Below are 72,089 nucleotides of genomic sequence, written 5' to 3'. Positions count from 1 at the left end.
TGACTCAGCAGCCTTCTTTAACTCTTCAATGTTGATGTTTCCCTTGGCATCAGTTCCAACAGCAACAATTTTCATCCCGCACATAGCGGCACTTGCAGGATTTGTTCCATGTGCAGAGATAGGTATAATGCAAACATTACGGTGATGGTCTCCTCTTGCCTACCGCATCAATTACAAATGTTATCAGCCCAAGTCTTTCAACAACACGCTTTTTACATCTGGAAAACAATTCATGAGATGCAGAGAGTTGTGGTGATGTTAATGTTTTCCCTAGACGCATGAGGTATAATCTTCAGTAGGGGCAAATGCCCATCTTCAATAGCTTAGTGTATGAAATCATCAATATCTTGATACCCTCAATTTCGAGGCAATTGCACAGAAGTCATGTGTTGCATTAGTCATCAATATCCATTAAGTCTCTAATTAAAATCCTACTGACCCTTCAGAAGAAGCATCAGAAGGGTTCTGTTACAACTCCACAAATGCTTTGTCAGTATAACTAATAAAACTAATGTCCCCATACCAGATGATAGGCACGGATGACCATGAGGCCAGCATACTCGCCAGCAGCACCAGCATTGGGTTGCAAAGAGAAAGAGTCGAATCCAGTGATTGTACACAACAGTTCACCCAAATCATTGAACATTTCCTGATAAATACAATTCATAAAAATGTTGTTAAAAAACAAAGCTGGTTTCAAAATATACACACAAGGAAATATGGTGGGAAATTCAAAGCGGAAGCAAAAGGAAAAATAGCATTTCTATACCTGATAACCTTGTGTCTGTTCAATAGGGGCAAAAGGATGCAGATCACTAAAGCTAGGCCATGTCACTGGCATCATCTCTGTTGTTGCATTCAACTTCATCGTACAAGAACCCAAGGGAATCATACTATGGCATAGCGAAAGATCTTTTGATTGCAGTTTGTGAATGTATCTAAGCAGCTCATGCTCTGTATGGTGTCTAAAAATGCAACGAAAAGTCAGATCAGTTTTGAACTACTACAACATAACAGCAGTTTGAAGTTCCATAGGAGAAAGAGTCATACGAGTTGAAGATTGGGTGAATTAGATATGGACTCTGCCTTACAAGGCCCGCAGGGATCATGTTCTGAACCTCTGGTGCAAGAGAGGCAGCCGTAAATGTCACCTGAAAATCAACGCACATTTAACATTGATGCCATCAAGAACAAAATTGTTACTGATACTACAGCATGGAGAAAAATTAAGCAATACTCACAGGCTTGCCAACTGCGAAAATTTTAAACAGCTTGTCTACATCCTCTAAGGAGGTGGTTTCATCAAAAGCAACGGTGATCTGAGACATTATGACACTCCAGTTATCTCATTGGGTCATCCAAAAATCAAAAGCGAAAATCAAAGTAAAGGCTCTAAATCACACTAACTGTATTCTTGTCCACAATCCGGAGATTCATCTCATCCTTGTAAGCAGCATCTGCAATTGCCTTGGCGTCGGCACACTTAATTTTCACGGTGTCAAAGAACGGAAGCTCCTGAACTTCAACTGTACCAAGTTTTTTCAGTCCAGCAGCAAATGTCCCAGCAAGGCCGTGTACCCTTTGGGCGATGGTTTTAAGCCCGTCTGGACCATGGTAAACGGCATACATAGCAGCCATATTTGCAAGCAATGCCTACATAACAACGCAACAATCATTCACAAATTCCCAAGCAATGAAGCAAACAAATATTCTCAGAATCCGTATACTATGAAACTGCAATGGAATGGCTTAACAGGAGTTGAAGTTCCAGATTCAAAAGGAGTCGCACCCTGATTATGACCCTCAGTATAAACGAGCTAGAAAATCAAAAGCATATAAACGCTTATAGCCTTTGCCTATTAAAATTGTAATCATTAACCGTTTAAATTCCTAAAGGGGGCGCTTGAAAACATCTCTAAATTACTAAAAGATGGGGGCAGCGACAAAATGCCCACCAAGTTTGTGTTTTTCTTAAAGAATAACCTGTGGACTGGACACCCATTCATGCATACAAACAGCAACTAGGTAATTCCAAACAAATTCAAATCCAACGAGGCCAATTTACAAAAATAGTATTTACAAAAATACAAGAAAATGACAACATTGACAAGAAACTGGATGACAATCTCCAACCTGAGCAGTGCAGATATTGCTGGTTGCCTTGTCCCTCCGGATATGCTGCTCCCTCGTTTGCATTGCCATACGCAATGCAGGTTTTCCCGAAGAATCAACACTCACACCAATAATCCTCCCTGGCATCATTCGCTTGTACTCTTGGGAAGTGGCCAGGAAAGCCGCATGAGGACCTCCATACCCCATGGGAACCCCAAACCTCTGAGCCGACCCAACAACAATATCCGCACTGAATTCCCCAGGCGGCTTCAACATTGTCAATGCCAACAGATCAGTCGCCATCACAACCTTAACCCCTTTCGCGTGCGCATTCTTTATAAACTCCCCATAGTCCAAAACCTCCCCCTCAGTACCCGGATACTGAACGAGAACACCACAAACATCACCCGACTTGTAATCAAAGTCTTTGAGATCAGCAACCACCACTTTCAAATCAAATCCATCAGCTCTAGTCTTACAAACATCAATTGTCTGAGGGTGACAATTACTACCAATGACAAAAGTCTTCTTTTTCCCCTTCTGTATATTATTACACATGGCCATAGCTTCCGCAGCAGCCGTTCCTTCATCCAACAACGAAGCGTTCGACATGGGGAGACCCGTGAGATCCGAAACCATGGTCTGGTAATTAAGCAAGGACTCAAGCCGACCCTGCGATATCTCGGCCTGGTAAGGTGTGTACTGCGTATACCAACCCGGGTTTTCCATAATGTTCCTCAAAATCACAGGTGGAACAAAGGTGTTATAATACCCCATACCAATGAAGGACTTAAAAACCTTGTTCTTAGAAGCTAGTTTCTTCATGTGCTCAATCATTTGGCTTTCCGTTAACCCTTCATCGAATTTTGAAAAACCCATTTTCTCTAACCGAATGGATTTAGGAACCGTGGCATCTATCAGGGAATCAAGATTAGAAAACCCGCAAACCTCAGCCATTTTGGTTTGCTCTTGTGGGGTTGCCGAGTTATGGCGGCGTGGGAAAGTGTCATTGGGTTTTAATGATTCGACTGAGATATATCGAAATTGTTGGGATCCAATACAGAAGCCAACATTATACGACTCGTTTCGGATTTTCCCATAAAGAATGCAAGGAGATGGGGATGAGACGTACCTCGACGGGGAAAATAACGCCGGCAGCGGAGAGGCCGCCGGAGTTTTGATTTGGCGGTGTGGCTTTGAGCGGGAAACCAGGCGTTGGAGGGTGGAACGGTTCGCGAGGCGTCGAGCGCGTTCCATGGTTGGGAAATTTGGAAATGGACACGATTTTTTTTGTTGGGTTTTCGAAGCAAGTGATGAACTTTTTAGAATATAACCAAACTACCGCGAATGGTGCTCACCTACTCACGATGTGGAAAGGCAACCGCTCTGTTCTTATTGGATTCCTACAATGGCAAGAAGCTAGTGGGGTTGGTGGGGATTGGTGAAGACGAGAAATTTTTATATGAAACGGAGATGAGAGGAGCGGTGGTGTCCCACTCGGTTCGTTTTTAATTTTTTGGCCATTTTCCAAGTATAATTTGATGATCTGCTCCATTCATTTTGTAGAATTCAGCAAGAACATTAAAATTGTCAAAAATCATGTTCATCAGACTTTAATAGGTATATGATCGGCACACATAAAAATTAAAAAAATATAAAAATTGGGTCAAAAAACACACTAAATCAGAACCAGCTTTTATTTTTCTTTAGTTTTTACGTGTGCCGATAATGTATCTTCTAAAATCCGATGAACATAAATTTTAGCAACATTAATTTTCTTGTCAAACTCTACAAAATGAATAAAGCCGATCATCAAAGTGTGCCTTAAAAATGGCCAAAAGCTTGAAAACGGATCGGAACACCACCACCCCTCCTATTTCCATTTCCATTTCATATAAAAGTTTCGGTAAGGAGACAAGTAGTAGTGTATTTTTCTTCATAAATAAATATGGAGGTATTACCCTTACACCCCCTATACTTTTAAGTATTGTTTTTTTAAATTAACATTTTGATTATTTGTTTTCATTACAAATGGTAGAAGAATACAAGTATTTGAATTCTATCAAATAGGATAAAGAAATGAAAGTTCATTAACAAATAATCCTCATTCACGAGAAAAATAATCAAGTTATGCTTTAAGCAAAGATTGACTGCCTGACATTCCATATGAAACTATAAAAGGGTGGCCAACTGAGCAAGCCCTCAGTTAGTTGAATAACCGTCAATAGATTGTTAGTACTTTACTTCAATATTAACAAAAAAAGTGTGGGTATGTTTCTACTAATTGTGCTTCTTAAAATGTATTATAGATTCTTAGTTCCTACAATACTTGACGGGTGTTTTTAAAAACTACCTAAAGTACATGAGATCTAATTGTAATTAAAATACTGAAATGATGAATAACTTTTTTTCCTCATAAATGGTACTTTTTCTTGAAAGTGCTAAGATGGTATGTGTAACACAACTATACAATAGACACTGTTAAATAATTGTGTCATACATTACTAGTAAGGTATAAACAGTTGAAATAAGATTAATGGGTAGAAAGGGGAAATATTAAAAGTAAGATTGCTAAAGTAATAAACAAAAATAGGATTAATTAAAATCTAAAGGTGTTCTAGAGAGAGAGGCTCTGCCTGCTTTCTAAAAATCCTCTCTTTCAGCTCCTCTCTCTCTCTCTCGTCCATCAATAGTCGTCCGGGGGAGGCTACCGCCTCCTCCCCCACCACTCCACCCTTGAATCCAAATCTCAGTTTTCCCTTTTTGTTTCTAATCTGCGCGGCCCACTCCTCCGCCGTCCGTATGGGCTCGTTCTCAGGTCATCGTCGCTGTACGGCCGCCATTCTCCTTTTGTTTCTGATCAGGCCCGCTCTACTGTCGGAGAGCCGCCGTAGGCTACAACCACTGACGTAGTCGCCGCCCCCTGCCGCAGTCGCCGCCCCCGCCGCCTATCGGTTCTAATGGATGGTGGATCAATGGCTGCATCTGGATCAAGTTAAAGTGCAGTAGATGCAGAGAGCTGTCTTCTTAGCCTTCTTAGTTTCTCTGTAACTGTGCTTTGCTTTTGCATGTGGAGTTAGTGTTCCCGCTGTCGTTGGGTCTATTTTTGGGGCCCCGGCTTCTGTTTTATTTTCTGTTTTTTGTTGTGATTTGGGGTTCTTGCCTTTTGCATGTGTGCGTGGTAGCCGTGTGTGACCCGATCAGTCATCTCTATCTTCTATTTGGTTCCGATTGGTCCCCCCGGTGAAGTTTTCCCCTTCCCGTCCCGATCGGTCCTTTTCTTGTTCTTTGTTGGGATCCAATCGGTCCTCCCGGTGAAGTTTTTCCCTTCCCGTCCCGATCGGTCATTTCTCCTGTTTTTCGTGTTTGTTGGTTGTACTCACCGGTTATATTTCACCTCACTCATGCACTTCCTTTAGTGGTGTCAATTTTTTTTTTCCCACATGGGCACTCTCACCCACATTTCACTCTATCGCAAGCACTAGTCTTGCATTCTTCATCTGTTTCGGCAGTCGTTTAATGGGCGCGTTCCGTTTAGCTTTTGGTTGCGGTTTGGTTTGAGAAAGCTTCAATATTAGATGTTGGGTTATTGTGGCTCGATGAATGATTACTTGCTTACTGGAGGATGGTTGGGTTATTGCGGCTCGTTGAATGGTTACTTGCTTACTGGAGTCTAATGATAGCTTGGGCTATGGAGGTTTATTGCTGCGTTTGTTTTTTCTTTCATATTTGTTATAAAACTATTGTAATATTTCTTGTTTCCTTTTTCCTTGTATTATCATGCTTTATATAAATGAAGTTATCTTTTATGTCAAAAAAAAAAAAGGATTAATTTCAACAATAAAGGATCACTTAATCCTCATCAACCAGAAAACCAATAGAAAACACCATCTGGAGTAATTTTTAAGCGATATAGTCAGTTAGCAAGCCAAATAATTCCTTCTTGTCGTTGATGTTCCTTCTTTCTACTCATTGTAAATTTCTCTTCCTGGCTCAACACAAAAGATCAGAATCGCCCTTGGTTGTCTATTCCTTATTTCTTTAATCTCTCTTCTCTTTTGCATTATAATATGGCATCAATTAGCAATAACACAAACATAAACCAAGGTCCCTTCAACGTTAAAATTGTTTGCCCTTCTAGATTAAGAGCTCCAATTCAGACATCAAGTGGAAAAAAAATTACAAAAAGACTAAAGATTCAACATATAGTATAAAGTTGTAACGTCCCTAATTTTGGGAACGTTAAATAGAAAATTTTATTGAAAACTAAATAGAGTCTGCCTCATTATTACATCATAACTCTCACAAGAGTACTTTTATTCAACAAAAGGAGGGGGAACTAAGGTTCCTATCTATTGCTCTGCCTGCTTTTCCATCCTAACCAGCTCATTGGCTCCGAAAGCCTCCAAGGTGTACAGTTCACCCTGTTCATCTACAAAGTCTGATACATTATACTAGTCGCCCACAGTATAATATGTCAGGGTCACCAAAAGGTAACACCATGAGCTACATGAGCTCAACAGAATAATTCATACTCACTAACCCTTAACTTACAAACAGAAGATCACAAATTAACGATTTCCACACAGTGCGTGCATATTTAACAAAATAATTAACAATGACACATCCATATTCACTATTCAACTAACATTGATGTCCATGATTTCTGAGTTTCTCCTACGCGATATTTCGTAGACCGTGTCACTGGTTTCATCTTTCATTTACCAAATCAACATTTTCAAAATCATTTTTAACACATCCAACCTCGGTTCCGCTGCGCCGGTCTCCCGAGTATCCTCACAATAGTTCCGCCGCGCTGCGTTCCCATTGGCACACAAAATTTTGCATTGGCTCCTCTCCGTGGATAACCAAGCTACACACTCAACCTCGGTTCCGTCGTGCCGGTCTCCCAAGTATCCTAACAATGGTTCCGCCGTGTCGGGTTTCCATTGGCACACACACACACATATACACACAATGGGCTACCATGTCCAACCACATTGCGGTTTCCAAAACCTTTCTCTTTTTCAAATCACATCTTTCCATTAACCACACCATATGTGTCATGTTTCTACTTTTCGACTTCGGTGTCTCGTTTTAATGCAACGACTCCGCGGTAGGACTTTTCACATACGTAATCATAATTCATTCATTGTAATCTTGAAACTAAACTAGCAAGATCATCCAACTCTATATTACTAATCATGCTCAAATCACCACTTAAAGCATAATTCCACATGTACGGACGCCTTTGGAGTGAAATCACTTATGCTTTATCGCACAACAAGTAATACAAACAATTCATGTATACATGCTCATAATCATCCTAAAAATCAAAATATGAATACTTCTAATCAAACGTTAAATTCCTATCTTTCAAAATCCGTTCTTTCTTGCTTTGTAGGAAGTTCAAAACAACATATGTTTATTGAAGTAAAGGTTGATTATTCAACATGTTCATATATCCTTTAGCAAAATAAGTATACTAGCTATCTTTCTTCATGCTTTTCCAATTATACAAACTTCGATTATACTTAGAGTAGAGAGTAGAAATATTCTTCATATACTTAGAGATAAGGGACAAGAAGATTCTACCATTCTTCTTTGGCGGTAGGGCGGCTACGGAAGGTGAGTTGGCTATCGGACGGAGTAACTTCCTACGGTAAGCTTCCGGTAGTTTCGAAAGAGAAAGGTTTCTCTCGAAACTTGATCTTGACTATACTACTAAACTTTTTGGATCGAAAGGGTGGTTGAGTGGTGGTTTAGTGGCGGCTTTAGATGAGTTTCTAGAAGAACTCAAGAACAAAGGAAGAACAAGCAAACACAAGGTAAGAACACAAGAACTTCTAGAGAGAGAAGTTGAAGGATGAAAGGTGTGAGTTGAATGGCATGAAGGGGTGCTATTTATAGCAAAAATTTTGGCTCTCTCTCTCTCTCTCTCTCTCTCTCTCTCTCTCTCTCTCTCTCCCATGGATTTGTTCCATGGTCTTGTCCAATCACACCTTTAATCAAGCCAAAGCCTTGTCAATCCATCATAGGTGTAAGGCTAAGTGATCATGAAGGATTTTTAGGCCTTTAAAGAAGATCCTAGGTAATTATACCCTAGGTTGGCAAGCCTTGCAAGTAAGAAGGAAATGATGGCTAGGCTAATGTGTAGTCTTCCCATGTTTAGTCAATCTTAGGCTAGGTTGTAGTCAATTTCTAGGATAATTAAAGGCTAGATAATGTGCTTGAAATAGTCTAGGGATGGGTTGTCACATTGTACTTAGGTAGAGTGTAAGAATGGGCTAAAGGGTAGCTTGTTTGAGTGTACAAAATCACATGCACACACACACACCATTCTCTCTCTCTCTCTCTCTCTCTCTCTCTCTCTCTCTCTCTCTCTCTCTCTCTCTCTCTAGTACTAAGTATACGAAGATATATATATACTTAGGATCCAATGAGGGATCCCGCACGGCCTTACCGTGCGGGACTCCCCTTTCCCGATCAAATTGTGACGATCCGAGCAGCTCAAAGTGTGCAGAACGTGATTTTAAGAGTACTCACGAGAAATCAACAAAAAAAATGATCGGGAAGGGCTTGATCCGAGCAGTTTTTAACTGAACCGTTCAATAAAAAACTGTTCGGATCAAGCCCTTTCCGATCATTTTTTTGCTGATTTCTCGCAGTTACCCTTAAAATCATGTTCTGATCACTTTGAGCGGCTCGGATAGTCGCAATTCGATCGGAAAAGGGGAGTCCCGCACGGTAAGGCTGTGCGGGATCCCTTAGGAGATCCGGACTGTATATATATATACAGTCATTTTCAAATGAGAAGATCCTTATTTTAACTAAAATAAGGACCTCTCCATTTCTTCCATTTTCCGTTCGAATTTTAATGATCCGAGCCGCTCAATGTGTTCAAAAGGTGATTTTAAGAGTACCCGCGATGAATTAGCAAAAAAAATGACCGGGAAGGGCTTCATCCGAGCAGTTTTTATTTGAACCGTTTGATAAAATATAAACAAAAACTACTCAGATGAAGCCTTTTCGGTCTTTTTTTTTGTTGATTTCTCGCGGGTATCCTTAAAATCACGTTCTGAACACTTTGAGTGGCTTGGATCATCGAAATTCTATCGGGAAAGGGAGGTCCTTATTTTATTAAGTTAAGGTGATCCTTAGGAGAAGGGAACTCTATATATATATGCCTATGTATATATATAAGTGCACTAAAGTACTAAGTAGTTCTATTAGGTCTATGGAAGAGGAGATGACGAGTGGTAAGGCTTCCAATAACAAGAACATTGTCCCTTGGATAATATTTTCCTAGAAAGTGCATATATGTATAGGAAAACGATAGAGGTACATACATATACACACGAAAAGGGGTGCTTGGATCAAGTATCCTACACACCTCAGATGCCATTGATTCCCGCGCTGGGCCCCTCGATTTTTTTTTTTAGAATTTTCGGACGGCTCGGATCGGCCGTCCGGTGGCCGGAGACGGCCTACCGGCGGCCGTCGGTACGAAATCCCTCCCCCCTTTTCGGTACATATAGCAACACTCGTATGTATATATAGACATATATAAGTACTTACAAAATCTAGGAAAGTGACTTTTGTAGGTAACTTAGGTTTAGGGCTATTAGTCTTAGGGTTGCATGCATGGCAAGGCTAAGTTTGCTTCCTTTGGAAGCAAAATGATGGCTTCCTATGGTCCATGATTTGTCTTGTCAAATCTATATTGGTAAGTCTAGTTTCCATTATCCAATGGATAAAAAATTTTCTAGCAACTATTATCCAATGGGTAGAAGGAATAATGATAATAAGTAAGGTTGAAATGACTAGTCATGAGGTATAATGATTACCTCCCTAGGTTTAAAAGGTTCAATTAGGATTGAGAGGGGTCTATAAGGCTCAAAGATGGTCAAAAAGGTTCATCTAGGGTTAGGAGATTGTAACTAAATGAAGTGGTAGTTCAGTTCCTCCAACTAATCGGTTGGAAACTAATTCTACTTGCCAAGTAGGATTTCTAGCCAAGAAATACAATTTAAAAAATTTATTTTATTCACTATGAAAATATACAAGTGCTTCTATAATCATACTTGTCTTTAGAAAAGGACTAAATTGTCCTGGACGAAAAGATATAATTTTATAAATCTCAAATCTAATTATAACGGATTATTAGAAATTAAAAAGGAATTTTAAAAGCAATTTCCAGGTAGTTAAAATAAAATATAAATATTTAACAAAATTTTTATTTACCGAAAATCAAGGTCGTTACAAAAGTAGTCAACCCACCTTCCAAATGAGAAGCATCCTCATTGTTCACTCAAATTAAACCGTCCCTCTTTTTAAAAATCCTCACAACTCGGATCTCTCTCTCCCCATCCCACTCTCTCTACCTTAAATAGCACATACTACCTTCTTGGCTCTTTCATGGCCCTCTTTAATGGAGGTAATCCTAGAAAACACATGTTCTTAGGGGTTGTTTCATTAAGAGTTTGATCTGAATTATTAGAATCAAATTTACATTAGGTATTGGGTACACAAGGGTAAGGTTCAAAATATGGTTAAATTGTGAGGGCATTTAGGTCATCTCGTCTATTTCGTTAATTGACTTAGAAATTATTGAAAGAGTGATTCTATATGAACCCCCAAAAAAAATCTCTTTAGCCCCATTCTCTCTATACACCCATTCAGAAAAATTATCTTGTTCCCAAAATATCCCCGTCTTCAACATAAACCCAAATGTAAACATGGTTAAAAGCTACCACCATGCCAGCCACCCTAATTTCATTCTTCATTTATCTTAACACAAATTCAACTTTCTTGATCTAAGCCGTTACGATTAACATGAACTGCTTCCTCTCTCCTCACTCTATAATGCATATATATTTGTGCGAGTGATTAATCGAAGAATACTTTACATGGAGATTAATCAGATGAACAATAAATAAAAGATAAGTATACAAATCATTGGTATACACGTTGTATACAAAAGGGGGACATAAGAGAGTATATTGGGTTCAATTTTCCTTTGCTCCTACGGAGATTGTGCTTCAAGGAGTGAAATTTTTTCTTCATCTTATGGCTTTTTGTCTAAGATTTTATTTCTACTTTAATCCCTATATATCTTTATTTACTAAAGCTTTGGATCAACCACTGTATATTTTTTCAATTGCCCAAGTTAAGGCTGCATCGAGAGATATAGTACCGAGATTTGTCAGTTTTCCATTTCAATTGATATCTGAGGAGGATTTTAGGGCTTGTTAAAGATACTACCATTTTGGTATCATACAAAAAAAAAAAAAAAAAGTAGTGGGTGCGGAAGAAATATGGGGCTAGAAAGATATAATAGTTATGGGTGCATATTTGATCCTCTCATAATTGAGGTTGTGTTAGTGAAATTAATCCTTTACGAAATTAACTATGGAGTGATGCTACAGACCAGGACATCAGCGCACGCTCCAACCCATGATTGCTATGATTGGTTCAAGTTATTATCCTGTGTGGTATAACCTAGTTACACGTGGTGCATCTAAATGTACTAATTACTCCTTTTTCCATAGACTTCTTATAATTACAGTTTAATCCTAATTCTGAAATGGTTTTGCTCTGCGATACTGGCCTTGTGCTTTTGTTAACTGTTGCTCTAAATCTCTAAGCTTATCCTGTTCTTTCCCTATGAATCTAGTAAGAGTAGTACTAGATCTAGATCTGCTTGTATATAAAGCTACATTGAGAAGTCTGTTTATTAAAAGGTTTTGAGTAAATATTTCTTCTTCTAATCTACGAATGTAAATCAAGATATGTTCTTCTTTGTTCATGCATGCAAAGATATAAGCTTGTAATCAATTATTTGTAAATCCTACTCGGTATTTACCACCACATGATCCAAACAAACTGTTTAAAATAAACTGAATATTGTAAATGGAAGGATATATCTGATTACCCATTAATTAACCTTTCTTTTTATTATCACTTTATTTTATGTGCCAAAATCTTTTCAAAGGAATTCCTTACTTTCCTTCTTAACCTACCTCCGAATACTATGTTCCCTCAATGCCACTCTCTGGCAAAACGGGTTAAGACTCAAGAAGGCTTTATGATTTAAAGGCCTGAAGTCATTACTTCTTTAAAATTTTGGATTTTAAAATACTGATGATAATCAAAACTGGATTAAAATCTTTGGGTAATACAGACATATAACTCATGCAATATTCACCTTATTTATGATCATGGGGGTGTTCCCTTTTGGGAGTCCCTAAAGAACAATAAAAAGCTGAAGAGAAACTTACAATATTATTACTGCAAACTGCTAATTACATAGGCTCAGTTGCTGAAGATTGACTCGACCAAATACAATTGCAACAAATGCTTACAGATAGCAAGTGTTCAAATGCTAGGAGAGCCGTGCTTACAATCAAGTGACTCCATTCTATTTATAGACTGACTCAAAATGAAGATGACTGGCAACCTATTAAGAAAAGAGATCCGGTTTTTCAAAAAGAATAGTAGATGCCGCGTGATCATAGGCCCACATCGTCACATCTTTCAACTTTCTTTTGAAAAAGAAGACCTTCCATTATTGTTACAAAGACTGTTACAAAGGCAGATGTCCAAAAGTAGCTGAGCTCATTATTTCTCTGTTTGGTGAAGAGTGGTTGAGACTGTCTGGCAGAGAGTGGTTGAAACAGTAAAAGTGTTCTGCTTTCGGCGAATACTTCCAAATCACTTAAAGTATCGACTCATGTGATGACAGGGTTGCTGTCTATCATGGTGGGATACTTTTGACTTTGCTTCTCATCCTTCCATGGCATTGTTGAGATTATGGATGGCTTCATCATCAAAATCATAATCTTCGTCTCTTCCATGATCAGATGGATTGGATAAATCTTCTCCTGTTAGCATGGCTCTTTGCTGGTCTTTCTGCTCCAAATAATACCTGACTAAATTATCATATCCTGTTTCAAAATGAAATTTTAATTCTGGAATGTGATCATTGGACCTAATTTTTTGAAATAGGTCTTCACATACTAATGGTGCCTTCCCGTAATCATATAAACTATCATAATGAAAACCTTCAGCTATGGTGAAGGCAATGGCATGTCTGATCTGTTTTCTTATAGAATTTGCCTCGCAAATCCATGGATCATCATTATCACAGTGATAAATTCTTCTGAGGATTGTATTTGCTGGATTGGTGTTGATGTGAATATTGTGGTAGGCAGGGATGAGTTGTCCCGTAGACGTCCTTTCTGGAAGCTTTGATTCCACTACCACTTCGACTGTTGTACCTTGATCTGCCATGGAGTTGAGAACACATGCTGCAATTTTTCTTCCAAATCTATTAGTGTCTTCTGGGTCATGGAATATAATTTGTTGAATATATCCAAAATCCAAAAGAGTTGCTTCTGTAATCTCCACCTTTTTATCTTTGAAATTAAGATAAAAGGGCTTGAAGTGCTTCATGTCTATGTTGGTCATAGGGATGCTGTAGACAAGTTGACATGTACAAGTCATCCGCTCCAAATGCGTCTGAATACAAGTTGGTTTAACCTTTGGACATGGAACAACATCTTTTTCTTGTAAATAAAGAGTTTTCCAGGAAATAGTGAGTCCTGGAATACAACCTTCATTCTGGTTGATTTTGATCAGTTCTGAGAGTAAGAATTCTTGAAAATGAACTCTATCTTGTCTGGCTAAGTACTGAATATGATTGATAACATCTGGGCGAAATTTTGAAAGAAAAGTGGTTGCTTATGGTTGCAAAAGCTCTATTGGATCATATTTCTTACTCCACTCACTCTTTTCTTCATCTTCCAGTGGGGAAGACTGCTTTCTCACTTTTACCAGTGGGGTAAAAGGGTTTCTAATTTTCTTGAGCTCATTCTCTGATTCTAACAACTTCCTTTTGAGAGTTGTTATTTCTTCTTCAAGCTTTTGTTGATTATTGATCAACTGTTGGTTGGCCTGTTCAAAATCTTGGTTCCTTCTATTTAAAAGTCTGAAATTTCTAGTCATTGTTTCGCAATGACCACAAAATCTTATTTGCTGAGAAAACGACTGGTTAGAAGATGGTTGGTTAAAAACTTGGTTATTTTCAAAACCTGCAGTCTCAATGGCTACCTGAGTATTCAATATTCTAGAAGACTCTGAAATGTAAAAATTATTTCCAATGGCGCGATTTGTCCATTGATTTGCTTCTGCAAAAGTATGAATACCTTTCCATGTTGAGGAAAGGATTCCATCTACCTGTTTTAAAACTTCTGGCCAATAAGAATAAATTCCTGGGACACAGCCTATGGCTACACAATAAAATGAAAATCTTTTTGTTGGGTTTGACCCGTTTTGTTGATTAAAGAAAATATTTAAAGCATTTAAACAAGCTAAGAATCTAGGGACATCTTTGTGAGAATTCCAAAGATTATCTAAAAGACACTTCTGTTCCTCACTGATATTATGGATGAGGTACCTGAATTTAGATCTTGATTGCTCAGGGAAAACTCTGAGAGTCACACTCCCAAAGGTTAAGAACTTCTGATCTGTTCTGGTTGAACTAGCTATATTGCTGGAAGATGCCATCTGAAAAATTGGAAATGTTAGTATTTATTTCTCTGGATAAATAATCTGCTAAAGTGTTTTCTTTTCCTTTAATATGTTCATATTCTACTGTATAACCATTTCCTGTTATTGTATCTATAAAATTAAGCCATCTACGATTACTTATCTTTTTCTCATTGAGAAGCTTATGAAATTTAACAATTGCTTCGCAATCTGTTTTGACTGTAAAGGGTTTAAACAATCATAACTTGAAGCTATTAATGGCGTTAATAACTCCGAGTATCTCACAATCTATGCTGGCTAAATTTCCCTTTTCTCTATATTTTCCACTGGAATATCTACAAATCTTTTCTGTGGATTTTGCTGAATATTTGGTGGGTTTGCTAAGGAGTATTGCTCCCCATCCTTTTTCACTAGCATCTACTTCTATTACTATGTAATCAGATTCTAATGGTAATTCTAGTTCTGGTAAATTTCTACAAATTTCTTTGATTTTCTTGACAAGATCTATATCTTGCTGGTTGAAATATTTCTGACCTGTTGAGGTCATTTTACTATATAGAGGACCTATGATTTTACTAAGATCTTTTATATATGGTCTAGCATAATTCAAAGTCCCTAAAAATGACTGAAGTTTCTTTTTATCTTCTATTCTGTTGAGAAACTCTAATATCTTCTGTGCAATGTGTGGCTGTAACTGGATTTTTCCTTTTCCTATTCTGGCTCCTAAATATTCTATATACTCTTTGCATAGTTCCATCTTCTTTTTACTAATTATTAAACCATTATCTATAAATAACTGAAATGTTATCCTGAGATGTCTGTAATGTTCTTCCTGTGTTCTACTAAAAACAAGTATATCATCAATATAAACAAGAATAAATGAATGGTATTCTTGGAATATGTTGTCCATTTTTCTTTGGAAAATACTGGGTGCTGTTTTTAAACCAAATGGCATGACAATCCATTCATAACATCCTTGAGGACATGTGAATGCTGTCCATGGTCTACTGGATTGATCTAACATGATCTGCCAAAATCTTGATTTACAATCAAATTTACTAAAAATTATTGCATCCTGAATACTATTAATAAGCTGTTCTTTACTGGGTATATCATAACTATCTAACTGAATATTATCATTAAGACGCTTATAGTTTATGACCATTCGCACTTTTCCTCTTTTGATTTCTGCATGATTTCTTACCATAAAGGCTGCACTTCTGTGTGGACTGGTACTTTCTTTTATAACTTTAAGATCTAGTAATTCTTGGATTTGTTTCTTAAATTCCTCTACATCTAATGGGCTGTATACTATTTTTCTGGGTACTAATCTTAAAATCTGGATTAATAATTTCTAAATGTGCTAACGTCTTGTTTTTATTCCAATGCTTGATTGGATTTTCTCCTAGAATCTGGGTTTCTTCTGCTAACCTAATTAATTCTTCTAATCTTTCTTCTTCTTTTTGTGATCAAGAACTGACAAAGAATATTCTATTTGATTAAAATTTACTGGATCATAATCTATCTGGATTAACTGTTCATCTTCTTCCATTAACCATTCAATATCATCTTCTACTGTTTCTTCATATGAATCTAAATGTTTTTCTGGAATATCTTTTAACATTTCATGTATCTTATCCTTTACTATCCTATTTTCTTTTACTATTTTTCTGTTTTCGTCAGTAGGTCTACCACGCTTAGCTGACAACTCTGATTCTAAATGTTGGGCGTGTAGGGTTTCGACCTGTAAACTTGGCTTATGAAAGGTGACAAAATGTCTACTAAATGTAATACTGCCATTCATGCTGTCTATAAAGTTTAATCCTAAGATAAACTTATAGCTGTGATTGATTTCTCCTATCCATACCATAGGTAACGGGTAGGTATGTTGCTGGTGGATTCTGTTGGTAAATCTGATGCTACTATTCATGAGACATGTATCATAAATAATGCTGGTATTATACATGAGATCTGCTCTAGCTATGTAACCTGGTTTTGTAAAGTATTCTACTGGTATAAGATCTCGACTAATGTGACTTTTGCTAGCTCCTGTGTCTACCATAGCTTTAGTTTCTATGATCTTTCCTGGATTCTTTCCTCTAGCTGGTAATAAAATCTCACAATTTATTTCTATAAGACTGTTTTCTCCTATTCTATTGACCGATTCAACAATATTGCAATGATCTTCTATAGTCTCAAATGAAGGCAGATTTTTCTCATGTAACTGGTTTCTTAATCTACTATTTTCTATTCTATATGTTTCTATTTCTATAGACAAAATTTCTATTTTCTTTTCTAATTCACTTACCTGTTTTTCAAACTGGAATTTTGTTCTATCCAAATCTAACCTAGCTGTGGCTGCCTCTAACTTAGCTTCTTGGAGAGCTAGTCTCGAGTTTTGGTTTAACACTGGTTGCTGTATACTACCACTTAAATCTATCGAATCTCTATCTATCTGATGGTTCTTTTTGAGACAAAATTTACAAATATTTTTCTTACAATGTTCACATATACTTCTAAATAATCTAAAAGGATAACCATTGCATTCTGAGCAAGGTTCACTATCTTGGCCTATATTATGTTGCCACTGGTGTATACATTCTATACTAGAACTTTTAATCATAAAAGTATATTCTGGTATGTAGCTGGGAAGTTCATCCTCTGAACTACTACTGCTACTGCTATCATTAACTTCTAAGAAATTTATTTCTTCTGGTTCTGTACTGATCAAACTGTATATTGATTCAGTATCACTTTCTTCTAATTTTATTTCTATAAACTCAATGTTATCAAAATCTTCTAATTCTGCTATAAGGTTTGCTTTCTCTGTGTTTTTCTGGTTTTTCCATTTATTAGGGCATCTGTTTGCTAGATGATCTTCTGAATCACATATGAAGCACTTACATTTACGGTTCTGAGTTGGTTGAACTCTTTTCCTAAAATGTTTTTTAGGTCTTGGTCTAAACTGTTGTTTGCTGGGTGCTTGCCTGTAAGACTGACTTTTCCTATATCTTTTCCTAGGATAATAGCCATGTTTTTGATATCCATAATTATACTTTCCTGTCTGTGCTATTTTCTTATGGTATTTACTGGCTTTCTTCTGATATTTATAGAATTTCTTTTTCTTTTTCTTTCTCTTTTCTTTGCTGTATCCATACTGTTGTGGAGTATATATGACTTGGCTACAAAAGTTTAACTTGTTTTTCTTTATGCCTTTCTGAATCTCAAGTGTAGTGCACTTGTCTCTTAGTACTGTAAAAACAAACTGAATTCTAGGTCCTATTCCTAGATGCTGGTTTTCATCTCCATTGGTAACCTTCCATTTTTCCCATATTTCTTCTCCTAGGGGTCCTGGAAGTTTTCTAAAGAATTTATTACTAATTTCTGGATCTAGTGCTCTTCCTGTCTGTGATGCAAGGGCTATGAAGTCGTTACAAAAACTGACTATATATTTCCATTTATGTAACTTAAGCTGTTCTAACTGTCTTATAGCTACATTCTGATATGTTGTATTACCTCTATTAGGATCTGCTCCTGTGATCAAGGTTTTGACTAAACTGGTGAAATTATAAACATTTGGTCCTTGGGCTATTAAAGCCGCATACTGGGTTTCAAAGTCTCTCTTGTAGGCTTCTATAATTCCTTTTGCTGTGTCTCCTAAAAATGATTCGCAATATGACCACATTTCTGCTGAAGAGTGCCAATTGGTCATTTCTAAAAGTTTACTAACTAAAGCTTGTTCCCATCTATCTATTACTGCTTTGTGAAACTGAGGATCAAATGCTACAATGTCTAGCATTAATCCTGTTCCTGCTTGTGCCATAAGAGTTATATCTCTATCTACTGGTAACCTTTTCCCATACGTTCTGTATTTTAGTTCTTGGGCTGATGGCTCAAGTCTAGATCTACTGATTGGAATATTTCCCATCTCATATACTTGGTTTGGGAGTACGGGTGGAGTATTATCATATGTTTCCATTTTGACTTCTACCATATGGCTTTCTGTATTTTTAACTGGTGGTTGATAATATTTGGATCTAGGGTCTGAGTGACAAAACATATCTTCTACTGAAAGATTGTTCTTTCTACTAGAATCATATTCTAAAAATTTTTCTTCTAAGACAAATATATTATTTTGTAATAGATATTGTCTTTGGACCTTAGAACTATCATCTAATTCTGGATGCTCATATTCAAGTTTTTGGGTGTAGTATCCTTCCAAAATTTGGTAGTCATAATAATCTAGGTCTGGCCTATAAACTGGTTCTAAAAGTTCTTTTAATCTGATTATGTCAGATTCACTGAATTTAACTAATTGATCTAGGGTAAACTGAGGCTGTTCATATGCCATATAAATATGTTCTGTTTCTACGTCTGAATTTCTGGCAAATTCTGTGTGAATAGAACTACTTACATCAGAATGTCTACCTGTTGAGATATAATTACTGAATCTAAGATTAACTTCTCCTAGATTGTTGGTATAAAAACTGTTGTTACTAGGTCTGAGTTGCTGTTTAGGCACTAAGTTTGTGACTTTCCACTCAAGTCCTGATAACATTTCTGAATCACGTTTTTTGGCTTCTATGACCTGGATACCTCTGGTACCTAAAGCTTTTAAAGCTTGATATGTTCTAAGCTTATATCTGGTGCTACTGTGATTGCTTAGTTTTCCTATAAAATTTACACATACTAAAAGGTTATGGACATCAGGGATCATGTGATATCCCCTTGTCTTAATTCCTATTCTTATATGCTGGTAAAATTCATCAAGTTTTATCTGAAAATCTGGTATACAATAAACAATCTGGCAATTACTGTTCATGTCTAATTCCATGCTTCCTATCAAAGCTTGTTCCTGATTTGTAAACCTATTATCAAAAATCATAACCAATACTTTGGTTCCTAAGTCTTGTCTAGTTAAACCTTTTATTCCTATAGTAATTAAACCTAGGTGTATAAGGCCTAACCTTAACTGTTTAAGCTCATTGAAACTCTTCGGAGTAATCATTTCTAAAATTTCTAGCTGGTCTTCAGTTATAACACTAACTGGTTTTTCATGATAGCTATTATAAGTTCTGACTCCTCTGTTGAAGAAATTCTGTGATCTATATAATACAGTTGGGTCTAATAATTCTAAACTATGATTTCTGAATTTGTCTAACTGAACTTCTGGGTCTATGATTCCTTCTATTCTATTTTCTTCAACTGGCTGTTTTCCAAATACTCTGTTTAGCAAAGGAATTCCACTAACCTTAGTTTTACTGCTGGATGCCATCACTGAGTTCCTGAAGATTGAGGGATTTCTGGTTTCTTTCCTTTGCTTGGATCTGGAGTGCCAAATATATTATAATAAAATGTATGGTTCTGCAAAGATCTATTGGATCTTTTGGGTTCTAGATGTCCAGTTGAGGCTGAAATACTAATCTGGTTTATTTTGGAGGTTAAAGCTTCTAAAGCTTTTCCTTTCTGGAGTTTATCTACTCTAATAGACAACTGGTCTAACTTTTCTGATGTCTCTACTAATCTATGGCTAAGACTGATCAAAAGTTCAATAATTGTATTATTCTGCTTAATAATAGTCTCTTCTGTTTTGCCTGTTGGTTTGAAACTGGATAATCCGATAGGATCTGGTTGAACTTTTCCCGAATTTTCTAATGCTATTTTATAAAATAAGCTATCGCAACTATTCATTCTCCATTAGCTAATTTCTTAACTTCTTCTAAAAGAATCTCTATTTTCTGGAGTTTACTATCCACTTCTGCTTTAACTTGAACTGAGTTTTGTTTTATTCTGTCTACTTCAAATTTAAGACTTTCCACTAATTTTTTGGTTTCTGTTTCTATATCCTTGGGCTGAGTAACATCTAACTTACTGATCAGATCTATTATATCTTGTTTGCAGGGCAATTTCTCTGATATTGTAAGCTGTTTTTCTTCTAACTTACTGATTCTCCTTAATATTTATGAATGTAATTCTTTAAAGTAATCTAAATTTTCTAACTGCTTACAAGATCTGGATCTACTAATTCTTTCCAAGATCTGGGTAGTTTGCTCAAGGGATTTTGTTGAAAACTCTTCAAACTGATTTCTGGTTACTATATTACCTCTAACTTCTAAGCTAAATTTTTTATCTAGGTTATTACTAAGTTGCTCTATTAGCTGAAAACCTGTTTTAATCTGAATATTTTGTTTTGACTGTTGGGATCTAATTTCACTTAAACTAGGACTAATTGCCTTAATTAATTCATTAATCATAACAAACTAAACAATAAAAGCTAAACCACAACAGTAAATAATAAACTAAACAATAATAATAATTAACAAACTAAAGATAACAAGGATCTATAATCTGGCTACTTGAATTAACAAATAGTACTGTAGGCTCTGATACCAATTTTAGTCTGGGGTACTGTGCAAATAAAAGGCAGAATATGAATAATATGAATAACAACACAAAGAAATTAAAAGGGGGTTCTAACTGTGAATATCTAGAAATTCTGGTAACATGCATATAAGGTACTGTAATTAGTCTTAAAACTTCTAAAAATATTGGTCTGAACTGTAATTATCCTAATGTCTTACACATGGTTTGTTCCTGCAACACCGGATTATTTTCTGGCCTGTCCTGTTTTGGTGTCGTGGGTCAGTGTCCTGCTTCCTAAACTTTCTGTTAACTATGTTCCCCATACAGTTAATTTTGTGGTCCAGACTATATATGATAATCCTGTGTGACCAAAGAGGGAATACCCAATACCAAGGTACAAGGACTTGTCAATTTCAAGATTTGGTAGCGGTGGGTCACTGATGTTTCAGCAGTTAGAAAACTCGAACTTGGTTAGACAATACTCAAGTTTGAGTTCATATAATTTCATATTTGGGGTAAAAAATAAACACCACTAATACGTGGTAGAACATTAGTTTCAATTCCGACATAAATGGGATGGGTTCTTGTACAAATAGTTGTGTGGCGTGACGGACAATATTCTCTGACAAAAATACTTGGCCCCGTTCCAAAATTTGTTCTTAAAAAATAAGTATATATTTCACATTTTCAAACTCAAAAATAAATGTAAATGAAAAATGATTATTTAAAATTTTTGGTACCGTTCAAAAGATCTCAATGAGATCTATTAAACAAGATCCATATTACTAGAGAAATTATTTGCATAAATATATTATTTTTGAACTTAAAATTACTTTCTTAAAAAATACTAAATATTTATTTAAGTTATGGGACTTCCTAATATCATACTTGCACTTTCATTTTTATGCCATAGCAACCCAAAAAAAAAAAAGTGGTTGGTGGGGTGGGGTGGGGGGTGGGGTGGGTCTGTGCACCAATGTCGAAAAAGACAGGGATCTGCTCACGAGGAAATCATGGTATTCCCGAGAAGACTCCGAGCCAATTAGCAAGGAAGCAAAAACCGACATAAAGTTCTGGGTCATAAATGCATGCACCATATCTTTGAATTTTTTATTTTTTTTTCCATACGGTATACATAGCGGGTTAGCGAGGTATTATTGTATTAGTATGTTAGTCAACGAGGTGTTTCAAAGGCTATTTATAGCCTGGAACTCCAAACCTGCTACCCGTAAGACTCAAACTCAAGTCACCATTGGAGAGAGAAATGAGACAACCAACTTGATAAGCTTGAGTTCTCTCAAATCTTTGAAATTGAACCGAGAGAAAATGTATGGAATCTTTTTCAAATTGTATACTTCTACCGACTACTTACTGACCGCTTATCTTTCACATATGTGTCGATCTACACATTTAATTGTAAAGAACGTGCTATCTGCACAGATTTCACAATCTGTGCCAGCATGCACAAACCTCTTTTAGATCTGTTTCGGGTTTCAAAAAAATAATTGGAGCCGCTCATTTCGTTTAAAATACTTTGTTTATGATCCTTACCAAAAATTAGCTTACTAGGATATCGGTAAGAGTGTCTAAAAAACATGCAACTTTGTCCCAGAATTCAAGCCTAAATTCTTGGACAAAATTGGATGTTTTGTATACACCCTTACCGATATTCTTTTCAGTTGTTTTTCAGTAGGGTCCATAAACAAAGTATTTTAAACAAAATGAGTGGCTCTGATCATTTTTTAGGGACCCAAAATTGGCCTAAAAGAGGTCTGTGCATGTTTGCACAGATCTGAAATCTGTGTGAATGTCTTTTTCGAATTGTAAAATAGACTCTACAAATATATATATATATATATATATATATATATATATATATATATATATATATATATATATATATATATATATATATATATATATATATAAGGGAGGAATGGTCAAAAAGTGCGTGTCATAGCATTACTGATTGCCGGAACGTCAATAACTTGGAATCTTTTTTCTCACCATCTACTAGATTCTTTGAATCATGGTTGGGAGAATATTCTCAGAATCTATTCACATTGGCTTATCCCTCTCAAAGCATACAAAACGTCATAGTTAAAGAAAACATGAACTTGTAATTTATGCAGGCCCGGCCTGAGAATTTCGAGGCCCTAGGCGGAGTTTTGAAAATGGGGTCTTACGTTTCAGTATATTAATTATTTTTTTGATAAAGAAAACCAGGCAAGTTTGTAGTTTGGTAGCAATGTTGCTGTACGAACCTTTAGAACCACCAAGTCTGGAGTTCGAGAATTCTAAGGGTCGTTTTCAATACATTTTTAGGTCAAAAGACTCCAAAATTTTTCATTAAAAACGGGATGAGACAGGAATTGAACTCAAGACCCACTGTTCCAATTGCGCGCAGTTCACCACCAGGCTACTTGATCCTCATTGCAAATTATTTCACATATTTAATATTTATTATATTTTTCTATTTGGGGGCCCTATTATTTGGCCCAAAAGGGGAGGCTCTAGGCGGCCGCTTGATGGGCCTGCACCTAGGGCCGGCCTTGAATTTATGAACAAAAAGAAAAGATAAAAAGAGAACAGTAATATGGACTCATGAAGTATTAGATATAGTAAATGCAAATATATTAAATTGTGTAAATACAAGTGTGGGTATATGTTATGTGGAAGGAGATACGAATTCAAAAGTGCTACACATACAACGGTTGTGTAAAACACAATACACAACCAATCTCTAGCCGTCAATTGCTGTAATAAATGGCCAGGATTCGCTCAAACTCTTCCCCATAAAAGTTGAACTTTTCCTTGGAAGAGTTTTTATAAAATCTAGACCGTCCAAATACATCTGGACGGTCAGAATTACGCACACAACCAACACAACGGTTGTGCAAGTAGCATTTTTGATACGAATTACGGTGGGGCTACCATTTAAGTACCAATTCTCCATTAAACACTTAATTGGGTGCGTAAGGCGTGTACTATTATGAGGTCACTTGATCAGACAATCAGCGGCGGAGCTACGTAGGAGATGGGATGGAGTGGCCAAGCAATCCCCCCTCCTTAGTTTGGGAATCCAATTTTTTTTGGTTTCACATGCAATTTTTTGTTATTTTACAAGACAAGCTTTTACTACTATTTTACTACTGTATTAATCTAGGGGATCGTTTGGATGCCGGCATGGGAAGAAGAATTAGTTTTCCTCCCTTCCTAAGACCATGGGCCCATGGTTAATCCTTAGTTTGGGAACCCATTTTGTCTTGGGTATTAGTTTTCCCCCGGATTCTCTTGTACCCCCTAATACCCCCGGCAGGGGAATTATTTATGGGGAGGTTTTGAGGTGGTATTAAATAATACCCCCTCTCTCTTTCATTTCAACTACAAAACAACCTCATCTCCTATTTTATCCATCATCCAAACCAAGTACTACTATTTTATTTAACTTCTCTAATACCTCATCCAAACTAACTACTTGTTTCTTACCAGCCGGCCCCTTTTTGTCACCTTCTATCCCTTCATGCCCACCACATGTCAAACCCATCCTGTTTAAACCCCATTTTAAGTAGGCTACCGAAATAACCCCATCCTCGTTCCCCTTTGCAGTTTTGCGCGCAGCTTTATGTAAACACACCAAAATCTAAGTCCGATTCGAACTCGACGGCAGCCATGACCGTAGGGGTCCTCTCTCAATCCACTCTCGTTTTGCCATCTCCGTCGTGCAAAACCCTAACACCACCGCGTCTTCTCCCGTATAGGACTCCAGGGTCTATTTTCCTTCTCCTAAGCCATTTCACAGCCATGGAACGCCTCACTCAGAATGGAAGATATCTAGTGTTTTCTCTTGTTGGTGCCGAGATATTTACAAATCTGGAGGTTCTAGAGAGAGAGAAAGGTTAGGGTTTGGGAGATCGTACTTGTGATCAGTTGTTGTTGGTGGTCTGTTACCGTCATCGTGGTCTCGTTGCTGTTTTCCGATGTTGACGCCGTTTGAACTCCGTTGGTGGTCTTCCTGCTGGCGAAAGGGAGGCGGTTGTGGTGGGGGTTGAGGAGGAGGGCGAGGCGGCGGTAGTGGGAGGCAACGAGGTTGGGGTCGGCGACGGCGTGGCAGGGGAGCTGGAGACGACGAAGTTGTAGACTGTTGGAATATTTTAATAAAAACAAATATTATTATTAATTCCTCACATTTAGTGTTTTACCGTTACAATATTAATGTAGTATTAAAATATCGGTTATAAAATTAAGAATATTTATGCTCTATCATTATCTCTATATTAATGGCTTTTACTCCCATATATATATGTGTCTCTCATACAAGGGAATTGAGAGAAAAATAGAAAAGATATATACACATGTTCATAGAGATGTACAAAAAGAGAGATACAAACATGTTTGTGTGATAGTTCACATTCTATTTTCTATATTTCTTATGTTGATTGGGCAACTCGGTTCGTGACTCGTTCAAACCTCCCGGTGGTCGTGAACATCGGATGAGGAATGCTTGTGAGCGCTTGGGTTTAATTTGGGGCTAGTACACTCCAGTGAAACCTTCACGAGTGGAGGAATATTAGCCTTAAGACAGTGACTATACGACTCTTAATCTCACAGCAACATCTTTCTTACTCTTAATATTTTAATATTGTCTTATTTCTGACTTGTTGTATTTCCATATATTATGTGCTCTAATTATTCTTGTGAAAACTATTATTTGTGAATAAAAATCCTAACATAGACTTCTTCAAGTGGGTGACGGCGTGGCAGGGGCGAGAGATGAGATAATCTTTGTACATGCCTAGTTGCCTACATACCTTTTTGTGGTTTTTTTTTATTCACAGTAGAACATATGTATACATACATCTTTGTATGCAAAAACCACCACTGCCACAGAACGGCATTTTTAAAAAAAAAATCTAGAAGAATATGTACACCTACATACATCTCTGTATGCAATTACCACCACCACCACTGCTACACTACGGCATACAATAGGTGGATTTTAAGGAGCTGTGAAATGTTAATTTGGGGTTTAATTTGGGGGTGTGAATTCTTAATTTGGGAATGTGAATTTTGTCTTTTTTAAAGGTGTGAATTCTTCATTTGGGTGTGAATTGTGTATTTTTTGAAAATGTGAATGTAACGACCCGGATTTTTTACCCAATTTTTTTTTTCTAAATATAATATTATTAGGATTATTTTCCTTAATGTAATTCTTTTTTTTAATACAATTATGCATGTAATATATACATGCATTCTTTTTAAAAATTTCCTACGCACACATACATGCGTGCCCACTCCTTCTCCTCCCTCACCTCAAACTCCTTCCGTCTCTCCGTCTCCTACTCAGTCTCTACTTCCTCCCTAACCCTAAAATCAAGCCCAATTCGTCCATTCCAAATCCCATGAACCCAACCCCATTAAATTCACTCTTATCCTCTTTCACCAAAATTCTCCTATAAATATCCCACCCCATTGACCCACGAAAATACCACGATATTTTCCACACTCCACCGACCAGAAAAAAGAGAAAAACAGAAGAAATCCAAGCTCCAATCAATTGAGTTTTAGAGAGAGAAAGAAAGAGAGAGAAAAGTGGGTTTCATAGCTACACTCAATCGAAACTCAATTCAACCATCCCGATCACCTCCTACAACCCAGAGCATCCCCAAACAAGCCTCAATCCGATCACAAAGTCTCCCGATCAAAGAACCCGAAATCTTCTTCCCCAAAATTCAAGATTCGTTTTTAAATCAATTCAATCCGATTCAAGGTATTATAATCCATTCCAACCTCTTCTCCAAGTATATTAAGTATTTATATGCTTAACCCTATGTCCCGAACGAAAAAAATATAGTTTACCGCGCGTTTTCTGCCATATTCATCAATTTGATATTATTTTTGAGCCCGACACTTTATTTGTAATTATTTACAAAGAAGATGACCCTTCTGATATTTATTTTACAATCCGGCTAATATTAATATTATGAAAAACTACTGATATGATATTATTTTGTTACAATATAATATCATCTTAGTATAAAACGTATTAATTATACCAGTTTAATTTATCTGGTAGATTGAGTTGGTTTTAAATGTTTCGAAACAACTTTGCGACCTTCCAAACCTCATTTTTGACGCCCGGACTATTTTTCCTAGACTTTTCACACTTGAAAGATCATAACTTGTTAAGATCATATATTTTTTTATTTAATTATCTATTTATTTAATTATTTATTAGTTATCTATTAAAGTTTACAAACGAAAAATCTTTGCGACCTACCAAACAACGTTTTAACACCCAAACTAATTTTTCCTAGACTCCTTGCATCTCAAAGATGATATCTTGTTAAATTAATTTTTTTCTTATTTAATTTACTATTTATTGTTATTTCTATAGCGTTTCCAATAAAAAATTCTTTACGACCTTATAAACCTTATTATTAATACCCGAGTAATTTTATTTAGACTTTCTACATTCTGAAGATGAAATTTTGTTAACCCCAACATATTTTAATTAGTAAATTATTTATTATCTATTTACTTCACTTTCGGCCACTTTATTTAACGTCTTTATTTAAAATAATCCCGCGACCCTCCGAACCCAACTTTTGATACTCAACTAGTTGCATAGGACCTCTCAGACTCTTAATCAGGTCACATTAATTATTTTAATATTTTTACCTAATTAATGCATTTAATTAGTTTTTAATTAATCTAATTACTTAGAAATAATTAATGAGAGCCTAGAAAAATATTTTTTTTAAATTCTTTTAAAAATTTCTTACTTATTTTCATCTTGGCCATACGAGATTAAGGGCAACGGCCCATTCATAAAAGGTTGCGTGATTACATTGCTTACTAATTGTTTTAATTATTATTTGTTTTAATTGTATATTGCACCGATACTTGATTTGAATGCTAGATTGGACCCTAGAGACATGGGGTGGTATGCGAATAGAATTCACCTAGACGATACTTGGTAATGGATGAATTGGAAAGTTTTATTTTTTAGATTGCCTGCAGGCGTGATGTTGAGAAGTGATGAGTTGGATGTGGTAATTTGAAACTGGCAAAGTAAGCCCAGTGATGAAGTGATGAATTTGATTTGAAACTGGCAAAGTAAGCCCAGTGATGAATTGAAACTGGTGGGAGTCCAGTGATGATTTAAAATCTGGCGGGTAGTCCAGTGATGTTTTGATAAAACCTGGCGGTGGTCCAGCGATATTTTCTGATGATAAAACCTGACGGCGGTCCAGCGATGTTTGTGATGATAAAACCTGGCAGTGGTCCAGTGATATTTTCTGATGATAAAACTTGGCAAAGGTTCAGCGATATTTTGTAACAGTAAAACCTGACGGTTGGTCAGTGGCGTTTTGCGATGATAAAACCTGACGGTTGGTCAGTGATGTTTTGCGATGATAAAACCTGACGGTTGGTTAGTGACGTTTTGCGATGATAAAACCTGGCAGGTGGTCCAGCGATATTTTGTGTTGATAAAGCTTGGCGGTTGTCCAGCGATGTTTGTGATGATAAAACCTGGCGGTTGTCCAGCGATGATTCTGATGATAAAACCAGGCGGTGATCCAGTGATATTTTCTGATCATAAAACCTGGCGAGTGTCCAGTGATGAATTAATAGACTGGCGTGTGTCCAGTGATGATTGTGAAGTGATTTGTGAAGTGGTGTATAAGATAGGCAAACCCTAGTTGTGATTCAGACATGGTAAGCTTTTCCCTGGCTGTAGTTATTGGGTTACACATTCGGTACATAACTGAGGTGTATCTGCGACAGCAAAGGGAAGTGATCTCATGGGACCAAGCATGGCTAGCGGTTGGGGGAGGAAAGATCTCGTGGAAAGATCTTAAATTTCAAATTAGGTTAATGGATAGTAATAACTGGTTTATATGGAAAAATCTCTGTTTTACTTTTTCGCATTACTATTATCCTATTGTTTGCTATCTGTAAAGTAAGAGAGGTGGTTAGGTTGGATTACTCTACTGGGTGATTTATCACTCACGGATACGTCTGTATCTTGACAAATCGTTTGCTTCGGCGATCAATTTGCCAGAGGGCGCAGGATTCAATGAAGGGGATCCAATGTTGGTGCAGTTCGACACGGAAAGAATATCAGGAACGGAGATCGAGTATGCTTGGGATTCGTGTCAAACCTAGAGTCAGCTCTGAAGTTAATGTATTTTGACTCAGTAAATTTATCTCGGGATTGTAATAGCTAAAACTTTATTTTGGAAAATTATATTATTTAGCAAATTTTTTTAAGATTTTATTTTATTTTGCTTCCGAAAAATCGGGGCGTTATAGTGAATTCCTCATTTGTGTGCGAATTGTGTCTTTTTCAAAAATATGAATTATGATGGTGTGAATAGTGAAGGGGGTGTGAATTTTAGGGGTGTGAAATCTTGTAAAGGGGGTGTGAGTTCTGCAAATGGATGTGAATTTGAAGGTGTGAATTCTTGCAAAAGGGTGTGAATTTTGGGGGTGTAAATTCTGCAAAGGGATGTGAATTCGGGGGTTGTAAATTCTTGCAAAAGTGTGTGAATTCTGCAAAGGTGTGTGAGTTCTTCTGAGATGTGTGAATTTTGTGAGTGTAAAAGGTGAAAAGGGCAAAATAGTAAAAATATATTTAAAAAGGGTCTTAACAGGATAACATTGACAAAAGAGGGTTGGTATGGAACCCCACCAAAAAAATGGGACTGGCCTGTCATTTCCCGCTTTTTAATCCTCTCGTCACATCAATGTGGGTCCATTTTTCTTACATAATATTCTCTATTATCTTATCCTGTAGAGACCCGTATTTTAGGGCCGTATTTTTTTTAAGAAATATTAAAATTATCGAGTAATGACGTAAATTGTGGAAATTTGAATAAAGGCATGGTTATAAAATTAGGGGATCAATGTGACATAATTGCAAGTGCAGGGGTGAAAGTGTGATAAATATATATGTATATGTATATGGGCGTACAGGAAAAAAACCATTTTTTCCCCTTTTCCTTTTTTCTTTCTCTCTCTGTTCTCTCGGCTCTCTCCCTCCGAAACTCTCCTTCCACTTCTCTCCTCGATTTCATCTACTTAGAGCGTGATTTCGAACAAAGCCCAAGAATTAAAGTCGTTATACGGAGCGCGGGCTTCCTATCCATCTAAGAAAAATCAAGATCAGACCACGTGGGAGTTCGGTTGACTTGGTCAAAGATTCGGGTTTTGCTCAAAACCCATGAGGTAGGGATTTCTTACTCTTGTTATGCGTTTATACGGTGTTTATGTACCTAGATCGTATCTTGCTTCGTTGTTTAAGGTTGTTCCTTCCATTCCCGAAAATCAGCAGAACAGGGCCTGCGTTTTTGGGGTTTTACGCCTTCTTAAACTCAGATTTGAATTTTGATTCCTTCGTTTGAAATAGAGTAGACTTAAAGCTTGTTCTAATGCCGCTGGAATCTCCCGAAACCGTTGAGAATTGAATTTATAGTGGTTTTTAGAATACTGATCTGCAATCTGTCTCGTTTTCTGGGTTTCAGCCCACTCCGGATGGCCATAACTCCTCGTCTGATGTCCATTTTATGCAAACTATATATCGGTTCGAAGGTCTTAAAGTTAGCTTTCATTTGCCACCGGAATCGTCTTAAAACTCTTAGTATACGGAAGTTATGATCGTTTGAGTGGAGGTGTGTCAATCTGTCATGCTGCGTGACTGATCCGTGTAGCCTCGGTAAACCCCTGTTTAACCACCCTTGGGGTGCGGATTTGACAAGAGTTCCTTCGTGACTTTAAGCTTCGTTCAAACGCACAACTTTTGGGACTGGAATCGCTCAAAAATATTGAGAACTCGATTTATAGTGATTTTTAGAAGATTGCCCTGTAATCCGAAAATCTGGGCAGCTCACTGAGCAGCGTTTTTCATTGTTTGGCTATGGTTAAACGACCCTATTGGTTATGGGTCCTTATAGGTTTTAAAGATGGGTAAGTTGGTGATGTTTCGGTGTTGGAATCATTGAAAAATATTGAGTATGCTATTTTTAATAAATTTTTGAACATGGACTGCTCTGCTGAAAATCAGAATATCTTAAAATCATTCCTAAGTTTGAAAGATCGCGTCGTACGACTCATCGAACGCGTCTGTGCCATTGATTTTTCGTTAGCATAGTTGGAGTATCGTCATAAAGGCTATAGTAGCGTAAAAGAGTTCGTGAGCATCGTAGACTATAAGAAATATCGTGACGTGCGTAATTAGTAGAGAAGTACTTGTTTGGTTAAATTGAGAAATGACTGGATGATTTGATGATTGTAACCTGGAAATACGAATTGAATGTGAATAACAATCGGACACAACGAGAACATTCGGGGCCCATCGACGGATGAGTGCCTGACAGGGGATATCAGGGTCCCATAATTAGCCTGGCAGGAGCTAAAAGCTCATATTTAACCCTCAAGGTCCAACCTTCTAGGTGGACGCTTGGCAGGGGATATCAGGGTCCCATAATTAGCCTGGCAGGAGCTAAATGCTCATATTTAACACTCAAGGTCCAACCTTCTAGGTGGGCGCTTGGCAGGGGATATCGGGGTTCCATAATTAGCCTGGCAGGAGCTAAATGCTCATATCATTTACTTTCAGGGCTCGTTATCGAGTAAGTGCCGGGCAGGAGCTTAGGCTCGGACACATGACACGAAATTGGTTTATAAAGTTGATGAAAGAGATTCTGATGACTGATGATAATGAGAAATGGGATTTGGTGATGAAATGTGAAATGTGAAAGATTGTGAAATTGTACGAGATGTAATGAACGGTACTAAAGCTGTTGTTTATTTACTTAGAATGATGTAGGAATATTGATGGTCCTTGTTTGACATATGAGCAGATAGATCCTTCATATAGGTCGCCTAGAATCCCTGATCATAGTGTGCTGCTGTTGACAGTCTTGTGTACTTGGGCTTATCTGTCGTTACTCTCTTACTCTAGATGCATAACTCATATTTTCCTATAACTTGTGTATAGATTTCTCTACTGGGCGCGTGTATGCTCAACCCTATCATTTTCAGGTGCAAAAACAAGAAAGTTGGCATGGCGTGCATGTCGTGCTTGTTGATCATGACTTTCAAAGGTATAAAAGAGGCGATTACCTGCATTTGATTTGAAAGAAGTATTTTGGAAAGGCATTTGTTACAACTGTAAGATTATTTTCTTCGGTCATTGGCATTTCGATAACTTGGGGCCAATGAGCCAAAAATGTAATATTCGAATCTTATTTGAGAACAGGGGAAAGGAAGATCTTTTAGGTATTAATTGTATTATTGCGATGACTTTATTTATCAAAAGAGTATTCTTTATTTATGTTGAAAATCGAGGGTGTGACATATCCCCTCATAACTAATACCCCAAATCCTTATCCTGCATCCAAACGGGCCCTAGGAGAAATGGGACTGGTGAGATTCCTTATATGGTGCAAGGAGTATAGGGCGCCCATCACTTGACTGTCAGTCCATTTGCCACATTTGAAGTGAAATAACACTCCCAACAAAAAAATTATAGTGGAATAATACCGTCATTTTAAAAAATTCTTTTTTTAAAAAAAACAGAAAAAACACTACATTGTGCTATTTTAATAGTCGGGGCTTTTTTTTTTTTTCCTATACTTAATTAAATTCTGAATTTTATTTTTAATATACTTAAAAAAAATTCAAAAGTTCATTTTTTTCCCCACTTAATTCGGCCCCTCTCAGGTACACATCCTGGCTTTGCCACCGGAAGCAACAATGCCAAACACTAGTAGAGCCAATTGGTCACCTGAGCTATTGCTGGCCGATATTGTGATCATACTGAGAGAGTGAGAGGGAGAGACATTAGAAGAAAATAAGGAAAAAAGAAGAAGAAGAAGACGACGACAACAGATCGAGTGGCTAGAGGAAGGATAACTTAGGACCTTTTACATGTGGTTTTGATTGAAAACTAAACCAACATACCAGAACAAGTATTTTTGCAAGGAGAAAATCTCAACTAGATGTCTCTTCAAAAAAAAAAATCTCAACTTGAGAGAGATATTGAAAGTATATTTTAGGATAACAGTCATGATAGAAATGGAGATGAAGAAGAGATGAAGAAGAGACAGGTAGGGAGGCCATATATATTATTAAGTATTTCTCTAAATCGAGATCCCTCAGAAGATAGGGTTTGTGCTTGGGGGGTGGGGCTGCCGCCTCCCACCTCCACCCCCTCCTCCCTCCTCCGGTCACCCACCCTCCTCCACCATACCGCCCCCTCAAAACCCTCTCCTCGGCTGCTTTCCTGCCCTCCGCTTCTACCTCCCTCACTCGTCCTCCGTTTCCCCCTCTCAATCCCCCTTTCCCGCTTTCTTCTTCTCCTCCGTGGCTCAGGTTGGGTTCAGATCGGGCGTTGTGGTGTTGCTAGGGTGGCTTGGCTTCTCCTCTGGCGAATAAGTTGCAGGTTCCGTGGCGGCGGCTCCGGCTTCATTTCCGGCTACCGGAGGTTTTTTTTCCTTGTTTTTAGCTTTTGTTCTGATTTTTACTCTCCAGTTTCGGAAAGGGTTGTTCCCTGCGTGGAGCTTTTGCTACCCTTTGTGGGTGTTTCTGTTTCCGTTGAGAGTTGGTCGGAGAAGAGGACGGTGAGGCGCGTCAAATTACAGCTGCCGTCTTCTTCTCCGTTTGCGTCTACGTCCACTCCCTGCGTGGAACTTTCTCTACACTTTTGGATAGTATTTTCTGTACTCAGAGTATTCCTATCCAAACCATATGGATTACCCTTATCGTGGGTTTGTTCCCATCGATGGGCTCCGGTTTGGGGTTTGTAGCCCTTTGAGCGGATTTTGAGTAATCAAAATCTTCTGAGTTTGTTCAAAAAAAAAAAAAAAAAAGATCCCTCATGTAACACAACTTGAGTGCTCCTAGCTATTTTTTTAGCGGTAAAAATTTAACTTAATTGAGCGTAGCTAAGTTCTTGAACAAATAGCATTTACTATCTCTCTTTTTGAAAAAAACGAAAGGTCGTAATTCGAGGCAATTGTTCAGAGCCCTCTAAAATCTTAATCTTTTTTTACACTCAGACTTCCTTCATATTTTTCGACGGTCAGATTGTCCGGGCCTTCTGCGCACTTGGACTAATTTCTTTCTCGATCCGACAAAAGGCAGACAGGCCTTCCACACCGGGATTGGGAGATTCCAAAAAAATCATTTTCTTGTAACCTGGCCTCAATAATCAAACGCTAGTCAATTGTATGGGAAGCAAATCCGCCAACTAATTGGACTAACCTTGAGCTGTTACCCTCAATACTTCACTCATTCCTTACAGCTCCTTTGCATGAGGGTTTTTAGGAGAAAAGAAAAGAAATAGAGAAGAAAATTTTTCTCTCCCTTGTTTGTATGGTTAAAGAGATAAGAGAGGATGAGAGATGGTGAGAACCAAAAACCCCTTACGGAGTCATTTTTGTTTGTCACCAAAAGTGATGAGATTTAGTTAGAAGCGAAAGGGAAGGTCTACCCAAACGAGATGGTAAAAAACAGAGTAGCTCTTTTCTTTTCTGATCATTAAGAAAAACCAAATCCTTTTCTTTTCATTTCTCACTCCAAGTATCCAAAGGAGCTGTTACTGCCTTTTTTGCCACCTCTAGCCCAGCCTAGCCAAGGTGGGCTTGTAAGCCCATAAACGACCTTTACCTTTCTTGACAATGAAACATAAGCTAACCTCATATATTTGATTTGCAGGCCCGCTAGTACCTACTTACTACCCATTAGGATCTTGGCATCCAAGTATTACAAATAACTGTTGCACTGAAGATTTTTTCGTAGGGTTGAATGGTATATGTCGGTTTCTAGAAATTTTTATCTGGTAAATAATTTTTACACTTCACCTTTTATAAATGCACTATAAACTTTGTTTTTTAATAACTTGTGTGTAATTTTAAGTAGTAATTATATAAATGATAAAAGCCAATCCAAGGTTAATTGTTGATCACCCCAAGGTGCTCAATCAAGGACTCCAAGTTCACTAGTGCGCTCGTACACCATCCCTCCTTACTCTCTCCTTGAGAACTCCTTTCCGGACCCACATGGATGATGCAAGTTGTTGACCTCGTACACTATTTCTAGAAGAGCATCTCTAAAAAAGTCCCAGTATGATCGATCGTCGAAAAGTAAGTGAATAACTAGTATGCTCTTGTTTATAGAATAATGGCTTAAGTTTAAAACTACTTACCATGCCTCATGTACGAGTTATTCACACATCTATTAATGTTGAAATATACTGAATTTTGTTAGATATGTTATTCTGGACGTAGTGTACAAGATCAACGGTTTGGCGTCATCAACGTGGGTCCAAAATGGGGCTCTCAAGGAGAAAGCATGGAGGCGTATGGTAGACTGGCTTCTAGAGGTAAGCTGAACTCGAGAAAAATTCTGCAGGGCGCTTTCTGTAGTGCACCCTGCAGAACACATTCAAGCTGTTTCTAAGTATTTTCAACGGTCCGGATTTAAAATAAACTCTTTCATAGGGAAGAGTTTATTTCTAAATTTGAATCATTGAAAACACTCGTACACGACCAAGACCATGATTGTGCCTTGCAAGGTGCACTGCAGGATCCCTGAATCCAACTGAACCAACTACTGTCAGGCATCTCCAAGAACAATGAAGATTGTTAAATTAAAGAACCTTGTAGATAAAATTCTAGAGCTTTTGCAAGTTCAAGAACTGGTGTGAAAAACCTTAAATAAGTTATTTTTATTAATCTTGTTCATTTATCAAGACTATCAAGAAAGAACAAAGCCACACACATTTAGTACGTCGCTAGTCTCGCTACATCCACTGAGATCTAATCCGTTACAACTCTCTCTCTCTCTCTCTCTCTCTCTCTCTCTCTCTCTCTACGTCGCTAGCTAGCTTCAAGAACACAATTAAAATTGGAACTTGAGGAAATAAATCTAGTCATGGAGTAGTCCACAAGATAGTGCCATCAGCAAGATGGCGGCTTCTTCTTCATCCTTTGGAAATGCTCGTCGAAGACCCAAACTCTTACTCATGCTCAATGCGAAATCCTCGAACGAAATCCTCTCCCGGCCGCCTTGAGGACTAGTAACGCCAAATGGTTTCTTATACGGTACCACATGGTAGCTCGAACGCGATTTCTTTTCCTTTTTTGGCACTAATTCGGTCCTTGTCGTCGAATTCTCCATCGTAAGGACCGCACTATTGGCAGCTGCTGCTGCTGCAGCCAACATGGCCCGTCTTGCCTTCCTCTGCCGTATCCCGCATGCGTTGCATAGTGACTGCACCAAACACATGGTACCCTTGAAATTAACTTTTACCAAAAAGCCTACACTGAAATTCACAAGTCCTTTTCTTCCAAGGAAATAAAAGGAAACTGGCACAAACAAGATTTGTTATCTTAGGTTCTTGTTATAAGTTTTTCAATAAAACATAATTTGTGAGTTTTTTCCGAAAACGTACTGTTGTTTTTAACACAAACACTAATTCGAAATCCACCAAAAACATGTTCTGTTGTTTTCGCGCTATTCGCTTGGTGTTTATGAGAAATCGCCAAACTCTTGTCTAATTTTAGATTTTCAAAACTTATTAAAACCACTCGATCCCCTGGCCTCCCGGTCTCGACTAGCTAGCATAAAGATGACGGGGTAAGCGCATTCTAATATTCTCTTCAGTTGCAACTGTTGTTCCCGGTGTCTAGTGGGAATACCTGAGGTTTTTATTAGTACTCTTTACCTATTTGCCCTTACTCTCCTCGACCACCCTTTTTTTTTGTTTTTCGGATAAATTTTTTTTTTTGAAAAAAGATTATTAATGAAAACAAGAAAGAAATGTTTCAAATTCTCCAAGATCATTTCCGAATTCCGATTAACAGACTAGATGAAAAAGATGACTCTTTCTTTTTTTCCTTTTAAAAAAAGCACCTCGATATCTCACTGTGCAAAACTGCATTTGAAGCAGGCATTATGTGATAATGAAATTTTCTTTGCCGATCAAAAATAAAAAGCAGGGAAGTGCATAGAAATCTCCTTTGGTTCTGGAAAATAGGAAAAATGAAAAGAAGAAAACAAAAATAATTAATCCCAAACTTTCTCTAGTAGAGCAATATTGCATGTCATATATATATATATATATATATATATATATATATATATATATATATAGGAATTTTCAAGTGAGGGATCCCTCATTTTATTAAAATGAGAGATTTTCATTTTTCGATCAAATTTTGAAAATCCGAACCGTTCAATGTATGCAGAACGTAATTTTAAGAGTCCCCGCGAGAAATCAGCAAAAAAAATGACCGGAAAGGACGTCATCCGAGCAGTTTTTTTTGAACCGTTCAATGAAAACTGCTCGGATGAATCTGAGCAAATTCAAACCAGTACCTTGGGGCCTTGAGGACCACTCCTCCAAAGAGGGGTTTTTGTTGTCTTACAATCTGAGCAAATTCGAACCAGTACGTTTCCACCATGGCTCGGAGAATCTATTTCGCATTTGTCTTTCTCTAGATCAGGAAATTTGATCTTTATGATTCTCTCTTGTTTCTTCTGATCATGAGTACTTCCGGCCGTGTTCATCATTTTTTGCACTATCCTGATCTTTTTAGGCATCATCCATTTCGATGATTCGTAATCTCTTTTATCTTCAGATTCATCCTCAAGCTTGCAACTGGATATTCCATTGTTGTCTTTAGCACTTACAACCGTTGGATGAATCGGATAAGCTGGTGGCGGTACTCGATGAATATCGCTTGATCCAACGTCCAAAATGTACTCATGAGTACCCTGCAGATCGAGATCATGAAAGAATTAAAATGAGAAATCGGATCATATCACGTTAAGTGAAATTCAATACTGATACTAGGCGGATTATATATCGTTCGATCATCAGGAGTTTTTGAGTACTTTTAGAAGAGTCTTCTGTCCTGATACTCGCATGCTAATTTTGGAAGTCATAATTAAGCGATATGAGACAAATTCTAATATATATTATATATAAAATTACTAAAAACATTATGTATCCGAAATAACTAAGACGAATTGATGTAAAATTAAACAAGGGATCATGTGAAGATCATGGAGGTCTCACTACCAAAAAACTAAAGGATCACTTCACAACAAAAATTAAGCTCTGATATTCAAGAGATCAAGAGGGATACTACTAGACAAGGAAATTACTATTATTTCAAGAGAAAAAGATCAAGAAGTCATAATTTTGATCAAATAAAACCTAGCTAGTTAGTTAGTTAGTTTATTTATTTATTAATTCTTGCCTTCTTGGGCTCTATGAAGTGATCATGACTTGCTCTCTGATCTTGAGTTATGTTGAAGAAAATAGGGAATGACAGTGAAGATGAGGCTTGATGTTGTGGAGTACCACTACCAGTACTAGTGAATAATTGCATCTGTTGTTGTTGATGATGATCTTCTTTTAGCTCTATCAGTGGAAAAGGTGAAGGTGGCGAGTTCAGATAGACAGGAGGAGCCATGGAGGGAGGGAGAGAGAGAGAGAGAGAGGGCTGATTATTAGAGAGAGAGAGAGAGAGAGAGGGGATATAAAAAGAGGGCTCATTATTAGAGCAAAAGGTACTTATAAAAGCTGGAAGCAAGGAGGAGATCTAGACTTTAGAGGCCTCAAAACCCTTCACGTGACTTCATTTCAGTCACCCAAAGCACAACAAGGCTTCGTATATAAAGACAAGATAAAAGGAGGTGTAGAATGCTACTACTCGGCCCTAATGTGACAAAATTCTTTCTGCACCTCTTTATACCCATTTCAGACGCAATTAATACATGTAACCAAACTAAATGTATATTATATTATACTATATAAAAGTATGGAATGCACTAGAAGAGAGCCGCAAACAATTACAACGGTTGGTTGATGGGCTTGTTTTTTACACAATTGATTAGGGATTAACTTTAGAATCAGATCACAATAGGGTAATTTTTTATGTGAATTTTCAAGTCTCGGCGTGAATGACATATCTTTGATCCAACCGAAAGGGAGATTAATCGAGGTACGAGTAAAATGACCTGAACACCCATGACCGTCAAAAACATAAAGAAATGCCCTAGAAGAGCATTATGGTTGATAGGTATACATGCCCTACCACATCTCTCTTTCATGAAGTTTAAACAATTTATTAAAAATATTACTTGTAACGAGTTTAACAATAAAAGAATATTAATAATTAATACGCATTTTAAATACTCCGTAGGTGAGTTAAAAAAGATTAGAAAGTGATTGAAAGACTGAAGTTATATTTCCGAGAATTGAATGAACGATTGAACTCTTTTCTAAGCGTTCGGTCATTGAGAAGGAGGAAGGCTTGGGAGGCCTTAACGACTTTGATAGTGCGACCAAGCATTAAGGGGGAAGAGCACCAAGGGCCCAGACTACCAAAAGGGTAGGATCCATTTAGGCTGCTCCCTTAACGCGATGGGGAAGTGGTGGACCTGCATTCCGCACACGTAAACTATACTATACTGTGACTCCATACGAGAAGGAAAGAAGGGTTCTGGTAGACAAGAAGAGAACAAGGAGAAGCAAAGGCTGAAGATCTTTCAAGGTTAAGGGCCTTTCAATTTTTCAAAAAGGGGATATTCACTTTTTGCCTCCATGCCTCCAGCGGTGAAAAGACAGGAAAGAATGCCCTTGCCCCGATTTTCATGTGCCCCTTCAATCATTGATGATCAAGAACCATGAATTTGGTCTCTTGTCATTCTTGAGGAGAAACAATCTCAGTTTTAATTCCATCTTCTCTTTCTCATTTCATTCCTATAAGAAAGTTATATAGGAGTCTCTGATCTTTGTCAGAATCTATAATTTTGATTATTCATTTTTTGTCGTCGAGTTTTATTCTTGTAGCGGGTTATATCTCGTTCGATCATTGTTGGGCTTGTATGTACGGAAATTTAGGTCTTGGCCTTTCTCAAGTAGTAGTTGATTGTCTTATTTTAGATACTTACTTCAAAAACTTGGATGGGTCTCAATTCTCAAATTGGAAAATAGGCACTTCTCTGAGTTGGCCATTTGCCTCAGTACAAGATAGGCTCGCCCCCCTCTCTCTCTCTCTCTCTCTCTCTCTCTCTATTTATATATATATATATACTCCCCCCGTTCCATAATATTTGTCCGATCCGCAAAACAGAGACGTAAAAATAATACAATTTTTGTAAGAAAAGTTGAAAAAAAATTCAACAATTTACTAGATCTTGACGAGTTCTTTTAACTTATGAAAAAAATTTGAATTTTTTCTTGAAAGAAATACATTATTTTATAGTTCTCGTTTTGCGGACCGGACAAATATTATGGGACGGAGGGAGTATATATATATATATTCTCTTTGGTTTACTACTTTTTGCCCTTTCATTTTTACATTTTCCAATTGTAGGTGTTTGGATGTTCTCATGCTGGGAACATGTGTGAAGGGATATTCTTCAACGGATTGGGCCTATGAGCACATGGGAAAACTTTGGGAGGATAGACTCCCAATAAGTAGTATCAGAGCCGATGTTTGACGATATACCGGTGAACTCTCTCGGAAGCATTAGTGGTCATTGGTTTGCATGGAGATTCTTAGAGGAGTGAAAAAATCCATTGTAACTCTTGATGGAGCAGAAAAATTTCTAGTGCGTGCGGCAGGTGGCCATCGGCAAGGTGGCTCTCTTGGAGTGTGATGGCTCTCGATGAAGTGGGTGCGATGCATAAGCCCAGGTTTAGACATGTGTTGGAGAATGGTAATCGATCAACAATTAAGGGAGAGTCAACTGGATCAGATGGGGGGGTGGGAAGCAAGGCCCAATGCATAGTTCACACATGAAGAGGAAATTGTTGGTAACATGTATGAAGGGAAACTCCCCAACAAATTGGGCCTACGCACACATAAAGAACCTCAGGCGATTCAGACTCCCAACACCTCACCCATAATTCATTCCACAAAAATGGATTTTTAGTTTTTGATGTTAAAGAACAAAAGGCAGAAGTAGATGGAGATGAGTTTTTTGACTTCTTAATTTTCATCTTTTCCACTTCGGTTCACATTGGTTCACATATATGAAACACCTACAGAATGCATTATATACATATCTCTCAAACACCTACGGAATGTATTATACCTATGAGGGCACAAATCAACACGTGCGACTTTGTAAATTAAATGCTTAGGTAAATTTATAATTTTCACTTGTAAAATAATTCAAATTCGACTTTGCTTAGGTATTTTATAATTTTCGCTAGTAAAATAATTCAATACTCTATCGTGTAGACACCTCAATCTGGACTTTTCAGATTAGTTTATTTTCGGTTTTTTATTCTCCAACGATGAAACGGATCAAGAATACCTTAGAAATGATAGCATATTTGAGCTTTGGGTGTTTGCAAAACCTTTGAACCTAACCTAGCCTGAGCCATTCGAAAAGCCAAAACCCTACTGACACGCGCTGGTCGAGAACCTGCGTGCGTTGGTCAAACTGCTAGGTGTGGTCAACAGTCAAAGCTTGACCGTTGACCCATGCACGGTTGGTTTGGCTCGCGTGCGCCAGTCTAAGACACACGCGCGTCGGTTAAAACCTGTCCCCATCATCTTTTTGCTAGCTGCAGAAGCCATCATCAGGGAGCTACTGAGCCAGTTGTGCGACTGAGCCTGTCCCCATCACCCCTGTGCTTCCTCTCTTACATATCTCTCACCAACCTTTTTAAGGGAGGAAACTTAGCCACCAAGCAACCCCAACCAGCCATTTGCTAGGCTGGTTGCATCTCCATATCTGCCACCATTCCTCCTATAAATACCCCATTGGCCATCCAAGCAAGAGGTTCACCAAGTTAACAAACAAAAGCTTCCTAGGTTGTAAACATCCTAGCCCTAAGCCACAAATCACTTGCAAATCCTAATCCCAAGCAACAAGCCATCTTGTTCTTTGCTTCTATCACTCAAAAAGCTTCCATCTTCAAACACATCAAAGCTCAACTTCATTTCAAACTCAATCTACGTATAGCATACATACTATTTTTTGTTCTGATCCCTGAGGGGGGCTGGTAGGGTTAAGGCTGGTAATCAATATTAGTCCTGGTCCTAAGGCTAGCAGGTTAGAAAAATTGTGAAAACAAGGCACCAACGCGCGCCGATCGTTCGTACGTGCGCACCACTCTATGGCTGCGCGCGCAGATCTTGCGTGGGGACTGGGACCTGCGCGCTTGGGTTTTGAACCTGCGCGTTGGGGTTTGAACACGTAGATCCAGTGTGGGGTCAAGATCCCTATTTTATGCTTTATTTCTTGTCTATTCATCACTGTGAACATGCTTGATAACCAGTTTACTGTTTTCCTATAGAGATCCGTGTTAATTTTACATTTCATAAATCGTTAGTAAAAGGCAAAAATGTTGGAAATACTCGACGTGGTTATTTGATTTGGGGTTGATATGATAACTTTATTTGTGGAAGGGTGCTAGTGCAATTAATGTGTGTGCATGGATAGATGTATGGGTGAGTAGCAGGGAAGTATTTCCCCTTGTTTCCCTTTTCCTAAATCAGTCGACACACACATAACTCTCATTCTCTCCACTCTCTCTCCGAAACCTCTCTCTCCCTCAAGGCTTTCAACTCTCTCTCTTTCCCTCACTCCAAATTTCATCAAAAACCTTTATGGATTAACCTCCAATCCATCCCTCAATCGTGATTGTGAGCTTGAATTTCGTGGGTTTCGCTTGGAGGACGCGTGTTTCGGTTGATTCAAGCTTTTGGAGTCTAAGGCTCGGATAATCTCTTAGGTTCGGCTTTCATACTTGAGCTAGGGATTTCTCACACTCTTTATATGTTATTGAGTTGATTTTATACCTTGTTCATGCCTTAGATCGTTGATAGAAGTTGGGTTTGTTTCGAGAGAAATCTGCAGGAAAATCTCTGCAGAGGTATCGATACCCTTGAACCTAGAACCGTCTTGAAACCTTGGGTATCGATACCACCTTTGATAGGTATTGATACCACCTCTGTTTGGACAGTTTTGTTGCTGTTGTTCCCTGTTCAATTGTAGCGACTTCCACTCATTTCTAGCGCATTCCTAGTTACTCCAAACCATTGCCAAACCCGGTTATTGGTGCTCCAGTGGTTCCTTGGTCATCTTCATTCATTGGCTCGTGTTATATAGGATTCTAGTGTTATATTGAATGAGTATTGTACTAATACTTTACATGTGCGTTTGCTTAACTATGTAGAATATTAGGAGACATTAAATTAGAAGATCGGGACTCGTTAAAATAGCGTATGTGATGATAAGGTTGATTGTTGAATAGAAATGTGGAGGAGGCATCAACATAATGAGATAATTTAGCACTTGAGGCTATGTAGTACGGAGAATGGGTTTAGATAGCAAGTTCGGGAACGGAATGGAAAAGTGAATTGTGGTGTGAACCGTTTACTTAAAATTAACCCTTCTTTATCTACACGCTTGCAATTAGGATCTTACAAACACTTATGACGAGATGAGATACAAATGACTCGAAATGGACATACGGGGTCTTAATACCCGGAACATGAAATGGATATACGGGGTCCGAGACCCGGAATGTGAAATGGATGTACGAGGTTGCAATCACCCGGAACGCATAGTGGGTATACGGGGTCCGAATGCTCGGAATGTCTTTGGGTCCACCATTCGGTGTGTCGCTAGTAAAGGAGTTACTTGAGCTCATATTTGAGATCAACGGAGAATATACGAGGTCCTCAACGCCCAAAATATGTGTCCCTTAATATGGAAGCGTGTGAAATAGAGCCTTGAATAGAAAAGAATTAAAAGAATGATTAATGGGTTAGGTAATGACAGCGAAGTGTTCCTTGAGTTTTGGATTCCCGGTATGATATTGGTGTCCGATTGTATTCTCCCTTGTTATCCGAGACTTTGTTTCTTATAAGTTCAAATCTCATCATTTGCATAAAAAGGTTGTAGAGATTTTCCTACTGGGCTATTGTAACTCATTCTTTTCAGGTACATCACAAGGGTATTGACATGGAGTGTTTGCCGGGCATTTGACTTCATCATTTTGAAAGCTGACATCGAGAAGTTACCTAGCATCTTATTATTTTATTTTGGGAAGATATGATGTAACTCTCATAATCACTCTTCGACTTGAAACTTATGTAAACTTCTTAGTTTTCAACTTTAATTGTAATTACGTTATTTTTGGGCCAGTGTGCCAAGGTTGTAACCTTTTGAAATACTTGGAGCAGGACATGTGCTTTGGTCATGTGGAAATGAAAAATCTCTTTTGGGGTATTCGGCTGGTATTTGTGAGGATTCTTAAATTATGAAAAGTATTTATTTTTAGGTTAAAAATCGAGGGCGTGACATTTGTTATGTTAAAAATTGTTAACTTGTATTTCAATACTTATTTCTGTTCTTTTGGAACACCAACTGGGGTATATCTGGACATGTCCCAGAGTCCCAGTCATGTGAGAACAAGTACTGGAAAATAGCCCGGATGGGCTCGCGCAAGTTCCCAACCCGCGCGCAGGTGGTCTTATTCAAATGATTTTCCATTGTGTTATTCTTGCATGGGTGAATTGGCCTTAGGCCACTGTTTTGTCTCCCACTGTTTATGAGGTGCTTTGTTAATTTGTAGGGCTTTCAGCCTATAAACTGTGTAGTTTTAACTGCTATAAACTACTTGGTTTGTTCTGGGTGTGCACTGGTCTTTCCAGAACCCAGAGGGTTTGAGAATAAGAGCTGTGGGCTTAGGCTTACTAGCGCGTGCATGTCTTGTAGTAGCGCGTGCAGGTTGGGTCAGCATGTAGTGATTTAATCAGTGCATGATGGTTTCTTCTTGCACACGTCACTCCAAAACAAGGGCTTTCCAGTCTGTTTAAACTCCCACATCAGTCTATTTTCATCCTATACGAATTGTGCATTCATGCCATCTATCACATCCTACAAACTATTACAGTCTTAATCCCCATTAAACTGTTCCCCGCCCCTAAATGGCTAAAGAATTTATTAATCAAACAGAATCACAAATGTTTTCATAAATGCCTAAGTAGAGACCGATCTCCGGATTGGGCGAGAGGGGTACCTTAAAACTCTTCCCCTCTAGTAACCTGGCTCCCGAACCCAGATATGGTTATGACGGACTGGTGCCTTCACTTTTTCGAATCAAACAGCACAAAGAGCGTTTTAAGTTCGGTTCCTTGGATGTCAGATCTTCAAACCCAAGTGGCGACTCTGAATTGAGCGCTCATCCCACTAGCGCTCCCTCGATCCGCCTTACATTTTCAGGGCATGTTGCCCACATATAGGGTGCAAGTGGAGTAGAGTACAGTTGGTGTCTCTCTTATACTCTCATGCACATGAGCACGGTACGTTTGATTCCCGTAAGTACCCATCCCCCTTCCTAAGTCCCCTAGAATAAAGTAGATTTGGATTAACGAATGACAAAAAAAAAAAAAAACCTCTATAAAGAGTTGCTTTGTAGAATCCCCGGACCCAATTCACTACAAGAAACTAGGCTATTGGCAACCAGAAAATTTGCTTCGGTGGTTTTGCTGTTGCAAAAGGTCAATTTTATTGACTGGGTATTATATTTGCTACAGCTAAAATTCCTGTTGCAATTAGTAGTGAAAAAATATCCATCTGCCACGGTAAAAAGGATCCGTGGCAATCTAAACAAGTAAAAGCAATGGGTCGGACCCCGTGGCAAATATAGGAAGAAAAAAAATACAGAGTTTTAGTTTCAAGGGTTTTTCACCTCCCCACACTTAGCGACTAAAAAAAAACTTATGGCATAAACATAAAGATCACAGTCCAAAAACTAAAATCTCACTTTTTGTAAAAGCGTAAAAAAATATTATGGACTATAGTTTTTTAATTTCAGTTATATAAAAAAATTGAAATGGAAAGATATTTTAATCTCAGTAATCTAAAAAATTATATTGTAACTTAAAGAATATATCTCATTTTCAAAAACACATTGACAAAGATAATGCTATGCCCAAGACTCGAACTCGAACGACTGTACAGATAAGTTGCCACTAGTATGCACAAGAGAACTTTGTAAAGCATAGGACAGAAAATATATTTAATATTTCTGACCGTTGCTTATTTATTGAATCAAAGCAAACCACGGACGCTCATGATTTGTCACACAATAATTAAGCGTCCTCGTATTGCGCACTACGAATAAGTTCTAAATTTAATCAGTTGGTTTTATTTTAATAGTGGTTGATCTGAACCATTAGGATTTCACGTCTCACTAATTCTATCAGTATCACCAAAATCGAAGATCATCGGATATCGGCGATCGCCTGATTGAATCACATTTGATGCATCCCGATGCATTAAAGTATTAGATTGCAATACCCGACACCCACCTAAGTCTTTTTCTTCAATTTGAACCGTCCCTCTTTTACATATTATGGAGTACATCATTTCCACCAAAACGAAGTTAATCGGGAGGGTAGCTACACACTTGATCGGATAGAAAAATCCACTTTGTTAGTGACATTGTTCTCGATAAAGATGCTTTCTAAACCCGATTGAGATAATTTTATTCGAGAATGACATAATCAACAAGGAAAACAAAAGCAACGGTTTGGATCATCGTAATTGTGTCACAGTCAAATGACTATCGTACATTCAAGTACAACACAAAACTTAGTTTGTTAACAATTATATTGAACGTATAGAATTTAAAAGTCATTATCAACTAAATATTTATAGTTGTCGATCGGAATCGTTAGATTTTTATGTCTCACTGATTCCATCATTGCCACCATAATCGAAGATCATCGGATATCGGCAACAGTTTGATCGAACAACATTTGATGCATTCCGAGGCATTAAAGTAGTAGATTGCAAGACCCGACTCCCACCAGAGTCTTTATTTTTTGATCTGAACTGTCTACATTTTACATATTACGGATTTCATCATCCATACCAAGAATGAATTTGATCGGATATCGCTACACATTTGATCGGGCGATAACTATTATCCAAAAGTAAATTGTGTCACAATCAAGGAGCTTTCTAATCCAATTGAGGCAAATTTTTTTACAATAATGATTTAATCAATTAGCACAACGAAATCAACGATTTAGACTGTTAAAATAGTTTTGTCTTATTGAGATCCGCAAAATAATTATATCGCCATATTATTAAAAAATGTATATATATTAGTATGATATTATACTAATATTATGCTCAAAAACTGCTGTCAAAATTCTGCATCACGTCCCTAAAACCTTTTTTTTGTTCGACAAATTGCCCAGATGGCAAAAGCTGGGCACGTGGAATAGTATTTCCCCCAATTTTTTCCCCGCGCAATTTCCCCGCAATTTTTTGCACGACTAACAAAAGACCCATCTCCTTCAGCTCTCACTCTCAACCGTTCTGCAAATACCCTAGAAACAATTTATGCGTTGAACTCTCGCGCGATGGCTCACTCTCATCTTTTCCTTACTTTGCCTTCATCGTGTGACAGCGCCTTCAACACTGAGCCCTTCAATTACCCTCGGTGAGTACCCCTCTTCCTCTTTAGAAATTAGATCAGTTTCGCTGGATTTATAGGGTTTTTAGGAGTTGTGATTGCACTCTCTGTTTTGGAAAATAGTTATGTTCGTTGGTTTTTCTGCTTCTTTTTGATGAATCATGTTGTCAATAGCTTGTACTAGACTGGTTCCTGTCAACTACGCAGTACCTTTTGTATATGGAAATCTAATTTACTTCAGAAAATCGCAAATCGAACATATGCATGTGCGTATTATTGAGGGTATAGTTTTTTGTTTTGTTTTGTTTTAAACATATTCTATCGATTTGTTTGTTCCAACAGGGGAGATGGGGATTAGAGGACACCTTGATTAATGGGGATGTTTGATCCAAGGGTTGAGGTGCTATTTCTCGTATTCGAGTGACGTGCCCAATATCACCACGTGTTTGATAAAACGCCACAATGGAACATTAATGTTCAAAATAAAAAACCAGATTGCCAGAAACTGAACATTCATCTATAAAAAAAAAATTGGGTTTTTTTTTTCCCACTTTACACTACTCTGGACAGATTTCCTTGATATGGATATATTATTTTTTTTATTTTTTTTTGTAGTAGATGTTCTTTGAATCTTTTAGTGTTTCATTTATGTGTTTGTCATGACGAAGTTTTTGTTGTACTACTTATCAGTCGCTAATCAAGCTAAGTGTTCAATAGGTTTCTATCGAATAAGACAAGGCCCTTACCAGGGAAAAAAGGTTTGGGGGTGGATAATCCTTTGAAATTTGAGTCTGTGAAATGTTTTTCATAGGAGGCATCTATTGAATACAAGGAAAAGAGATGTTAATGTAATCAACGTGGAATGGTCTCGTTCAAATGAGAGGTGGCCATCCAATGAGGTACTCTATTAGAATTTCTATTGGACCAAAAGAAGGAAATACAAAAACCATTAGCCAATTGATAGATAGCCCCAAAGATAGAAGTACAGTCACAGGGAGGCACCTTCTCTAAAATGGTTGTGATATACGGGTGTGACCATTGGATATGTGGGTGTCATCCGAAAAAATGGGTTTGGCTCCTAAAAAATGCCATAACCATTGGAGATGCTCTTAGCTGCCCAATTTGAAACCATATGCTTTGGCTTCCTTACCTGAAATTTCTGGTGCAACCTTTTTATTTGGTGTCTATTGTACTTGCTATTTTCACTAAATTCTTTGAGCTGCGTTAGTAGTATTGAAATGAATGGTGCTTTCAACAAGACACTAGTCTCATTGACAAGAATTGTGCTAAAAGTGTCGTAGGCATAGGTGTGGATATCATTGACTTGGACGATGGTCGATTCATCGATGACCTTTATGATTTATATTCCAACGCTTCTCAGTCCTAACCATACCAAAAAAAACTACGACATTTGCATGACTTGAGTTTTTCTTGAAGTGATAGCGAGATTTTAGTGATAGCTTTGCTTAAAAGGAACAGACAACTCCCTACCTCTTTACATGAGGTAACTTCAGACACTCTTTTTTGTATATGAGAGTTTTTAGGTATCTTCCTTATCTTTGTAATAATTATTTTTAGGTGGTTTGCATGTTCCCTACTCCACTCTTCGGATACAGTACATGTATGGTGATACAAAACTTTTCGGAGGACGATGAAGAGTGATGAAGACATGTTTTTGTTTTTTTTGGCAGAACACGACTTATGTAGAGCACCCTTTTTAGCTACTTTTGTTTATGGGTTTGACTTTATTATTAAGTGTTTTTGAGATTATAGTTGAACTTAATCCAACATGGTATTAGTATGAATCTTGCAGTTTGGATATCAATGAAATTTGAATCCTGTCAATGCAATTTGATGTGACTTGGATCGTTGTAGTAGTGCTATAGGCATGGGCAATTCGCTAGTTGCTTTATATGCTAATTGTAATTGGTAGTAAGTCCAACTTGATACAAATTCAACTTACGTTCAATTATCTTTTGTCTCCATAGAAAGATTGGAAACGGTGACATAGTTGTGGAGCATTTATCAAGCTGATTGTTAGAAGTGCTCCCTTCAATCCAATAGTATTTTTGCTTGGTAAGCTCAATTATTTGCTCTTTACTTATTTAGTTTATGTACTTTTTTTTTTTTTTGAACCCTGTTAGTGTTTTTACATAAGACTGACGGTATAGGGTGCATGTGTATATGAGAATCGTTTTATGTACTTCAATCCTCCTCAATAGTTTTTATGTACAGAAACACCTGAGGAAGAGTATATAAATACTATTATGGACGCTTGAGAGACATAGTTGAAGTTCGATACACAAATGACATTAAATTTGTGTTGTTTAAATGTGATTGGATTGATAATGGTCATGGGAAGAAGGAAGATGTCTACAAATTTACATTGGTGAACTTCAACCGGTTGTTATATCGAGATCAACCTACTAATGAACCTTTTATCTTGGCACCACAAGCAGAGCAAGTTTGGTATATTCCTGATCCCATCGAACCAGAATGGGAGGTTGTTATGAAGATGTCTCAGAGAGGTTTGTTCGATTTGCATTCTAGGGACCATCAAGCTGATCCTTTTGTGAGTCAAGATTTGGAAGAGAATATAGTGGTTCGTGATGAACAAGTTGGTTGGGTGAGAGAAGGAACAGAAGGAGAAACCGTTGATCTTCCAATAGAATAGTGCTAATATTCTTTGTCTCTTATTTTAAGTTATTAGATTATTGCAGCAATTTTTTTTAATCCAATGAATGATTTATTTAATTAGATTGCAACAATGCCTTTTTTTTTTAAATACCGTTGTTACGTTTTTCATTCTGTAATAATTGCTTTATATTTCTTTTTGCTATGTCATGCAAATTGTTCTTTTTTGCTTTACACGTTTAATGCTTATAGTTATAGATTCAACACAATGAAGAGCAAGTCGGCTGGTCGTCCTAGGACTATATCTGAGGTTTTAAGTAACAAAAAATCTCGTATGGACAACTTGAATGCCTTCCCGAGCCAACTATCATCTCACGCACCTATATTGCAGCCACTGTCACAACAATTGCAACCACCATTGTAGGATATGCACGTAAGATGCTAACTTCACCTTCCTCTTGCTCTCTAATCTCCATATTTTTCATAATTGTAGAGTACTATGATTCAAGCTTTGTGTTTAACTTTATATTTTATGCCTTCCATTTCTGGTGGTCATTTCAGTTCAGCCACCATTGTAGACTCGTCCTAGGACTATGTATGAGGTGTTAAGTAACAAAAAATCTCGTATGGACAACTTGAATGCCTCCTCGAGCCAGCTATCATCTCACACACCTATATTGCAACCACCGTCACAGCAAGTGCAGCCACCGTCACAACCATTGCAGCCACCATTGCAGGATACACACGTATGATGCTAACTTCACCTTCCTCTTGCTCTCTAATCTCCATGTTTTTCATAATTGTATAGTATTATGATTTAAGCTTCGTGTTTAACTACATGTTTGATGCCTTACATTACTCGTTGTCATTTCAATGAAAAAATTAACATGATACTTGACATTTATAGACTTATTTAAAGTGTACTACACTGATAATGTAGGTGTGTTGACATATGCTAGCTTGAGACTAAGTTTTTAGCCTCGTGAGTTTCACAAGAATATGAACTTTGAATTTGAAATTTTCTGTGCAAAATCAGTCAACTCTGAGAAACTCTACAATTTTGGAAATTTTTTCTAAAGATGATTCTAAGCTAGAACTTCAAACACTTTTGAGATGTTTTGACATGAGTTTTTAGATGATTTCAGAGATTGTAAGTTGCTAGAAATTTCCTGAACATATATCTTTTTATTATTATTGCAAATAGCTTTTTTTTTGTGCTTATAGGTTATGCGGAAAAGGAAGGTTGGCCGTCCTAGATCTCAACCACAACAACAGCAAGTATCGACTCATGATACCACTCATCCTACCTCACATCCATCATCATCATCATCTACTTCCGCTCAAGCCAACACGATGTCAAATTCTTGTGACACTGGTTGATGCCTTTAAACAGTTGTATTTATCCCATACATGTTTGTTATCATTTATTAACAATATTTATTAGGTCTAACAACTTCTAAGTCATCAGGATCCAAGCATGGTCGAAGCAAATCTTTAGGGATTAAGGGCTGGGGTTCTGGAAGTAAACTAAAAGTCCAGTTTGATGCGAATAATAAACCACGTGGAGATGAAGGCAACTCCTTGACAGGGCAATTGGGTATTATGGTGCGAAACTCTTATCGTGTACCATTCACATATCTAAATTGGAAATCCGTCCCCAATCATATTAAAGAGGGTATCTGGAAACAGGTCCAGGTATAACTTATGTGTTTTATTAGTGATATCGCTACATAGAAAACTCCTTGTAGATGTTTCCAATATATTTTTTTGGTTTGTAGGATAATTTGGAGTTCTGCCCAGAAGAATACGAGAGTGTATGCATGGACTCTTGTCGCAGAATATATAAGGATAACAAAGCCAAGATAAAGGCTGAACATTATACGTCCTACATGTTTCCAGATGCAGATCCAAACATAGCCTTAAGAGTGCCTGATTTTGTTGATCCAGATCAGTGGAAAGAACTTGTAGAGTATTGGCAAATTGAGGAAGTAGCAGTATGAGTAAACAGTTTTGTCAAAAAGTTTGAATAATACATAATACATAGTTACTTGAAGTTTTCATGTTTAAATGAATTTATAGGCCAAAGCCCTTCGTAACAAAGGGAATCGAAGTTGGCGCGGCGCACCTCATAACACTGGCCGGACACCCTTTTCCCAAATAAGATATGATGTACGTGTTTTTTACATTAGGATTTTTTTTCTTTGGAAATAAATGATGTCCAAATATTTTTCATTTGACAATTATAGCTAGCTGCAAATGGAGAGAGCCTTGACAAGATGAGTATCTACTTGCAGACACGGAGACAAGACAACCCTGAAGTTAAAGAGATAATGGTACATACATACATACATACATACATACATATATATATATATATATATAAGTTTTTTATTTTTTGTATTCAGATATTTATTGCATACTTATGTACTTCCAATATAGATAGAGTATAATCGACAAGTAGAGTTACTGAGTGAAGATGAAAGGACGATAAAGGCACGAGACCGGATCTTCCATTCCATTGTGGGGAAAGATAATCATGGCTATTGTAGGACCTACGGAGGGGGTGTTCCCCGGTCGTCAGTGTATAAAAAGGATTCTGGGCCATCACAAACAATCAATCCATCATCAATGGCTGAAATCGAGCAACGAATTGAGGCTCGCCTAACTGAACGCTTCGCTTCATAATTTGAAAAGCTACAATATCACATGTTTGAGTACATGGAGTCTAGGGGTTCAGAGGCTAGACAGGTTAACTACATTATGTAGAGTACACTTTGTACGTAATTGCTACATTTAGTGGAATTAGGATGCATGCATATACTTACAAATATGTCATTGATTTTGTAGTTTCCAGATGCGGCAAGTGGACATCGAACTGTAAGAGATCAGTCTATCGGAGGTGACACCCTGACATTGGAGCGAGGTCATAGAACACCGACACATTCTCCAGGACCTGTTGAGCAGGTATCTTATACATTTTGTTTCATGAATCCTCCTTTAGTTCATGCTCCACAACCCGGTCTAAGGTATTAGAATGACGGAAAAATGATTCTATACTCAGAGGCATTGTCGTGTCTGTTAAAATTTAAAAGTAGGCAGTAAATGTTGGGATGGTGCTTTGATGGCTTGGTTAAGGGCCAAATTTTCAATTTCTTGTGTTCCTTAGGTGGTCACTTGAGTTTCGTGACGTGTTGCATTGGTTTAGGCCACTTCCGCCTCTCTATCCATATCTGAACTACAAGTGTATTGATAGTCTCTTTGGAGTCTTTTATTTCTCCTACAGGTGATGTGGGGTAGTTGACAAAAAAAAAATAGATGGGGTACAAAGCGACAAATACTCATATCCCTCGCTACTTGTTTGCTTTTCATGAGGGAGTCAAAATTGTATTCATTGTTTCAATGTGCTGCCTGCAAGGGACTTCAACTAATAATTCATGAACTAGCTCTCATAGGGTCTTGAGCCAGCTCTGAGTTTAATATATGGATGGTCCGAAAGTATCAACTTTCATGCTTTATAATGCTTTTACATATTATATATTGGAGGTTGGAGTCTGATTGAAATTTAAATTCTTTCTAGTTTGGACGAGAAGTATACTTGCAAACGTCTCATATTCCAAAGTACGATGTGGGTGAAGGGCTACTTATTAGTTCAGATCCTGACATACAATTAGATGGAGAACGATTGGGTGAAGGCTATTGTAAAGTATATGTTGGTAAAGCAATAATGCCCCATGTTCTTTTGGAAAGAACTCGTCCAGGTGTAGACACTGTTGGAGATGCTCTTGGCCGTTATGTTGCATGGAATTTTTGTGATGTAGGTTGCGACTCTGATTTTATTGTTTCATTTAATTCTATATTGCTTCTATAAGTTGATTTTAATTTTTTTTATTGTTATACTTTTCAGGTGATCGAGAAAGAGATGGACGATTATTGAGTGTGTTCTTTACAATTTGTAGTCTTTCTCTTAGAGACTTTGTTTAGTTTTTCATTTGCTCTAGGTGTTTTAGTATTTTTGTCTATGTGGTTGAAAGAGATGGATGATATTGGATTGTGTTGTGTTGTTATTAGGAATTTGAGAATTATGGTTTTGTTCAACTTGATTTTGAATATGGATGAATGGATGATTTCGATACAAGATGATGAATTGTGTTGCTATTAGGAATTTGAGAATTATGATTTTTTTCAACTTGGTTTAGAATATGGATGTGAATGGATGATTTGAAAACAACAATGAAGAGGTTTGTATTCAATGAAGAGGTTTAGGTTTGCAATACATGAGCTTGAATGAATGGTTAATTTTAGAGCTACAGAAACTCGTTCTTATTATGGATGAAATTCGATAAAAAAAAAAAATGCACTTTTGCGACGGGAGTTGCTGTAGTAGTAAGAACGATAATGTTTTTTGCGATGGGTAATATCATATTTGCCACAGTATTACATACCGTGGCAATCAAAATTTCATTTTTGCAATTTATTTGCGCGGCTAAATTACCGTTGCAAACGATCAATTTCCCGTCGCTAATACTTCACGACGGGACAGTCCTGACGCGAAAACCCATTTGCCACCCCCCTTACTGCCACCACCCAATCCCGTCGCCGGGCCGTTGCAAAAGCCTTTTCGCAACGGTATTCCTCCATTTCCAACGGTAATGAACCGTTGCAAAAACTGTTATTTCTTGTAGTGATTGTTCGGTACTCCCAAACTACCATAAAAAATCTGCTTGGAATACCTACCATCGGAACTTGTTTTGGACAACTACATGACTTGTGGATATGGAGGAATTAGCAAAAATAAAAGGGATCATATAATTGATGGTGCTAAATGATTGAGTTCTATTGGTAGATGTTTACGTAAATAACACTGTACGATTTCTTAACATGTATATGTGGAGTGCACGTACGTCCAGTTGTGCTAGCACCACAAACACTTACACACACAAATACACGAACTCACTCGCATTGGATGTGACAATTTGTGCATTTGTGGTGTGAAAGTGTTTGTGGTTCTAGACTTATTGGCGGAGTGCATAGATTTGAATCTCGGCCACTGCATAGCAGTTTTTTGGCCTTCCGATACAACTGTACTCCGGAATACTGCTGCTATCAAAAATTTACGTCTGTAACAGTCGATCCCTAATATGTATTGCTTTGTATCTGATTTTTTGCCTGCTTCACAGGCGCTAACTACGGCCACTTCAAGTGCTTTGGCACAAAAAAATTTAAAAATATTCAAGATTACTACACCTGATTTCTATTACGTATCATTCGATATACCTACTACCATTTTACGATTTTCGTTCCCACTGTACAATCTGCTACGGCTATTTAAAATCTCGATGGAGTGTGGAGTTGCAGAGAAGAGGAGATTTTATCAGGGGATCGGAATGATTAGGAGAGAGAGGGGGTGGGAGAGATGGGTATGGCATAGATTTGCATGGGAGCGTGGATGGCGATCTCCTTAGTATTGCCAAAAAGCAACAAATGCTTGTGCAGGCAACGGACATTGACAGCTCTTTTAGTCCCCACACCTTTTGCCCATGAACTTGACAACTAGTACTTACCAATTTCATCTTTTTCAACTAGATTTTCCTTTCTTTTACCATAGTTAACCAATTGGGAAATGATTTCTACTCTCTTTTTTTGATTGTGGGACTTTTTTTAGTGAGAAAAATACACAAAAATTTTATTAAAAGACAAGAAATGAAGTGCTATAATCAAAAAATAGAGTGTAGAAATTATTTTCCTAACCAATTTACCTATCTTTGTACTCTTCCTGGGGAAAATGGTACTCCAGAGTACTCCAGAGCAGAGCAACTAAAGTACTTCGCGGTTAGTTATTATTCACTGGCTGTGGATTCTCAAAAGAAGCTAGTAGTATAATACTAACGAATACCATTACCCATTTTGGAAATTTGGGGTTTGGGTTTACTTACGTGCGTATGTTAAAACGTATGGTGCATAGAGGGAGGGGATCATCATGTGCGGAGAATAGTGATCTTTTCACGTGAAGATCCCTCATTAGTCTCAAGTAAAGCAAAACAAAGTTCATCATAGTCCTATTTGATGATTCAAAAATCCGATCGTTTTGTGGGTATCGATGTATTTACCTTCCTTTCAAAAATATCACGTTTATTAGACAACGGAAAGGTTTGGTTGAATCATATTAATTAGACAAAAAATAAATGAATGCACACTCTAGCTATCCATTTCTGTGGTGAAACTATGTTTCAAATAGATACTAATGTCCGAACATGCAATTTAAGTCATCAAGATTTTGCAAAATGAACATCGGATCATATATTACCGTGATAAGTGTATTTTGTTTCACATGAGAGGATCTTGCTGGGGAGGGCGTGATCAAATTAGTTCGAGGTTTTATTTTTTTAATTTTGGTAAGAGATCAATATATTCTAGGTTAAACTTTAAAGTTCAAGGGAAGGGAAATATCAACTGCATTATTAATGAAACATATATATATATATATTTGCTGGTCCCTCCTGTCTGAATGATAACTATATATCATCTTTATAAAAACCTCCCTTCAACTTTTGCACTAGCCATGTGGAGAGATTTTCCCATTGATTCCAGGCCAGGCTTTCCAGCTGTGAAACCTAGCTTCCCCCACTTCACAATTTTGATTCACAACCCTAGATTTTACAAGTTCATTCTAGATTTGATGAGTTAAGAGGCCAATTGTTTTATTTTTTTTTTTACTAGTCACTTTCAATTGTAACAATAAATTTTTTATTGAATAATTCTACTGAGGCCTTGTTTCGGAACACCTTAAAAAATAAATATTTATTTCACATTTTCAAACTAAAAAATAATGTAAATGAAAACTAATTTTTCGATTTTTTTTTTTTGCATCGTTCAAAAGATCTCAATGAAATCTTTCAAAAATCTACTTATTCTATTTTTTAACAAGAAGACAACACTTATTTGTAGGGCCAATAAAAAAAAAGTGGAGAAATTGTCTTAAAATTTACCAAGAGGTAAATCTCGTGCTGTATTAGTGTATTTAACACTAAATTTACCTGTTTAGGTAAATAGCAACCCAAATACTTCTTCATCACAAGAAGTCGGTGCATGGTTAAAGTAATGTAAATAATTGGCATTTCACATCAAATGCAAATGCGGAGTATTTTATTTTGGGGGAGGGGTTACAACTTACAACAATGAGTGGTCACAATTAGTGGTCAGAATGGTCTTGTATAATGTTTCCAACGGAGGAGTCGTAAATAAAGTTTCCTCCGTGAATCTTCAGTGCTTAATAGTATATTATTTTTAATTCGGATCTCCCAAAATATTTTTGAACGAGGCCTGAGATTGCTTAGAGCCGTAAGTTTATCTTAAGGTTAAAACGGACAAAGTTTCAAACATTGTGATTGAACTTCACTCCTGCCTGTTCCAAAAAAAAAAATTGGCTCCACTCTTCAAATTGTGGCGGATCAAAAAAAAAAAAAAAAACTCTTCAAATTGTGGGTCTTTTATATAATTTGAATTTTAGCAATTATCAATTCTTTTGAGGTCAGTTTATACAGAGTATTTGTTTTGGCTTTAAGTGGAGTCCCCGCTAGTGGACAATGATTTTATGATTTTTCAAGATTAGTCGAGGTGCACATAAGTTAACCCGGATACTTGATTTAAAGAATAAATAAATAAATACTTTACAGTTCCGTCTGACATTAATGCAACTTTAACGCCCGTATATGTTAACGAAGCGTGTCAATGCAATAGTGTATTGGGGTCAACGTACGATCTTGTTGCCTGGGTTGTCTATATCCATAATCTATTCCATGTTTTCCTTGTTTTGAATGTTTTTTTTTTCCTAAGCAAAAAAAATTTAATAATCTTTATAAAAAATTAAAAAGATTAAAAGGATTAAGGACACATCAGCAAGAAGCCACCCGAGACCTAAAAGATGGCAAGACGTCAACTGAACACCATAACAAAACCACATAAAACTCAACCTAAAATATCCAAAAATCCATACCGACCCTCATAACCTATGTTGAAACAACTAATACTTTTAATTGGCTGTCTATTTTTCGTGAAATCTTATTGACTTCACAGTAGGAGGGCTGCAAACCAAGATGCTAGCGAGCAGCTCAAGGCTCGACTCATTAAAATTCAATTTGACTCGAGTTGTTTAGTAATTTAGTCTAGCTCAAACTCAATGTTTAGGCTTGTAAAGTAAACCACAGAACGCTACATTCTAAAACTTGACTCGGCTCAAAAAACTCAGCTTGTTTTTATAGGTTGGGCTCGTTTAGTATTGAACCAAGCTCAAGCTCAAGTTATAGACTCATGTGATAAGCGAGCCGAGCTCAAATTGTACAAAACTCAGCTCGGCTCGTCTGCACCCCTACAAGAAATCTTGCGTTCCTCAACTAATTAATGTTATCCACTGAACAAGACTATCATTGGTTAGCTAGATTCACATCTCCAACGAAGGATCTTAATGATAAACACTTGATCTTAATCATAAGATGCACCCCACATGTTTGATTTTGCACCACCCACTTCAAACATCTGATAATACTTGTTGACCAGATAATTGAGCAGTTTTTATTAACTTTTGGATTGATATGGATACATATAGGCACAAATATATCAGACATTTAAGATGGGGAGGCATGCTACGTATACAATTTAAGAGTCACTCCTCTGCATGGTCGTGAGGAGATTTATATAATTTTTGATAGAGACATCAAAACAAGTAGTAACAGAAATTGTCGGACCGTTTTTCCACCATCGATCTTTTCTAAAACATTTTGAGGGTGCATATGATGCACACCCAAATAAATGGTGTGTATTGTAGTCTTTTCCTTAAGTCTTTTATGACATTCAATATTGCACCCGCAAGTCTGTTTTTTAGAGCAGTTGTAGGGTGTGCTATATATGTTGTATCAAATCCATAGAGGCACTTCGGGCCTAACAAAAATGTTTTGTAACGCCGGTCAGTACTTTTCTTGATTTTGCTTTGATGAACTTGATTTTGCTTTGATGAACTGGAAGGGGCCATGGCAATGGAGCTAAATGACAGAGTATCCTTGATGGCAAAAGGTCCCATTGACAATTCTTGTTGGAATAATTGGAATTTGTCAGATTTGTGAAGTTTGATTTAGTCGATCTGGATTTGCGACTTCCCTAACTATATATTGGAGATCGGTAATTTGGTAATGTGAACCCCAAAATACAAATTGAAGTTGTCCGCTGTACCTGATGTTTCTATATTCTTTCTTCATGCATTAAAATTGGTGTGAGCTATAAAAGTACCTAATTACGTAGTTGACAAACCACGTGAAAATCTCGGCCGGTACCGTTTCTTTCTGTTATTGCATGCTTTATTCTTTGTGTGTGCAATTGTTTGTGCTTGTTATGGGTTGAATCCGCATGCGATCGCATGTGTGTTTTTGGGTGGAATCCGCAGTACAAGTTGTGTTGAAAAAGGATTTGAATAAGTGAATGTACTCTCTTTCGTAGTCTATTTTGATATTCCGCTTGACCTAAAAAAAAAAATTGGAGTAATTTGCTTAATCTGGTTAAGACCTAGCTACTCGTGCTGCATGAGTTGGATTAGGATTGGTGGAGGGAGACATGCAAATTGGATTTACGAGCATATATTTTTGACCGAAGGTTGTAGATTCTGGAATCCACTGGGAATTTAACATATATAAGATTTTAAATTGTGCGGAAGGTAGAATTCTTTGAGGATTCTGAGCTAAAGAAAAAGCGGTAAGAGATGATAATGACACGAGACTTAGGAGTTTGCTTTCTTTTTCATTTTAGGTTCAAAACTTTTCAGGTGTTATCAATTTCTTCGGGCCAGCCCATAAGAATTTTGCTCTGATTTTAATTGAGCTCCCCATAAATGAGCGGTGAAATTGGACTTCCAAAATTAATTGAGATACATATAAGCTAGTTCAAATATCTAAATTATCAGGGAAAAAGACGATGTGAGAAGAAAGAGAGATATACAAGGATGTGAGAAAAAACAATGGTGACACCGACAGTGATTTAGTGCTTAACTTCGGGAATGGCGCCAAAGGCTTTTGACCTAATGGCATCAGGTTCATGCTAAGTTTCATTGAGGGAAAAAAAAAAAAACTAGGGGTGTGACCTTTTCTTATTTTGTATGTATGATATTGTTACTGCTCAAGCACCGTTCCGTTAATATTTTTATTTTTTAAGTATTTATTTTTTATTTTATAAAACATGTTATTCTCTTACAATACATCATTTTTAATTCAAAAAATAAGTATTTATTATCCACTCATGGGTTGTCAACATGGTAAGGGCGAACATGCGCTTGTAACATAGCAAGGTTCGATTATTCCTGGAGACAAATCATGATTTAAGTGGGGGGTCATGGCTGTGAATTGCTATTCTAGTCTCTCCGAAGTTTGAATTGCGCAATCGAATCCAATAATGATTAGGCTACAGAATTGTTCCTCGGTTAAAAAAATAAATATTTATTTTAGTTACCAGAACACACCTTCCTCATATGATCTATAACTCCCAAAAGCTTGCTAGCCGGGTCTGAGGTACCTTGATTAACCTTGGCCCACAACTGCATGGGTGTTAGTTGGATTTGTATATATGGGCTAATCAAGTAGTAAGAGGAATCCTTTTCTGGGTCCAACTATTATGAGCTGCATCATGAGAGGTACCTATCTACTAGCCCATAACCTCTGCAAACTTTATAGAGGATTGAAATTGTTAAACTCCAGGTCCATAGTCCAATTACAATTTTTTTTTTTTTTGTCATTCGTTTATCTTAATCTACTCTAGATTAAGGGACTTGGAGAGGGAGATGGGTGCAAGTGGAGCGAAGTGCAATTGGTGCCTTCCTGATACTCCCATGCGCATGACCACGGTCCAAGTAAAAGGAGAGCTGCTACTCACACAAACCTTTTTAAAAACAGATCATGCACAAATCACAATGTGAGGCCCACTTTGGATTCCACACAAACGATCTGATCCGTTAATTAAATGTAAAATATTTTTTCAAGGGTTTCTAAAAAAAAATTAGATCAATCTGATAACTATAAGTGCTTGATTCAATCATCTAACTTTTCATTAAGATTTCAGAATAATGAAAAGTTAGGTGATTGAATCGAGAACTTATAAGTATTGGATTGAGTTGATTTTTTTTGAAAACCCTTGAAAAAATATTTTACATTTAATGAACAGATCAAATCGTTTTTGTGGGATCCGAAATGAGCCACACACTGTAATCTGTGTACGATCTGTTTTAAAAAGGTCCGTGTGAATAGACTTTCTGACGTAAAAGTTCAGTAGTGCAGAGTCGCCTAAAAAGATCAGCTAAACCACAAAAGCGAAACAAAAGTGCTACACACACAATGGTTGTATAAAATACAACACACAACCAATCTCTAGCCGTCCATTGCTGTAATAAATTGTCAGAATTTGCTCAAACTCTTCCCCATAAAAATTAAACTTTTCCTTGGAAGAGTTTTTATAAAATCTAGACCGTCCAAATACATCTAGACGGTCAGAATTACGTGCACAACCAACACAATGGTTGTGCAAGTAGCATTTTTGAAAGCGAAAAGCGTTATGCAGAGATTGCTTTGTATAGATCGCTTTGTGGGTCATCCTACTTCAAAATCCCATATAAATTATCAGAAAATCGTTTATTAATTTTAAAATATTTTCTTAAGTGATTCCATAGAAAATCACTCAATCAGATAACTTTATGTACTCTATATCTAATTTTTCAAGCTTTTATTAAATATTTGATCAAGCACTTACAAAGAGCTGCATATTGAAAATTTTGGGCTCTCGAAATTTCAGTGTCGCATCTGATTCTAGATTTCGCTACATCGCATCGATTAGAGAATCCTGCCTGGTTACTCCTTTTTCAGGCCCATACTGAGCTCACATTGATGATCAAAATCGTTCATTATGTAGATCTCGTCAAGTAATTCAACCATATAAAAATTTGTTCTGATATACTGTTCAATACCTAATCGAAAAGCATTTATCTACATTTATCTTGAAAAAAGTACAAAAAATTAGTTTTTATCCAATATGTCCAGTTCATTTCTTTTCAATATTTATGTGATCTGATTAGTTATCAAACGGTACCCAATCAATACAATTTTAACATGGTTGTCGGACTTGACGAGATCTACATAACGAACTATTTCAATCATTAATTAATGTGGACCTGATATAGGCCCGAAAAAAAATAACCGTCCGGGAAGCTCCTCTTCCATTACTGGAGAGCAGCCAGATCCTTTCAAATAGTACAAGTTCAGTTTGATGTTCACCCCAACAAGTAGAATCGGTCCACCTATTTCATTGATTGCCAGATGTTGGCATCGTTAATGGGACAAATCATGGCAAATATGTGGGTTGTTGTAATGGCTGTAACACCACTAGGGGACCGGTGTCTTATTTTGGAACCCTAAACCTGTAACCATCAGAATATGATGGTGAGTATAGAGTAATGGACGGAGGGATCTTGTAGGGCGGGACGCCCTATTCCGCTGCAGGGCAGATTCGGCTGTCCATGGTCCAAAACCTATAATGGAAAAAGGATGGCTTTTTTACGACTCAATTAATCCTCCCAACAGTTGCCATTACACGTCGCAGTGACAAGGACCAACCTTTTTCCCTTTTGGTAGAAGTGATGATTGTGGTTTCGTTGTCATGCTTTAAACTCCTGAGTCCTAGCTATTGGCTGGCATTAAGGAAAAATCGCTACCTATATAGAACAATGATTAAATGCTGCAAATTACTACTTGCAAAGGGCTAGGGGTTGAGGAAAGAATTTTCAGTACTCCTGGAACTATGCGTGGCCGGGAAAGCGTTGTTCCGGAAGGGCTGAATATTCTATAGAGTTCACTATAAGGATATGCCAAAATAATCATCAAACAAAGCAAAACGAAAAATATACAAGACAACTGATATCTTTCATTCCAACCCAAACATATGTGAGATGGCTCTTTTTCATATATTTATTCGTGGAAAAAAAAAATAGCATTCACTTTTAACAACTTCCCTTAAAGGAGGCTAAATGACAAATTAAGTGACGTTTAAAAGTGGAGTTTGAGCACCATTTCGCTGAACTTTGTTGTTTTCGACTACATATTCATATTGATGAGAGAAATTAAATAATAATAAAAATTATCACAATTTTAAAATCTCACTAAAGACTAAAATAAGTGATCAAAATAGACCGATTGTATAGCTTATTTTTTTTTCTGAACTTTTGAAAAATCGATCTGTTCCATTTTTTTTATTTATTTCTCTAATCATGATGAATTGTAAATTTAAATATTTTGACCAAAAGCTTACAAAATTCACTAGCAAAATTAAAAAAATAAAAAATCCAACAGTTGAAACTCATAGTGTATATATGTCACTTCAAATATTAGTTTTGCAAATTAACCTTGTAATTGATTTACCACACATTTGGATTCTAAATCTTGATTCTGCTCTTGAATTAACACAACCGACACTTAAGCATAGATTTTAGTTGTTCCTTCTTTGAAAAATTTATTCGATCGTTAACTTGAAAATCTTATACAGTACTTGTAAAATGCGCTAAACACCCAATTATGAAAAGAGTTGAATTGTTTTTTTTTGGGACCCTTCCAACATTTCAAAGAAAGTACCTAAGGCCATAAAAAGAGGTAAAAACTGCATGTGTACATAGAATTCAAAGTAGAACACGAGAAACAACCAATGCTAGCTAGCTATTAACACCACAGTTGTGTTTTAGAGCCGTTAAATGCACATAAATATTCATGCATTGAATATATCTAGATGCGAAGTTGTGTTAGTAGACTTTTTGTACAACTAACCAATCAGATCCATTAGATCAACTTCTTGACCATCACAACCGTCCGTTTTCCTCCACACCTTCCACGCCACCACCAGTACCCCTCTCCTCGACCACCCTGCACGACCCATTCCCCTCCACAGCCGGTAAACCCATCTTCTCTCCAGTGGCCGCTGTGGCGGCCTCCGCAGCCACCAAACCACCATCAATGCTGGCCATCAACGTCGATGCAGAGTCCGAAAACGACGCCCCGCAGCTCTCTTTGTCGCCTACAACCGACGGCAAAAAGCACGGCGAGCTTTCCGACAAGGCTGGCGTCTCGATCTCCGAGACAGGAGACGAGTTTATCTCTTTCCAAAGCTGCCGCATTACCTCCTCTACTAACTCTTCTTTCACTGGAACATCGTCTACTTGGTCTTCGTCGTCGAGAAATGCACGCAGTTCTTCCATGATTTCCGTGCTAAAGTTTTGAGAGAGAGAGAGAGTCTCCAAGGGATGTCTACTGTCAATTATGTGGAGTATATATGTAGAATAAATAGATACGGTGTGAATTAGGGCGGCACGAAGTTACAAGTAATATCAACGCGAGAATAAAATCATACCTCACGCATCTTCAAAAAGAAAATAAATAAATCATACCTCACGGTTAACGGCTCACGCAAGTAGGAGTATCTAATATCGATCTATTGTTTTATTTAATAATTCCAGATATCCTGGTCAATTTATGCGTATCTATAGTAAGGATGACAAATATTTAGATTTTATCAAAATTACTAAATAGCCAGATTATCAACATTATTATTTATAATCTTCTTGATATCTGTCACGTTCTCGATTTTCAACATAAATAAATAAATCATTTCGATAAAAAATTTTCGCGTAAGATAATTAATACCCAAAAGAAGTTCTCATCTATTTAATCTACAAATCAAGTCCCCAAGTTAAGAAATATACAACATTGGCACACCGGCCCCAAAATAAGCTTAAGTACGAGTACGAACAAGTTAATTAGTTATAAACGATTTAGTTAAAAGAATTTCTAGAGTAATTAGTTACAAACTCATCTTATCAAAAGAAAAACCATTACAAGTTGATGAAATAAATAAAAGCAGTTAGCTTCCAAAATGCCTTCACATCCTAACACTCGAGGCATGCAAGCTATTGTCTGACATTAGAACCTGAAAAGAATAATAGGTTGAGCTACACTAGCCCAGTAGAAAAATCTTTACAAAATCTATATGCTGATGAAATGATGAACATGGACACAGTGAATCAAGCTAAATGGCAAGTTCTAGTTGCTAGAGGTGAGCCATAAATGATCTTAAATTATTAAAGTACAAGAAATAAGCACACAATTATAAATCCAATTGTAACGCCCCGATTTTCGGACACGTTAATTAAATCATTTCTAATCGATTTAATAACTCATAAAACTGTTTTAAGAAATAAAATTTTACTAAATAGAGTTTAGCAGCGAAAATCTCAAATACCAAATTCAAAATAACTTAATTGTCTTACAACCCAATGAAGCAAAAAAAAAAAAAAAAAAAACAGAGTTTCACAAATGTGATAACACTTTTGGAAATTCAAATAACAATACTTTAAATTAACAGAGCTTCTAAGGGTAGGGTATCCAAGGCTCGACAAACTCCATTTCCTCAGCTGGGAGGTCCTCACCCTGATACTGATCATCTTGAAGAGGATTCTGATCTTCGGTCTCTTGATTACCTAGCATAAAACGCCAGCCCAACGGCACCCTAATGAGTTTTGAAACTCAGTAGATAATCTCAACCCTACGAACCCCTTACTCTACAGTTAGCAGATCAACGATATAGCCAATGATAGTAGGTACAACATAAAAGCATATCATCTTTTTCTTTACTATCCATCATCTTACATGAAATCTAAGGATCCTCTCCACGAGATCCTTTTCTCCCACATCCACTAACTACAACCGTCTCATAGGTCCACCCTTCCTCTTGTTTATCCTGTACCAGGGTTCTAGGTGAGCACACCTAAATTATGTATCTAGCATGTTCTCACTTAAGACCATAACAAGATGATCGAGTCATCCAATAACGCATCGTACATTAAGGTCGGACATCACCTACCACTAACTATAATCATCAGCTTTTTGACCTTTTTGGTCCCCAAAATATTTCCGCTGTGCCACTTTGGTCCCCAATATTCCAATTGCTAACATTGTATCCCCAAAGTGTCAATTTTGTATTTAAATGGTCCCTACGGCTCACGCCGTTGATTCCCTCTGTCAAAACCAAGGGCAAAGTTGATATTTCACCTCAAAACGGTGTCGTTTGGTTGGAAACGGTTTTTTTGGTCCCCAAAGTATTTCCGCCATGCCAATTTGGTCCCCAAAGTATTTCCGTCATGCCAATTTGGTCCCCAATATTTCAATTGCCAACATTGCATCTCCAAAGTATCAATTTTATGTTTAAATGCTCCCTACGGCTCAAGCCGTTCTTTCCCTCCGTCAAAACCAAGGGCAAGGTTGGTATTTTACCTCAAAACGGTGTCGTTTTGTTGGAAACATAGATTTTTCTTATTCATAATTCTCTTAGGGTTCTCATTGAAAACTTTAAAGTCAAAAAAATAATTATGACTCTTTAGGATAAAATGATCAAAAAATTAAGATCTTCGCACAAGTTCAAACAGATTGAAAATTTGAACACTTAATTTTTTTTACCATATTTTTTAATATATAAACAACCTCAAAAAATCAAGTTTTTCAATTTTCAACCCGTTTGAACCGGTGCGAAATTTTAATTTTCTAATCATTTTATTCTAGAGGGTCATAAAAACCAAAACCTTGAAACCCAGAGGACTAAATTGACGGAGGGAAAGAACGGCGTGAGCCGCAGGGAGCATTTAAACACAAAATTGATACTTTGGAAATGAAATGTTGGCAATTTGAATATTGGGGACCAAATTGGCATGACGAAAATATTTTGGGGACCAAATTGGCATGACGGAAATACTTTGGGGACCAAAAAAGTCAAAAAGCCGTTTCCAACCAAACAACACCGTTTTGAGGTGAAATACCAACTTTGCCCTTGGTTTTGACGGAAGGAATGAACGGCGTGAGCCGTAGGGACCATTTAAATACAAAATTGATACTTTGGGGATGCAATGTTAGCAATTGAAATATTGGAGACCAAAGTGGCACAGCGGAAATACTTTGGGGACCAAAAAAGTCAAAAAGCCTATAATCGTCTCATGGGACCTATTCTCTCTTGAACAAAAGAAGCAAATTATCCCATGACGCATTAACTCTAAGGATCTCCGTTTGTAATTCTTAACTAAGATCATTTAAATTTTATTGAACAAAAATGTTACTCTTATTAACTCTAAGGATCTCCGTTTGTAATTCTTAACTATTTTTTTTCTTCTTTTTTTTTAAATTTTATTGAACAAAAGGTCTTGAAGCCAAAAATTTATTACGACTATTTAGGATGAAATGATCAGAAAAATAACATCTTTGCACTGGTTCAAACGGATTGAAAATTGAAACACTTATTTTCGTAACTATATTTTTTAATCTATAAAGGACAAAAAAAAGAAAAGTAAAACAATCGGATAAACATAATCAATTGAAACACTTTTTTTTCTCTCAATTACTTTACAAAGTCTAGAATTAGACTTGAACCTATTATTAAAGAGAGCAAAAATTCAAACTAGAAAGAAAGAAAATGAAATAAAATGAAGAAAAAAAAAACCAAACCGGAAATAAAAGGAAAAAAAGAAAAGAAAAGAACAAACTGTAAAAAAAGAAAGAAAGAAAAGGGAGAGAGAGAGAGCGAGAGACAGAGAGAGAGAAGGGGGTAATCTGGGAAAGCGGGGGGGGGGGGGGGGGGGGGGGGGGGGTGTGTGTGTGTGTGTTTGTCAGGGAGAATAGCAGATCTCTTTATTATAGCTTGACAACATTTTGAGTGGACTTTTTATTGTAGCTTGACAACATTAATGGTATTGGATGATACGTAACGAGAGTCAGTTATTGTAGCAATTGTTAAATTTTACAAATATTTTTTTGCCGAAAGAAACTTTTAGAGTGCCTAAATCAATTGTATATCGGCCGCAAATAGGTTCGTGAATCGGAACAAACTGTTATGTGATGTAACTGATCGATACACATGATACTTTTCCAACTTAGGAGTATATCTTTTTTTTGCTAAACAAAAAAGATTTATTAATCTTTATAAAGGATTATAAAGATTAAAATGATCAAGGGCACACCGACATAAAGGATTTCCAATCTTAGGAGTATATCGGAATATAACATTATCACAAGGTATGGAATCAATATGTATTAATTCTTCGTCAAACAATAGAAAAGATTTGCTTATCAAAAAAAAAAAAATAGAAAAGATTTTTTCCAAAACGGATGAAGCACACGAGTTGACGCCTGAATTTATAATTGGAAAACCTCCGATTGATATTTCATGGAAAAGAATTAATAAGTAAATTATCAAACTTTGGACTTGATGATTCTTGAGCATTAATTTCAATAGTGCTTTTTTTTTAACAAACACGCCTTCTTTTTTATTCTTCTTGTTGCAACGAATGCTTAATCTCAAATATTTTTTAAAATTCATTGACCATAAAATATTCACTAGCCCTAAAACTTAATTACCATAGTCCAACCACCTTCTAAGAGCATCTCCGATCGAAGCTACCAAACCTTAGGCCATCCACAGTGGTATAATCAAAAAAGAATAATTAAAAGTTGACACATCAGCTTTTGATTATTCACTTAAGAGGTTTCTAAGCTTAACAATGTTAAGCTTCACTATGGTCACTTCTAGTCCATAACCAAAATATGGGGTCCACTACAATTTCACTCTCTATCCCCCTCCATTTTTCGTCATTCACTTCCTTCCATTTACGTTTTTTATGGGTTAAAATATATCGATTCCCTCTCTTAATTTTGGGAAAAAAAATCGGTGACTTCCTTCCCTCATATTATGAATTTTTTTTTTGGTGGGGTGTGTGTGTGTGTGTGTGTGTGTGTGTGTGTGTGGGGGGGGGGGGGGGGGAATTGAAACAGGAAAGAAGAGTGAAACACCTTAATCCGGCAACGATGAGTTGAATTGTAGATGATCGAGAGATATGAGTTTCACTTCTGAAGGAAAAAAAAAGAGAAATAGTTTGTGGGTGAAGTGAAGAAGACATATAGTAGGCGAAGAAACTTGGCTTCATAAAATTTTTATTCTTCAATTTTATTTTTTTTACCAAAAAAAAAAAAGAGTAGGCGAAGAAGAGAAAAAGAAAATACCAGTTGAAACACGTGTGTATACAAATTTTGAAATTAGTTAACTTATGTGGTGTAGGGTTCACAAATTTTGATTATTGAAAAAGGTTGCTAGTTTTGGTTATCCAAAGCCTAAAATTTGATTATTTCTAAAGATGTTGCTAAGTTTGATTATACCATTGTGAGCGATCTTTTGTAACAACATTGTTAACTTTAAAAACAATTGACATTTGATTATACCACTGTGGATGGCCTTAGGTGGAGCCAATAACGGTAGTTTTTATAGCAAAAAACCATTCAACCAAGTTGTCTTTCCTAATGCCAAATACACATAGATTTGAAGGTAGCCTCTTGTCTATAAAATTGAAGGCTACAACACCTCATGCCAAATTACCTTTCCTCCAAAAAAGTGGCTTTTGGTTTTTAAAAAAGAGCAGTTTGAGACATTGTTCCTTTAAGAATTGGACAAAAGGGTTGGAGAGAGAGATTTTGATGTCACAACAGAAATGCCAAAATGCCACATATGCCCTAAAAAAAAGAAAAAGAAATGGCATCCCAATTTGAAGCCATTGGTTGGAGATGGTCTAATTGGACAAAAGCTCAAAAAAAAAAAAAAATGCAAATCTCCAATAAAATCGGCCAAATTCTTGTATTACGTTATTTTTTTGCATCCCAAGAAACTTTTATGGTTGTACCCATTCGGTAAATGGGAACCCGAGGACCCATGCTGCATGGGTGTTAGTTCCATTTGCGCCGTCCATGCTCGGTTGGACGATTGAGATTTGATCGACCGAGATAAAATCTGAGTCGTTCATTTTTAAGCATGGATGGCCTGATGGACCAACACTCATTGTCGTCCGGGGTCCCCCATTTCGGTAAATAGGTACTATTATAAAGCATATCAAATTGGGTTGGTCAGCCGACAGATAGGCCCAAAAGTTTTTCGGCCGTGAGCTGGGCCAAGATTCTGAGCTGATAATTCGAACTTGGACTGACAAGGTTAGATGTACAAACAAGGTAGATGTGACAAGAACACCCACTATTTTTTGTTGTATTCATAATCATTAGGTAGCTTCTATGGTTTGAGTACTCCACAAAATCTAAGAACACAAAACACAACTTTGGACACAATTTTGTTCTAACCCGAGGGATACATGTGAGCCCATGTGCATCCAATGATTCCGGACATAGTTGTGTCTGAAACTGTGTTTAAAAGTTGTGCATAGTGTTCCGTCTACCCATACTTTCACTATGCAGTTTGCCCTACTTACAAATCGCGAATCTTTATTTTGACAAAACTTTCCGGTGTACTGAAAATCGGGACAAGTTTCTTATGTACTAGCGTGCTCGATTATGATAAGACCTACCGAGATTGGTTATTTGATTTGAATTGCTTAATATTGGGACAAGTTTTGGCAACTAAAAATGGCACTTTGACTACTAGAAATTTAGTCGTCAAAAGTGATTTTTCTGGTACTATCCAGTATGTGATTGATACGAATTTTATGTCCCATTGGACATATGTAGCAATGTGATTGCCTCCCATTCTATCTTACAACCTCTTTTCAAAATTATCTTATTAGGAGTAGTTTTTCTTCAAAATAAAAATATTTGATCAAATAACCATCGATGCTGATCAATTTTTACAAGGTTTATCAACCCGATAAGAGGTACAAAATGAGTCAAGATCAAATAATTGAACCGGGGAGGACTCGAAATTGGCCACGTTGTACATTATGTATTGTTCCCTAAATAGTACACCCTCCGTCTCATTTTGTTTGTCTCCTTTTTGACGTTTTAATGTTCAAAGTTATTTGTCTAGTTTGATAAATCAAATGAATAAAATTCTATGAGATTCTTACTTTGCCCTTACTTTTTGAATTGATGTGACGACTTCAATTTCATTTGAAGGGCATTCTTTGGAAAGTTTAAGTTCAAAAAGTGTAATAAATATGTTCCATTAATTGATTGGATTTCATAGAATGGACAAACAAATCGAAATGGACGCAGGAGTTTATAGTCTCCTCATACATTAGCTCTTAATCACACCAATTTTTTTGTTCTCTCTAGACCTACAAACAAATTATCATCTTATGTCGCTTACGGGAAAAAAAATGTACTTATATAAAAGAAAAAGAGAGCATAGACCACAAAAGCCTGCTAATAATTAAATAATTTCTATCTACTCCTATCTTTTTTACTTACCCAAAAAAAAAAATAAATAAACCTTCAAATAAAATTAGTGGGGTAGGGGCCTGCAAATTTTGTCTCTGCTGCAATCTCCAGATTCTCCACGCTCACTCCTCTCCACACCACAGAAGAAAGATATTGCACAAACAAGGTAGATGTGACAACTACACTGAACACTCATGATTTTTTATTTTTGGTAAAATATGCCGACACTTACCTCAGTATTTTTTATTTTTATTTTTGTAAATTTTCTTTTATCGAAAGCAATGACCAATTACGAATTGCACAAGGCCTGCCATACAGCAATGCTACACACACAGAGCAAAAGTGCACAGATTTTGTGCACAAATTTTTTATGGGGCCCACTACAGGTTCCATACAAATAATTCGAGCCGTTCATTAAATATAAAACATTTTTTCAAGGGCCCCCGTGAGAAATCAGCTCAATACTCATAGGTGCTCGATTCAATCATTTAACTTTTCATTCGAATTTCAAGATAATGAAAAGTTAGATGATTGAATCGAGCACTTATAGGTGTTGGATTAAGCTGATTTTTTGCGGAGGCCTTTGAAAAAATGTTTTACATTTAATGAACGGCTTGGATTATTTGTGTGGGAACCGCAGTGGGCCCTACAAAAAATCTGTGCACAAAATCTGTGCACTTTTGCTGTGTGTATAA

At 37.1% G+C, this 72,089-nt stretch overlaps 3 protein-coding genes and 1 long non-coding RNA gene across 10 annotated transcripts in view; 2 read left to right on the top strand and 2 right to left on the bottom strand.

Annotated features, from left to right (window-relative positions):
- Positions 1 to 3,532, bottom strand: part of LOC131306713 (glycine dehydrogenase (decarboxylating), mitochondrial-like) — a 7,577-nt gene extending 4,045 nt beyond the window's left edge. The window contains exons 1-7 of the mRNA XM_058333122.1: positions 2,134 to 3,532; positions 1,408 to 1,653; positions 1,242 to 1,319; positions 1,051 to 1,151; positions 770 to 965; positions 524 to 649; positions 1 to 159 (exon numbers count right to left, since the gene is read on the bottom strand). The exon at positions 1 to 159 is cut by the window's left edge and continues 27 nt beyond it. Of these exons, the coding sequence (XP_058189105.1) occupies positions 1 to 159; positions 524 to 649; positions 770 to 965; positions 1,051 to 1,151; positions 1,242 to 1,319; positions 1,408 to 1,653; positions 2,134 to 3,369 (2,142 nt within the window). The 5' untranslated portion in view covers positions 3,370 to 3,532. The remainder of the gene's footprint in view (positions 160 to 523; positions 650 to 769; positions 966 to 1,050; positions 1,152 to 1,241; positions 1,320 to 1,407; positions 1,654 to 2,133) is intronic.
- Positions 3,533 to 30,005: 26,473 nt separating this feature from the next.
- Positions 30,006 to 32,374, top strand: LOC131306712 (uncharacterized). The gene is made up of 2 exons (XR_009193984.1): positions 30,006 to 30,258; positions 32,074 to 32,374. It is a non-coding gene; the product is annotated as an uncharacterized LOC131306712 (long non-coding RNA).
- Positions 32,375 to 35,732: 3,358 nt separating this feature from the next.
- On the bottom strand, positions 35,733 to 38,579 carry LOC131306711 (putative GATA transcription factor 22). The gene is made up of 3 exons (XM_058333121.1): positions 38,301 to 38,579; positions 37,414 to 37,812; positions 35,733 to 36,306 (listed from the first exon to the last, which is right to left on the bottom strand). The coding sequence occupies exons 1-3, from the start codon at positions 38,514 to 38,516 to the stop codon at positions 35,962 to 35,964; spliced, it is 960 nt and encodes a 319-aa protein (XP_058189104.1). The 5' UTR covers positions 38,517 to 38,579; the 3' UTR covers positions 35,733 to 35,961.
- Positions 38,580 to 47,267: 8,688 nt separating this feature from the next.
- LOC131306710 (uncharacterized) lies at positions 47,268 to 54,267 on the top strand. 7 transcript variants are annotated; one of them, XM_058333114.1, is made up of 12 exons: positions 47,268 to 47,530; positions 49,492 to 49,579; positions 50,396 to 50,570; positions 50,704 to 50,883; positions 51,362 to 51,512; positions 51,606 to 51,832; positions 51,916 to 52,131; positions 52,217 to 52,306; positions 52,384 to 52,470; positions 52,985 to 53,101; positions 53,715 to 53,951; positions 54,042 to 54,267. In XM_058333114.1, exons 4-12 carry the CDS (start codon positions 50,731 to 50,733, stop codon positions 54,069 to 54,071), a joined length of 1,308 nt encoding a protein of 435 aa, XP_058189097.1. In that variant the 5' UTR covers positions 47,268 to 47,530; positions 49,492 to 49,579; positions 50,396 to 50,570; positions 50,704 to 50,730; the 3' UTR covers positions 54,072 to 54,267. The 7 variants fall into 7 exon arrangements, 6 of the variants coding, with proteins under 6 accessions (XP_058189097.1, XP_058189098.1, XP_058189099.1 ...); XM_058333115.1 differs by having other exon boundaries at positions 50,390 to 50,570; XR_009193983.1 differs by lacking the exons at positions 53,715 to 53,951; positions 54,042 to 54,267 and adding an exon at positions 52,577 to 52,885.
- Positions 54,268 to 72,089: the final 17,822 nt, after the last annotated feature.

This window comes from Rhododendron vialii, chromosome 11a, assembly GCF_030253575.1.
Source record: "Rhododendron vialii isolate Sample 1 chromosome 11a, ASM3025357v1".
Lineage (NCBI taxonomy): Eukaryota > Viridiplantae > Streptophyta > Magnoliopsida > Ericales > Ericaceae > Rhododendron > Rhododendron vialii.
This window is presented reverse-complemented; position numbering and strand designations above follow the sequence as displayed.

Excerpts from the sequence above, each read along its gene's own strand:
- LOC131306711 (XM_058333121.1), bottom strand. The coding sequence starts at position 38,516 with ATGGCTCCTCCTGTCTATCTGAACTCGCCACCTTCACCTTTTCCACTG. Across the intron at positions 37,813-38,300 it reads ACTTCATAGAGCCCAAGAAG|GGTACTCATGAGTACATTTT; the intron begins GCAAGAATTAAT and ends CTCGATCTGCAG. Across the intron at positions 36,307-37,413 it reads GTGGTCCTCAAGGCCCCAAG|TCACTATGCAACGCATGCGG; the intron begins GTACTGGTTTGA and ends TGTTTGGTGCAG.
- LOC131306710 (XM_058333116.1), top strand. The coding sequence starts at position 50,731 with ATGTATGAGGTGTTAAGTAACAAAAAATCTCGTATGGACAACTTGAAT. Across the intron at positions 50,884-51,361 it reads CACCATTGCAGGATACACAC|GTTATGCGGAAAAGGAAGGT; the intron begins GTATGATGCTAA and ends TTGTGCTTATAG. Across the intron at positions 51,833-51,915 it reads GTATCTGGAAACAGGTCCAG|GATAATTTGGAGTTCTGCCC; the intron begins GTATAACTTATG and ends TTTGGTTTGTAG.